General features: G+C 34.8%; 1 protein-coding gene across 2 annotated transcripts; it reads left to right on the forward strand.

Annotated features, from left to right (window-relative positions):
• Window positions 1-7,853: 7,853 nt before the first annotated feature.
• On the forward strand, window positions 7,854-35,280 carry MAP9 (microtubule associated protein 9). Of its 2 annotated transcripts, none has more exons than XM_012783628.3 (14): window positions 7,854-8,018; window positions 9,459-9,608; window positions 10,359-10,443; window positions 11,190-11,510; window positions 14,742-14,974; window positions 17,711-17,801; window positions 19,910-20,160; window positions 22,105-22,175; window positions 23,382-23,550; window positions 24,299-24,388; window positions 25,889-26,050; window positions 26,175-26,320; window positions 26,489-26,621; window positions 31,579-35,280. In XM_012783628.3, exons 2-14 carry the CDS (start codon window positions 9,531-9,533, stop codon window positions 31,699-31,701), a joined length of 1,953 nt encoding a protein of 650 aa, XP_012639082.1. In that variant the 5' UTR covers window positions 7,854-8,018; window positions 9,459-9,530; the 3' UTR covers window positions 31,702-35,280. The 2 variants fall into 2 exon arrangements, with proteins under 2 accessions (XP_012639082.1, XP_012639083.1); XM_012783629.3 differs by having other exon boundaries at window positions 14,745-14,974.
• The last annotated feature ends 36,809 nt before the right edge of the window (window positions 35,281-72,089 follow it).

A 72,089-nucleotide genomic window follows, 5' to 3' on the forward strand; every position in this document is an offset into this window, starting at 1 on the left:
CAATCATATCATGAGACTATTAACCCTATTTAAAAATCTCTCATCTAAGTAAATAACTGCCTTTAGCAATTGCTCCTGAAGGGCAAGAGAACCAAATCTACGTAAGCCCTGATGTTGCTACTGCTGTCTTGGGAGGGAGGGAGACAACTGTGGCTCAGAAACACATTCAATTTCTCTAAACCTATACATTTTGCACAGGAAATAACAAAATCACCTTGCATTGACCCTAGTTAGAAACATACCCATAAATGTGGATAAATATCCAAATTTTTTAATAATGACATATAAACATATGCCAAGTATATATTCTTATTAAATTTAAACACAAAACTAAAAAAATAGTATGTTGAATGACAAAATAGACCTCAAGAAGTTATCCATAGATTGAAAACTTGAAAAGAGATGCCTCAAGCCAAATGATGGTATTTAACATATTAAATTATAAAATCCTGCACTTACATTAAAAGAATCTATTGATTCCTATGGGACCTGGAAAATCTCAGCATTGTCGGTTGATGACAAGTGTACACGCTGAACAAAGAGTGGAACCTATCTGCTAGAAAAATATTAATATAAGCTAACACTGTGTTAGCAGTGTCCAGACCTTAAAAAAGGATTATTTCTTTGTACAGGTTAAACAACACCTAGGTTACTCTGCTCACATTCAGATACAACTCTTGAGGGACAAAAGCAAATTAGATTGTCCAGAAAAGCATAACCAGGATATTGATGAGTTTTGAAACTATGGGAAACATGAGAAATAGCAGTAAAAGAAAATGATAAATTGTGGGAAGTGTGGTAAATCTCATCCAAGATGAAAGTTTTGTCATGTGAAAGGAAGACTAGATTTATTCTCTGTGACTCTGCAGAATTAGAGTTGATGTATAGAAAATGGGGAAGCATATTTTGATTAAGTATGGAAAATAAAATTGTGATAATTAGAGTTGTCCAGCAATGGAACAAATGCATCATATGCTGATAATTACGTCCATGCCATTGGAAGTATTCAAATAGGTCCCCTAATGTTGTCAAATGTACCAAGAATTATATTATTATTTACATGGCATTCTAAGATTCTAACTGTGTAAGTGGAACACAGTTTTAACTAGACAGTAGAACTCTCTAAATGAGACATAATATTCTTGAATTGCTTTGCCTGCTAAGAAAATAGATTAAAATACACTTGAATATAAACTTTAGGACTGATATTCAATAAGCCAGATGCAAAATAGTCTCTTATTATTTCATTGTCTAACTTCATTTAAAACAGTGAGTTTTTTTTGTGTTTTTTTTTTCTAGATAGAGTCTCACACTGTTGCCCAGGCTAGCTAGTGCTGTGGCATCAGCCTAGCTCACAGTAACCTCAAACTCCTGGGCTCAAGTGATCCTTCTGCCTCAGCCTCCAGAGTAGCTGGATCTACAGGTATGCGCCACCATGCCTGGTTAATTTTTTCTATATATTTCTAGTTGGCCAATTAATTTCTATTTTTTATTAGAGACGGGTTCTCGTAAAACAGTGAGATTTTTTAAATGGTGGGCCCCTAAATTTCAAAAGATTCAGATTTTAAAATATAATCCTTCTCAAAGAAATAGTACTATCTGTACCTTTTCAGATATTACTAATTTTTTCCGCAACACCTACCTATCCTCAAAAATAAGCATAACAAAAACAAGAAAAAAAAACCCAGATTTGCTGACAAATAAGAGGTTGTCTTATCTAACGGATATAATAATGACTTTTTAAAGGGAAATTCTGTGGGCTATAATTACAGAAGAGAAGGAGGCATTGTAGTATGCAATGTGGGGAAAAAGAAGTCTGTATAAAATTTTTACAGTGTACACTTATTATTCTGTGTCCATAATAGAAAAAAGTATCTGGCTGTGGGTTGCATTAACATGCTGTTATAAAACAAAAAGCTGACATCTGGATCCAGGCCAAAGAATAAAAGCATCACCTTATAATATTTACTTAAAAAAATCACAGGAGTTCATTTTAAGGTTAAGAAACTTGCATCATAGAAAATTCTTATCAAAGTTTACTCTAAGTTTGGCTACAGTATATTTATGTAACATGACTAAAATTGAATATATGATTGGGCAATATAGTACCTTTGAACTTACACAAAGTATTTAGTAATGCCTTAGCATTCATCATTGCCTGTTCTAAACATAAACAGCTTTAATTTTAGTTCCTGTGACCTAATGGATTTCTTCAACAGAATTATATTAAACAATATCTTCCTAATGCTATCAATAATAGTTATAGGAATAAAGTAAATTTAAAATATTTTATTTTTACCCACAGAAGAGCATTTTCCAGTTACAGTTAAATAATTCCTTCTTCTTTTAACTCTTAATATTTCATTTTTAAAACTAAATAAAATAATTTACATTTAATTTTCTATTTGGTATCTAGTTTTTATTTTGAGACAATATCTGAAATTTATTTATAAAGGAGACAATAAATAGTTGCACAAAATAAAATCCAAATAAGAATTTAGGAAATAAAATTGCATCATATAAGTGTAAAATGAGGGTATCTAATTAATGAATAAATTTAAGTGAAAAGCATTTTCATAATACTCACAGGAGGATATATTGTAAAATCTTTCCTGGAAGGCATTTGGCAGTAAATATAATAACATTTAATATATATATACTTTAACCCAATAATTCAACCTTTGTAGTATATTATTGTAAATAAATAACTAAATGTGTCACAAGGATGCTCATGAAAACTAGAAGTAACCAAAAATAATCTGAGGGACTATCAGTAATGTTTTTAAAATATATATAATCGTATAACCATAGAATAATGTACAATTCAGTTTTTAATTAACATGAAGGATTTTCTAGTGCTATGACCAAGTTATAGAAGAACATATGTAATGTGAACATTTTTATATGCACAGGAAAAAAAGTATTGAAGGGAATCTTAACTATTAGCAATGATTATGGGTGAGTTTGGGAGAAGAGGGAATAAATTGAGAGGTGAATTTATATTGTCTTTTGAAAATATTTATTTAAACATATTTTCTTGTCACATTAAACTAGTCAGTTTCAAACTTTCTCATATAAAGAAAAATCTAAATCATTCAAAAAGCTTCACGAAATGATGTAATGAATAGTTTGTTTATCAATGTATTTTGTAATCACTCTAAGCACAATGAAGTATCCCAAGAGTAGTGATCATGTGCATGCTCTGTCTCTGGGTGGTAAATCCTTTGCTGCCATCTTCTGGTACTTGATCCTTAATGCATGCTATGGAATTTCTCCTCAAAAAAGACTCCTCAGAAGAAAGAAGGAATAATTACATTCTTACATGAGCATAGTGCTAAATCAAAATTAGCTTTTATGCATAGTGTTGATAATTTGTTTTATTCTCATTAACTTACAGCTGGCTCTGGACTTTTTATTTGAGACTCCTGAAAGAGATGAACTTTTATAAGGAAATTCCCACTAAGTAATGCCTGGGATTTCTTCAATGATGGATTTTAATTCCACAAAACTCATACACTTATAAATGCATGCAATATTAGCAGATAAAATATAACAATTGAATAAATAGTAACATGTAAGTAAGTGATTTTTAAATTTTTTTTTATTTCAGCATTTTATGGGGGTACAAGTGTTAAGGTTATATATGTTGCCCATGCCCCAACTCCCCCCTTGAGTCAGAGCTTCAAGCGTGACCATCCCCCAAACGTTGCACATCTCACTCATTATGTTTGTATATACCCATCCCCTCCTCCCCCCCTCCCATCTGCCCAACACCTGATATATGTTTTTCCTATATGTCCACTTAGGTGTTGATCCGTTAATACCAATTTGCTGGTGAGTACATGTGATGCTTGTTTTTCCATTCTTGAGATACTTCACTTAGTTAATCTTGAAATGAGATTTGTCTTAAAGGGAAGGTGCACAAAACAGGGAGGCACCAGGCACCAAGAAATTCCACAAAAGTAGATGAAAGGGGAGCTACACATGGAAAAAGTGACCCATAGAAATACATTATGAAGGCTGTGCTAATAGATCAGGAAAGATCTATTACATAGATCTATTACATAGATCAGGAAAGATCTGAAACACTAGATCAACTTCCTATGTAAGAATAATGCTGTTTTATATATGTGAGATGTAATTAAAGATAAAGATCTCTTAAAACTTCAATAACAGTATGAAGGCTATATAATCAGTCTTGTCTAGGACACTTCCAGGTGAAAATAATATTCTTTCAAACCTACCTGTGTCTTAAGATGTTATTAATATTGTACCCAGCTCTTTCCCCTCACCACTGACTTCTGGAAAGACATAATCTCACTCTGCCCCATTTCCTTATCTCCCATTCACTTGTAAAAAATGTAATCATGCTTCACCTTCCTTCTCACCCAGCTGAGTGCTGGTAAATGTTTAACTCTCAGTGGATGGGGAGGAAAGGAGGAATGTCCTGATTTGTAGTATTGTAGCATTTGTCCATTTCAAATAATTCCACCATTGCCGATTTAAAGCTATCAACTTGATGTCAACAAATGCAGAGTTGGGACTGGATGTGCACAAGGGACTTTCCTGAGCAGGTGTGAGCTCCAGCATACCTCCCTCTGACCCCTCTACACAAACTGCTCTTATCTTGGGTGAGCTACAGAGCCCAGTGACCTCCTAGGGACAATTGTAGTTTGCTTCTCTAGCTATTTGACTAATAGGCAGCATTGGCCACTCCCTTATTTGTGAACCATTCTCCCTTTTGGTTCTCCTCCTATTTTTCTGGCGGTTGCTTGCCTTCCTGTGCTAAGTAAGACCTCTGGCCACATCCCAGTCAGTGTCTCCCAGGGTCCCAGCCTCTGCTCCCTTCTGTGCTCCCTCCCCTTATAATCTCAGCCTGACAACCACTTCCATATATCACCGCACCTCCAACTCAGGAGTCCCAGCCCAGCATCCTGTTGTTCCTCCTTCCTCTTTTCCTTCCCCTAGGACACACTCCTTTAGATAAATCTTCAATCATATTATTTGCGATATTTTAAAAATGTGTCTATTATTTTTCATGTTTTTGATCAGGAAATGGGTCTTCTCACTCTCCCCCTTGCCCAATAAGCAGCGCACTCTGAACACTACCATCAGCTCTCTCGAGCTTAAAAAGGCACCAACACTCAACCACGTATAACCACTATGGATTAGGCTCCATACTCAGCTGATTTCTATTGCTTCAAATGTACTTTGAGCCTTCCTTATCTCCTAAGCTCCTTAATCAGCTCAAACTCACTTTCTCTGTGAAAACTTTCTAACACCACCAGAAAGAATTCTTCTTTCTCTCTTGAGAGCTTCTCCCTACATTCTTCTAAGAGATAATTTTCAAAATGTGTTATCATTATGTGTATATCCAGCCTTCCAGCCATCTCTAATCTATAAGAGCCCTACCAGAAACTTTAGTCTGATCTACCTTTGGACTCTCAAAATCTGACCCAGAAATGTTATTCACATGAGTATACTGAATGAATGAATGAGTGGGTGAAGGCAAAACTCAGAATTGAAAAGGGTATTAAATTCAAAGAATGTCGCTAGGCGCCATTCTTCTGAAAAAGAAAAATAAAATAGAGAAAATGTTACATGAGCTACTGAAATTTTGTGTTGTAGTGCTTTAATTTTTTAAAATATCTGTGGGCTACTTTTGGAATGTTTCAAATATTGTTTTTCAGTTTAAAATAGTATGTATTTATTATTCATGAGTTCATTCATTAAAAAAATTATATATTTATTGCCAACTATGCATTAGATAAAATATCAATTCAGATATAGTATAATGTTACTATTAACATATATCAAGGCTGTCTGAAGATGTTAACATACCATATAAGATTCTGTGTCTTAAGAGAATAGTGGAAAGACATTGTGCTTTGGGTCTTGTGGAGAAATTAACCAGTTAGGTTAACTATCTTTGTTTACTGTAACTTTCTAAGGCATAACTTGGCATCATATTTTAATTACTATTCTCTATTAGTTAAGTTGAAAATCAAAATCTAGTATGTTCTGTAAAAAAGACAAAATCTCTTCTTAAGGGCTCTTTTAATTAATATTTTTGTGAATTTTATTTCCTTTAATCATACCTAAATGTAAATATTAGCCAAATGATTAAGAAAAAAATTAACAGAGCAGATATTTTTGCATGAATATAAATAATTCAACATGAGTAAATTAGTATTTCACATATAAGGAAAACATAGAAGCTGTCCTCTCACTGTGGGCATAGGTACTACCTTGGAATCATCATTGATGATTAATAACTTATACAGATCATAAAAATTAACAGTACCTGGTGAGAATGGAAAATCTTTCTCTTAGGCAGAAGAGACTCATTCAAAAATGTTTAGCAAATGTTGATCAAGCTGAGTTTTTTAAACAAGTTGAACAATACATACTGAACATTTTTAAAAAGATACATTGAAAATATTTTAAAAGCTTTTTAAAACTAAATTATATATTTCTCATTATCCACATTTAGTTTTTTTAATACACTGATTTATTAAATCTATATCTCAATGTGCTTTGTTTATACATAATTGAATAAGTGAAATATTAATAAATTTTTAGGGATATGGAAAAAATGCCAGGTACAAGTTTAATTACTAGTCAGTGAATTCATTCAGACCATTCAATTAAGATTAAGCTTTTTTTGTATATAAAAAATATTCAAAATCCATCTTATTTTAAAGACTGTAAGTGTTTTGGGGTTTTGTTTATTTAAGGATTATCTATGCTAATTAAATGATGTTGATTTGTCTTACATTAGCAGCACCTGGTCCTCCAGCCTATTAGATCATTTTGTTGACTGGTTTGATTTTAAGCAGATTATCCACTAAGTATACAAAGAGGGAAACTTTACATTACAGCAACACGTGAAATGGGCTTTCAGTTGCACGGACAAGAGCTGACTTTTCCCCAAGCCCTTTGTGGCTTAGCTGGATAAAGAGCAAATCTAATATTGACTGAATATACTTCCAGGCACTCTTCTAAGTCTTCCACCTGTATTATTTTATTCAATCTCGCAGCAAGCTTCAGGTGACTATTATTATAGTATTACCCCCTTCTTTAATAAGACATTGAGGCATAAAGACCTTAACTTGACATCCACGTGTGTAGGGAAGGGGCGCCAGGATTCAAACGTGCAGTCTGATTCCGGGGTCTGCAAACGTCATTACCGTGCTGTGGTGTCCTATCAACTGACACTCTACTTCGATTCACAGACTTCCATGTCCTAATTGTTGCTAAATCGAGGAATGCGCTTTGGAAACTCAGGCAACAACTGCAGAAAAAGACCTGTACTCTCCCGGGCGAGGGCAAGGCGCAATGGGTGGGAGCTGGGCGGGTCCTGCCTGTCTCCTAGGCAACAGCAGAAACACACAGGCGGCCAAAAATGAAACACCCTCATTCTCTTCGGATCGTTTTTCTTTTCTGTAAAGAAAAAAAATCCAACCGTGCACTTAACTCTCTTGCATTCTTTCTGTTAGGCAGAACGTTTCATTGAAGTGGGCTTCCTGGTCACCTACAATCCGTTAAGGAAACGAATTAGATCTCTCTGTGGAATGGCTTGAATGTGCATCTCTTTTTGCATTTTCCCCAGCCAGATGGGTGATGCCTAAAATACAGAGGCAAGAAGTCCTGACCGCTCGTGGCAATGTGGTGGTGCATTGCTATTTATGATATGATAATGTTCACATGTTGTCACATACACAGTGCACCCCTCTTCCCAGACCCAGGGAGGGTGATGTCATTTCCTTCCTCTCGGTGGGCGCCCAGTGACGCTCTGGACCGAACGGCAGTGTTGGGTACCCGAGATACCCGGCGGTGATGAAGTCACTTCCTTCCGGAGACGCGGTTTCCTAGCAACCGCATCCCAGCTCTATATTAGCCCCGCCCCTTGCTCGGCCCGTGCCGGGTGTTCCAGCGCTGCCAGGCCCAGGCCCTGGCGAGAGGCTTTGGCCCGCGGGTGCTCGGGGTCGCGGGAGCCTGCCGCAGGAGTGGCGAGGGTGGGTACCGACAGCCGGACGGAGGGACGGAGAAGCCGGGACGGAGGCCGCGGCGGGGTGTGCACGGGCCTGGCGCGCGCTTCGCCGGCGGCGCGGTGAGGAGCCGGCGGGGACGCCACCTGGCCGGGCCGGGAATGGTCCCCGCGCGCTGCTGCGGGTGGCCCTGCGGCCGCGGCCCAGGCCTCCTGGCTCTGAGCAGGAGAAACGGCGATTTTAATGCAGCTTATCGCGAAAACTGAGTCGTTTTGTTTTACACAGCCCTGTTAACACTTTTGTGAGAGGGCAACACGGCTTGTAAAATAATATTGCTTATTTGTTTAGCATTATCATCTTTTTCTTTGAGTAACGCGGTATGCAGACTTTTTTTGTTTTCAGTGTGTGTGTGTGTGTGGTATTGGTGTTCATGATTTTTATGCCGACAGTCCTCTTGGGAGCCTTTTAAATAAGGCATGATTGTTTTGTAGGCAATATTATACTTTTTGAATAGAAGAGAGGTGACAAATAAGGTGTTCTGTTTTAATTGGAACATTTTGTATTAACTTGTTTCAATCATTTATGTGCTGATTTTTAAAATAGTTGCACAGTTATTTTAGGATAACTTCCATTTGAATTTTCCTTTTATGAAAACAAGCTTGTGAGAATTTGGTATTTCCTTATAAGAACTTTTTTTTTTTTTTTTGAGGCAGAGTCTCACTCTGTTGCCCAGGCTAGCTAGTGCCATGATGTCAGCCTACCTCACAGCAACGTCGAACTCCTGGGCTCAAGCGATCCTTCTACCTCAGCCTCCTGAGTAGCTGGGACTACAGGCATGTGCCACCACACCTGGCTAATTTTCTCTATATATTTTTAGTTGTCCAGATAATTTTTTTCTTTTTTTTCTTTTTTTTTTTTTTTGGTAGAGACAGGGTTTCGCTCTTGCTCAGGCTGTTCTCAAACTCCTGAGCTCAAAACGATCCTCTCACCTCGGCCTCCCAGAGTGCTAGGATTACAGGTGTGAGCCACCAGGCCCAGCCAAGAAGTCTTTACATTTTTTTTTTTTTAGACATTCTCACTCTGTTGCCCAAGCTAGTCACAGCAAGCTCAAACTCCTGCATTCAAGCAGTCCTCATCCCTCACCCTCCCAAGTAGCTGGGACTACAGGTGCATGCCACCATGACAAGTTTTTAATTATTTGGAGATAATATGGTCTCTCTCTATTGCCCTGGCTGGTCTCCAACTCCTGAACTCAAGGGATCCTCCTGCCTCGGCCTCCCAGAGTGCTAGGATTACAAGCGTGAGCCACTGCACCTGGCTTCTTTACCTTGTTAAGTGAAGATGTAGCTCAGTGTTCATATGGGATGCTTTTCTTATTTGGTTTGGCTTTTTTGTGGGGGCACCAAGTGGATGATAGAAATTCTTGAGCATGCAAAGAAGTCTGATTTGTTTTTTTCTATATTTCAGCCACCAGCAAAGGTTGAATTATTCCAGTCATTTATTAGCTATTTTTATAAAGGCAAAGAGAAAAAAAAATACATGATGTCTGATGAAGTTTTTAGCACAACCTTGGCATATACAAAGAGTCCACGAGTTACCAAAAGAACTACTTTCCAGGTAAAGTATTTCAAAGCATTTTTATTTTGAAGAATTTTACAATGTAAACACTATGTTAGGAATGTTGGACCTGGTGATTCTAGGAACAGTACTATATAAAGCAGGAGTAAATCTTACATTTCTTTTTGAGGTTTTGTAGATGATCATGTTTGGGCTCCAGTATCACAAGCCCTCTGTATGGTTTGAGACTGCCAAAATAGCTTCAATACTAGGCTCTTACTAAGTTAAAAGTTAAGTAGCAACTTTAAATTGCTATTTTTATATCAAAACTACTTTTATGTTGTAACATAATAATTAAGTTTTCTCTTTGGGCAACTATAATTTTGACCTCAGCCTCTAAATTTGCAGCATGGATTATATCCATTCCTGAAGTATACTGAAATAAAAGCTCTTAAAAAGTACCAGTTTCTTTCAATATGCTAGTTTCTAATAAATCTTATCCAGCTTGAGTCCCTCCTTGCTTATTACTCTCCAGCTCTACTTATAACCTGCAATTGATTTATTTGATATTGTCCATCTCCTCCAGTTTCACTGTGAGCTCCATGAGGGAGGGCTGTTTTCTGCAATGCTCTGCTTTGAGTCTGAGGGCCCGGGTGCATGGCATAAAGTAGGCTTGCAGTGAATGTTAGATATCTGAGAAACGTAAGTTTGAAAGCAGTTATTAATGAAGCATTGTTTGTTTAAAGAATTAATTCTAAGTGTGATACTTCCACATTTGGATGGGAATTGATTTCAATTATCTCATTTCAGGATGAGCTAATAAGAGCAATTACAGCTCGATCAGCCAGACAAAGGAGTTCTGAATACTCAGATGACTTTGACAGTGATGATATTGGTATGTGACGGTATAGAAAAGTAAACTGCATTTCTTCTTTTTGCTTCCTTAGTTTTATGTTTAGGCCACTCCCCCCCACACACCCCCAACCCGCACCCTGTAATCACTTATGTTAAAATAATACCTGTGAATTCACTATTATTAGATTTCAAACTTTTGAGCAGAACACCACTCTTAAGTTTCAAGATGTTGAATGATTGTCCTTGGTTATTTCTGAATGTGTATATGAAAATAGAAATTGATGCAGAGTTACAGTAAAAAGATGGCTGTCAGTGGAAAACCACATTGGAGAAGACAGGTTCATTTTTAAAGTCAACCCTAGGAGGCCCTAAACTAGTTAATCACTAGAGCCCCACAGAACTAAACTTTGTTGCACATCAGAAGCACTTCTGTGAAGTTTGTTATAAAACAGATACGTTTTGGCTATAATAAGGGGTCAGTTTAAAAAGCAGATACTTCATGTTTCATGTATTAGTACCATTAAGACTTAATTTGGTATCCTATACTCAATAAATGATTTGAATAAGTTAATGAAATTGAAATATTTCATAAATGCTGATGAAAACTGCCTGAATTAGCTGTTTTTTACATCTGCAAATCTCTTTGTAAAGTAGATTTGCATCTACTCATTTTAGTATGAATAATTTAATTTCTAGTCCTTAAGATAATGTTACTTTTTTGGTTAATGTAACCCTGACAATTTTTAAAAATACTATTGAAAACATTTTTTCTTTTTCATTTTTCAGTTTCCTTAGGTGATTTTTCTGATACCTCAGTAGATGAAAATTCATTCAAGAAAAAAGTGAATGATTTTCACATATCAGATGATGAAGAAAATAATTCTCCAAGACTGTCTTTTTTGAAAACCAAGAAATCAAACATCGATATAACCAAAGATGAGCCAGTTTGCACTATCAAAAACGATGAGGAAATGTCACCTGATGGTTGTGAAGACGTAGTTGTAAATTCCTTATCTGAATCTCAAAATAAAGACCAGGAAATTGAAAAAGAGAAAATTAAAGTGAAACCTAAACCCAGAACTTTTCCAATCAAAATCTCATCTTCAGGTAATTTGTTAGATTATTGTAATTGCATTTCTTAAAAATTTGTTTTCCAATAATCAGTCACAATACCTTTAATATAGTAGCTAGTATATATCTAAGAAAAAATTTGACTTTTCAATTTTACAGACATAAATCAAAATAATAGAACTATAGAGAAAACCCATAATTCTGATGTCCAGTTGTATATTCAGTCATCCATAGATGCCAATCCCAAAACACCTAGGTCTGCGAGCTTCAATTTTATTTTTGGGTGTGGAATCGGGATGGAATCCTCTCTAATTCGCCCTCACACTCCAGAGATTGGTTGTAGCAGCATTGGGACTAATCCTTAAAACATTCAATTCCATACCAACATTTTGCCAGAACATTTTTTTGGCATTTGTATGTTTGAAGGGGGAGTATTGTTGTTGTGGTGGTTTATTGCAGTCTCTAGGCACTCCTTGAGAAAAGAGAAGACCATTTCATCTCTGTTATCTACCAAAATTCAATAAGGTTCAGTTTTCCAAGGGGAGGTTCTAGTGTGATGTGGGATTATCCCCACAATTCTACTGAGCTTTAAGCACAGAGCAGCAAAGGTAGAAAGAAGCAGGGACCGACTCTTCTGAAGTGTTCTGGGCCACCACACAGGAACTTGTGCATGGGAGGTTAAACATTTGGTGTCTGTCAGTGCTCTTTCTTTCTGTTGTATAAAGGAAATATTAGTTGATGTTAACTTTCTTAAAAATTTCCTTAAGTTACATTATCAGTAAATATAGTGCTGGTAAATGTTTCATATTGTATATATTAGATATCACCGGTAACATCAGACAAAACTTTATTTCAGGCATGTATTAGGGAACTGCTTCTCCCCACCTCCCCCACAATCCCATTAACTTTGAGTTGAGGAGACTCTATAAGCAAAGACACTAGAAGCCACTGTATATTAGTTATGTATGACTTCAGCAAATAGGTTAGGCCTCACTCTTGTCATGAGTAGGATAAATATTTATTGATTTATATCTCATTAGCCATAAAATGCTACAAAAGTGCAAATATGAGGCATAATAAAACAGAATTAGTTTCCTAAAATGTCCCTTCCCAGTGTAGTGAGTGAAACCAAAGATGGAAAGAAGGGGAACATAATTGAACTTGGTTATTAAGAAAATGTGAGCATATAGCAGCTAAAAATGGATCTAAAACAGATGGATGTATAGAGTTAGAAATTTATGGTGGATAATCAGTAAAGTAGTAATACTCTACCTATTTCACATCTATAAAAAAAACCTGTGTGAATTAAAATGACTAAAATACTATATTTTAACCACTAGGTGGCACTAAAAATATAAGGGCTCTACTTAGTTATATATGCAATATTACATTCAGTATGTGTAACATAAAAATAATTGCCTAAATAGTAAATATTACACATTTGATTATAAAACAAAGCATTTTTAAAAAGTATAGGCTTTTATTTCCTTTTGGATACCTTGACAATTCTGGAAGTGGAATTTTGGAATAAATTATATTAAAGACATTATTCCCCAGTTCTTCAGGTTGAAGAATAAAAATTGAGGCTAGTGGTACCATGACAATGCCTGGCATATGAAGTTCATTAAGTATTTATATGAATAAATGAATATATGAATGGTTTATTTGTGGTAACTGGAATGTGGTTCATGAGTTTTGCTTTATCTAAATTCTTTGACTTTTTTTATTTATTTATTATTTCGGCATATTTTGGGGATACAGATTTTAAGGTTTCAATAAATGCCCATTCCTCCCCTCCCTCCACAAGTCTGAGTCTCCAGCATGACCATCCCCCAGATAGTGCACATCTCACTCATTATGTATGTATATACCTGCCCCCTACCCCCTCCCACATGCCCAATACCCTATTACTGTAGTACCTATGTGTCCACTTAGGTGCTGCTCAGTTCATACCAGTTTGCTGGTGAGTATATGTAGTGCTTGTTTTTCCATTCTTGGGAAACTTTACTTAGTAGTATGGGTTCCAGCTCTAACCAGGAAAATATAAGATGTGCTATATCACCGTTGTTTCTTAGAGCTGAATAGTACTCCATGGTATACGTATACCACATTTTATTAATCCATTCTTGGATTGATGGGCACTTGGGCTGTTTCCACAGCCTTGTAATTATGAATTGTGCTGCTATAAACATTTGAGTGCAGGTGTCTTTTTCTTTGACTCTTTTTGATATAATGTTTGAACTCAGTATTTTTAATGTGAGATATTTGGTCATAGTTGAGGACATAGCTAAAATTTTTAAGGAAACATTCATAGTGGTATGAATTTGGTATGCTTGTGGGGTCTTCTAGCAGCATTCATAAGCCCATCTATAGGTAAAGGGGGAAAAGGTGTTAATTAGACCAGTTTTGAAGTTTTAGAAGATGCATTTGTAGAACAATAGAAAAATAAATATGTAGAATGGGTAAAATTTAGACAATAAAGATGGAAGTGGAAAACCTTCCCATCAATGTTTGGAGTGCTGGATGCATACCAGTATTAGATTCTAGTATTAACTTTGGAGCAATGGAAGTATTAACTGAAACTTTAGTAACTGCTAAAGAAGTTTTATAGACTCAAAGAACGATAACTCACAGAATCATCTCGTTCAATATTTCTTCCTCCAGTGAGAATTAGCACTTCTGTCCTCTGAGTGCCAGTGTCATCTTCGTACTTGTAACAGCACTTATCTTCATCTTGTAATTTTGTTTAGAAAAAATCAACCGGGAGAGTTCTTGGACAGTTCGATTATTACTGTTTTGATTATGAGGTTCAGTAATGTGTACAAGGTTGGTATCAGGTACTCAGTAAAAGTTTGATGGAGGAACCTCTTTGTTTTATAGAGGTAGAAACTGGGGCAAGGTTTTGTTTTGTTTTTTGTTTAAATTTTTTTTGAATACTGTTACGAGTTTATAAAGTTGAAGAGTTAACTTCTCACAAAATTAAAGTATACTAGTTACTTTCAGGATGGCAACTTTTTTTTTTTTACTTTGAGTTTTTTTTTCAAAAAATTGAAAATTGTTAACGATTATTTATTTGTGCCTTATTGGAGCTCTGTATAGAGAGCAGTTGTGGGCTTCATCTGAACTTGGTGGGAGAAAGAGCCAAGGGGCCTGGGCACAGGAGGGAAGTATGTTGGCACCCTGAGGGATAATTAAAGCCATGTTTTGTTTTGTTTGGGGTTTTTTTGGGTTTTTTACACACACATTTTAAAGCATTTCATTTTTCAGCAGAAAACAGCAGCAGCTTTGAAACAGATGACCACTTTAAACCTTCACCTCGTCCCAGAAGGATGTTAAAAAAGAATAGCCATGTGGAAGAGAAAGATAGACTAGAAGAAGATAAGGAAACTACCCTCAGTGAAGAATTAGAATTACATTCTACACCTTCTCCCCTTCCAAGGCTGAATGGCAGACAATTAGAAGCTGAGAAAAAAGCATTCTCTGAAAACTTTGCTCCTGAAGTAAGTATTACTGCTGAACTATTGAATTGTAATCTTGAATTTAGGCCTTTGCTCTGATTATGAGAGAGAGAGAGAGAGTGAATTTACGTGCATGTGTATGTGTTTCACATGTTTTCTTCTGCAATTAATAAGGAAATAATTTTAAGTTTTGTTTAGTATACTGTATTCCACTGAGTCTAATACTCATCAGTTGTAAAATGTAGCATTACTTTGTGTACTACTAGTAGTTGTGTTTTATTTTTAGTCACACAAAACATCTGAAAATTATTACAATCTATTTAGAATTGATATTGTATTATTTTGTGTTAAATATAGAAACCTTGCAACAATATAGTTCCATATACTCCCTCATCCATTGTGCTATTGTTGTCATATACATTACATCTACAGATGTAATCTCCATAATCCAGTTATAACTTTTCTTTAAAGAGTCTTAAATGTTTTGTATTAGACTTTTTTAAAGAATTACAATAAGAATAATATTTATAGATTTCTCAAATATAGATATATATATATACACACATATATACATATATATAATTTCTGGGGATCTTCATTCCTTCCTGTAGATCCAGATTACCAATTTGTGTCGTTTCCCTTTAGTTTTGCAAACTTAGTTTTGCATTTCTTGTAATAGAGGTTTATTAGTGATAGATTTTCTGTCCATACTTACCTAAAAAGTGTTTATTTCATCTTTGTTTTTGAAGGGTTATTCATCTGAATATGTACTTCTTGGCTGACTGTTTCCTTTTTCTACTCCCAGCTCTTTATAGATTTCTGTTGTTACTGGCATCTTTTGTTTCTGTTGAGAAATCAATCATTTATTTTATTGTCCTCTATATTTAATGTGTTGGTTTTCTTCTTCTGGCTTTCAGGAATTTTTTGAAAATTTTTATTTTTATCTCTGAATTACAGCAATTTTACTACAGGGTGCCTAGGTCTAGTTTTCTTTGTATTTATTCTGTTTGAGGTCTGTTGAGCTTTCAGGATCTATAAGCTGATATCGTCTATGAAAATGAGAAGTTTTATGGGTTTTTTTCCTACCTGGTTTTTCTTTCCTGTCATTTTGGTATTCCAGTTACACATGCTTCGAAATTTTTTATTTTAAAAATTTGATTTCAAAAATTTGTGATTCCCATGAACCCCTGAGGTTCTATTTATGTTTCCTCAATCTGTTTTTCCCTTTGTTTTTCAGGTTGAATAATTTGAACTGTCTTCTAGTTCATTGACTTTTTCTGCCATCTCTGGTCTACTATTAAGTCCATTCAATGAATTTTTTATTTCAGTTATTGTAGTGTTCAAGTCTAGAATTTCCATTGGCATTTTTTATATTTTCTGTATTGCTGATAAGATCCCCATCTGTTCAGCTATCATGCAAATATTAATATTTCCCTCAAAGTGCTAGAACATATTTATAATAGTTTAATGTCTTATCTGCTAACTGCAAAATCTGGGCTATCTATGAGTTGGTTCCTATTGATGGTTCTTTTTTTGTTTTTAATTTTAATTTGTTTTTTATGAGTATGTGTCACCATTTTCTGTTTCTTCACCTAGTGACTTTGATTGAATGCCGGATATTATAAATGATACATTGTAGAGATCCTGAATTCTACTATATCTCTCCAAACATGTTTTCTAGCAAGCAGTTATCATGGCTGGACTCAAATTTCCAACTCTGTCTCCCCTGCAGTGGGTATCAGTGGAAATCTCTGCTTAATCCTTTTAGTTTATACTTCTATGATATTACAGAATCCTCTGGGGGTCTCCCTATGCTATGTATAAATGAAGCCAGGGTTGGTAAATTTCAGGTGCAGATTTTGTGGCCACTGCCCTCTGCTACTTCTTCCCAAATTTATTGGCTGATCTAGTCCTATACTCTATCCCCTCAAGCCAGTCCATTGAGGCTGTGGCCTTCTATCCCTTGAGCTACAGAGGTTGGGGAATGCCTTCAAACAAAAAGCTAACAAATTTGCTCATTTGCAGATTTTCTTAGATGAAACTTTGTTTTTCAAGGTAGACTCTAGTGTCTTAATCCTTCTGCCATCTTCTCAAATTGTTTCCATTGCTTTTGATATACAATTTTCTTTGTACCCATAAAATATTGTAGGAAAGAAAATTAAAGTATATTATCTATTCAACAAAATTAAACTACATTATAAAATCACCTTTAGGCTAGTCTATAAAGAGTTGTTTACTTTAGACATACAAATACATTTTTTTCATTTCAGATATAACCTTCAGAATTTTGAAGAAAACCAAAGTCCATGAAATCTGTGTACTTTGTCTAAAATAATTGAAAGTAACTACTTGATTTTATAAATGCTTTCATTAGGACAACTAGTAATATTTGTTTAAAAGTAAAGGTTTTTACCCACTGTCTTCTTTATACTTTCCTTCAAAGGAAAATTGTAGAAAAAGCTATTAAAATCAAATCTTTGCCTTAAGTACTTATAAGAGATTTGATTTTGGAATAGCAGGAGTTTTGAAAATTGCTAAAAACAGAGAGGTGGCAATTAGATAAAGAACTAGAATAACTCTTTTAGTGACACCTTTAATGACCAAGACATCAAGGCTTGAAAGCAAAGCATATTAGCTTCCATTGGCTTTTGGTGTTTCAATAGCAAACTCCTAAAAATGTAGATTTAAGGATTATGAGATAATTTTAATACTATTGTCCCCACAAATTTTAAGAACTAAACTTAAATGGTAAATGCATTTCTTTTTCCAAAAAAACAGGATCCATGCTTAACAAGTCTATCATCATCACTTAAAGAAAGCCTTGAAGATTCCTTTTCACCAGGATCTGAGGGAAAAGCATCCATAAAAGGTGGTTATATCTAAGTATTGTATCTTATTTTATTTGTGAACTCTGTATTACTTAGAATCCTGTTTTAAGAGAAAGCTAATACTTTGAATAGTAACAGGAAAATATATGTTTGTGTTTGCCTGACTTTTAATCCCAGCTATGCAGTTAACTGTGTGGTTTTATTTTTTATTTATTTATTTTTTTTGAGACAGGGTATCATTCTGTCACCCAGGCTAGGGTTCAGTGGCATCATCATAGGTCACTGGAACATCAAACTCCTAGGCTCGAGCAAGCCTCCTGCCTTAGTCTCCCAAGTAACTGGGAGTACAGACACGTGCCACCATGCCCAGCTAATTTAAAAAAAATTTTTTTTGTAGAGATGAAGTCTCACTATGTTGCCCACGTTGGTCTTGAACTCCTGGCCTCAAGCAGTCCTCCCACCTCTGTCTCCCAAAGTGCTAGGATTATAGGTATGAGCCACCATGCCCAGCCTAACTCTATAATTTTAGATGCAGAACTTAATCTCTCAGTGACTCAATTTCCCTAAGTTATAATATTACCTATCTCATAAGGGTGCTGTGAAAATCAAATGATATAGTGCATTTTAGCCACTAACCTAGTTCCTAGCACAAGTGGAGTGAGCTCTTAAGGTAAACTATTATAATGTAAGTGTTGCTGCAATATTCTAAAGTATGTAATTACTAGGAGGAATTTTAGAATGAGGCTAAGCTAGGTTTGAATCCAGGCACAACTACTAGGCAAAGTAACCTCTCCAGCCCTGTATATTGGTCTTTAAAATGGGGAAAATAAAAATAATCTATTTCATAAGGTGGTAAGAATTAAACTAATTAATAAAACATGTAAAGCATTTACAATAATACCATAGTAAGCATGTAGTAAGTGTGATGTATAAGTTGTTAACATTCTTTCTTAGTGCTATGATTTGTAATTTAATGAGAGCTAAGAGGCATGGCTGTTTCTAGGACTGGAATGTGTAACTAACATTTATTAAGTGCTTACTATGTAGTATAATTTTTGTCATTTTACAGATGAGAAAAACTGAAGTACAGAGATTTGGGAAAACATACCCAAGGTCAGTGATGGAGCCATAGTTTAAATGTTGGGCTCCGAAGTTATTGTTCTTTTTGCTGCAAAGATTGATTAACAGCTTCAAAGAATTCAATCATGAATTGAGTCATAAGTACTCTCCAAATATGAATGTATTACTGTAATAATAAAGTGATTTTAAACCTAAAAAAACCCCCAAAAAACATAAAAAAGTGGCCAAAAAAAATAAAAACCCTAGTTTACCTTACCTAAAAACAAATTACAAAAAAAAATGACTGTAATGAAACCAGCAGAATTAAGACTTTTGACAGTGAAGAAACAGGTTTAGCCAGGAGGAAGGAGCCTGGTAGAAGTGAAAGTTGTTGATCCCCACAGAAAGCACTGATTTCTTTCTGCTGAGCATTGCAAAGTATGGTAGAATCAGAATACTAGAAGCAGCTTCTAAAAGCAAAACTGAATCCTTTTATGCCAGAGCTTGAGCCTGTTCCTTGGAGCACTGAGAGAATAAGTAACAGGCCTGTCTTGGTGCTCATTTTGGTAGGAGAGGCAGCACTGCATCGTGGTGGGCATGAAACTAACTAGACACTGGCTTTCTTCGCTGCATAAAATTGCGTTAATTTTTGGTTCTCTCTGCATATGTACAATTCAACAGTTGTACTTCCAGTAATTGTAGTAGCCTAGAGATGTGTGCCTCGCAATTACACAGCCTGTTGTTCCAGCTAAGAAACACAGGTTTTAGAATTGAACAGATATTGCCATCTCACTTGGTTTATACATCAACAAAAGCTTTTTGTGTGTCTTTGTTTTGGGGTAGTTATTCCATCATATTTACTAACATGCTACCTTTCTAAGTATTAGTTTTGTAAGTGCTTCATTAGATTATTTTCTCTTTTGTAGATCACTTTTGAAAAAAGGTATATTCAAATTCAGTATGACAGTTTTCTTCATATTTTTTTTGTGAGAAAAAACATAGTCCTCATTTAAAGGAAAACAAATGAATCTTTTATCTATCTGATTAATTCAGAAGGGGGTTTTAATACTATTAGTCTATCTCAAAATAGATCAGAATGAAGAATTCACTGAAAACCATGAAGACTCCCTGAAATCAGATGAAAAAGAAGATAATTCATCTTCGATAGACTTGGTTACTACTGCACTTGAGAAATCTAAGGAAAGTCAAGTGGTTGATAATGACCTTGAAGAAGAAAAGAAGAAAGCTGAACTGAGTATGAATGATGACTTAACAGTTGATCCACTATTATCTAAATCTCAGAGTATGTTAATATCCACCAATGCAACAGAATCCGCAAAGGTATATATGTACATTTACACCTTTTATACTACAACTTAAAACTTGAAATAGAACTTTAAAATATTTTATCTTCTGTGGAAAACTCATCTTTTGATACTGGTATTATGTTAAGTGGTTCTTAATTCAGTAGAATTTTTTTTTTTTGAGACAGAGTCTCACTTTGTTGCCCAGGTTAGGGTGAGTGCCGTGGCGTCAGCCTAGCTCACAGCAACCTCAGACTCCTGGGCTCAAGCAATCCTACTGCCTCAGCCTCCCAAGTAGCTGGGACTACAGATACAGGCATGCGCCACCATGCCTGGCTAATTTTTTCTATACATATTAGTTGGCCAATTAATTTCTTTCTATTTATAGTAGAGACAGGATCTGGCTCTTGCTCAGGCTGGTTTTGAACTCCTGACCTCGAGCAATCCGCCCGCCTCAGCCTCCCAGAGTGCTAGGATTCCAGGTGTGAGCCACCGCGCCCGGCCAATTCAATAGAATTTAACTACAAGGAAAGTTTGCAGTGAAGATAATGAAACATAATATTTCATTAAAAATTATCAGAAATATATGATCATAATGTACTTTGAAATATCTCATAAATACCCATAGGTCTTCCTATTTTAAAAATGCAGCTATCTGAAACAATTTCTAAGGTTTTGAATTAAAGGGGTTTTTTTGGATATCATTTCAAAGCATTTTAACAATTTTAATGAAAATCTTTAAATATTGATCAACATCCATGCTTTTTTAAAGAGATGGACAGTGTCATCAAGAGTGTTATTATTATAATCTTAAGAAACAAATTTTTGGTGTGTAGATTACTTGTCCCTACACTAAATTGTGCCTGCGTACCATATTTTTAAAATTTACGGTATACCGTTTTTAGTTTTTGTTTCTCCTGAATTTCGTCTTTATCTCTTATAGCAGCAGTTAGCTAGCAGCTATGTGTGTATATTCATTATTAGGGGAAGAAAACAGTCCTAGTTGCAAACTTTGTTTAGCAGGACTTTTATAATATAAAATATTAGCTTTTATTAAAGTTTAAGGAGAAGGTTAATTAAACCATGTTCCAGGTATATCATCCTTAGCTACTTTTCCTGGGAGAAAATACTACTGCCAGGTTAGGGTTGTATTTACATCTGTGCTGTCACCCTACTGCTAGCATCCATCTATCTGGGTAAAGTAGAAAAGTTACTACTCAACAGAAAAATGGATATTCTGGAGTTTATAGACAGGATCTTGGAAATGTCAAATAGAGGTAATTCTAGATTAGAACAGGCAACTCTAATTTAGAATTAGAAAGTAAGATGATAACATCTTTGTTTTGACTGGACTCTTGGCTCTATTCTTACTCTCTACTGAGTGATCTTTCTTAGGTCTAAATCTAATCATTCCCGATTACCATCTCTTTGTTGGTTTCTCATTAGGAGAGTAAGACCCAAACCCCTTCCCATCGCCTAACAATCTCACATGGCTCTTCTCCCACCACACAGTCCTCCACTCTCCCCACCATTCCCTGTGCTTCAGCACCATTGACCTCTTTCTGTTTTTCAAAAGTATCAAGTTCTATCCCTTCTCAGGCTTTTAGCATTGCTGTTTCTTTCTTTCCATAGACCTTCATGTCCTTTCCCACTCGTTACTTCTCTTGGCTGGGCCATCAACCCCTCAGGGAAACCTTCCCTGATAACTTCATTCAAGCCCCTTCTAGTCACTCCCTGCCACTGTATGCTATTTTATCTCCTTCTTGAGTCACATTTGTTTATGTGTTTATTGTCAGTCAATCTTCCTCTAAAGTTTAATATCCTTCAGGACATTTTATTCACTAATTTGTTCCCAATGCCTACTGTGTTTGACGCAGGGTAGATGCTTAAAAAAATACTAATTTCCTGGCAGTTAGGCTTTTAACATCTAACAGCGATCATTATGGTGAATGAACCATCTATGGCATTTTCTGTTTAATAGAAAACAATTGAAGATAGAAATATGAAGAATAACAAGTCAACAAATAATAGAGCATCCAGTGCATCTGGCAGGTAATCAAGTTATCAATATCCCCCTCATTTATGGGTTTGCATTCTAGCAAAGCTGGTTTTAATTTAACTTCCATAAAATAAAGTTCATTTGGTGTTACTTTATTTTCTCTTACTTTCCATCTCATGAGTAATGGAGTAGTTACTTCATGATAAAACCCCTTGGTTGATTATATTAGAAGAATTAATAAAATGTTTGTTTATTACTGGTTGTTTTAATGCGTGGGATGTTTATGTATTACCTTTGATCTCCAGGATCTTCCTTCTAGGGATGTTTCGAGAGAGACTTTTCTTCTTTCCCTATTGTCAATGATTAGGGATTCTCCACACTCTACACTGCTCCCGGATGGAGCTTCCTCCTGTTTTTTCTGCGACAGTACATATAAAATGATAATAAAGCTGAAGTCCAGCATTGTACTTATCTATTAAGTTTCTTCATCTAACATGTGAAAAATTGTACTTAAAGGCTTCAGGTTCTATGAACTAAGTGTATTAAAATGATAAGAATCTATGTAGCTTCATATATGCCAATGATAATACCCAACTCATAAGTACAAATGGAAACCTGAATCTTTTACATTATCATTAATAAAATTACCATTAATCAAATAGAACAGGGCCAATTAGAATTCACAGCTTTGTGGCTGAAAATAGATACTTTCAATTTCTCTGTTGTAACTATTCAATTCTGCTGTTGCAGCAGGAAAGCAGCCATAGACAAAACTTACATGAGTGAGTATAGCTGTAGTACAATAAACTTTATATATCAGAACAGATGGCAGAGCATATTTTCTCACCAACCTCTGAAATAAGAGGGCACTATTCTCTGGCTTTATATTTGGAATTGTTCATAAAACCAAATAATGTAAGAAAATGCTAAAAGAATGATTAAAATCTACTTTAATAATATTTTTTCCATGTAATTTGAGATACAGTCCATGTTTCTTAAAAAGCTTCTAATTTAAATATCTAAATGGAACAATCATTTCAAACCTATATAATTTAAGGTATAAAATTAAATTATGTTGAATGGGACTCTTCATGTACTAAGAAAAGATGATACATGTTATCTACATCATTTTCAAAGTTACTATAATTTATTAAATTATAATATAGTTTTCAAATATAATAGTTGCATATTCTAATAGATTTCTCTTCTACAAAATGCAACTTGTAATATTTTGTCTTGATTTATTTGAATCTTTTCAGATTAATGACCTCTGAGTTTTTAAAGAAATACAGTTCTAAAAGGAGAACTTCAACAACAAATACCTCTTCTCACTATTTAGGGACTTTGAAAGTCTTGGACCAAAAGCCTTCACAAAAACAGAGTATAGAGCCTGACAAGGCAGATAATGTAAGGGCAGCTGTTTATCAGGTAAAAAAGGAAATTTTTTTTAAAAAAGAAGAAAAACTAATCACTTTCATAAGGCTACATGTTTATCAAAGAATAAAATGAAACTGTCAGAAATGATGGTTTAATACTTAAATTTATTATAAGGGGAAAGATTTTCTTTTACAATGCATGAGCAATACAAAGCTATTTCACTAAATTATTTGCTTCTACACTTAACTGATCAGAGTTATTTTTAAAGAATATGCTATTTCAGTTTATAGAAATACAGCAGAAGACAAATGTTGTAAGGACTATATATGTTTTTATGCTTTTTTTCCTTGTAGTTTATATTATTATGAACAAAAAGAGTTTTTAAAGTTTTTCTTTAAAAAGAATTCTGAATTTTTTTAGGCTTATACAGAAAAAGATTTTACTAATTTTTTCACAATTCTAAAAAAGGTCTTTTTTGTCTTATTTTTTATACATTATAGTATGCTTTAGAACATTGTGCATGTGAATTTCAGAGAGAAATATTAATATATGTAGTTAGTATATTTAGTATTTGAAATCTATTGTTAATATTAAGGGTAACATACATAATTTTTTTAACTAGTCATCAGCTTTACTTATATTAGAATATTATCAGATAAATAAAAACACTAGCTTATATAGAATTTATAAATTTTGTGTTTTCCTTTTTTGAAGTTTTAAATCAAATATTTTGGAAATAAGGGGTCTAATTCATTTAAGAAATTTTGAATATCATATAGCCTTTTTCTTGTTTTTATAGGAATGGTTAGAAAAGAAAAATATATATTTACATGAATTGCACAGAATAAAAAGGATTGAAAGTGAAAACTTAAGGATCCAAAATGAACAGGTATTCTGAAATACAGAAGTGAAAATATTCTTGATGTGTATGTCAATATTTAACTTTCCTAAATCAGCTTTTTAAAATGGGACAATAACTTGTATACTGAAGAATTGATTTTTGGTTTTATTTTTGTTGTACTTAACATTTTTAGACGGATATAAATGTAACTTTTACATAAAAACACAGACAGATTTTTATTTTACATATGTGTAGGACAGCTTTGTCACTACTGATTATGAACTTATTATTGTTTGTGACTACCTAATTCACTCTTAAAAGTTAACTTTATTTAGAACTTAGCCAAGAAGATAAAGGGTTACTATACATTAATTAGCCTTCAGTTTTCCTTGTTTCTTTCTTGAATTTTATATGCATGTTCAAGACCAACCCCTACCGGTGCTGTTGACCTGCATCCTTTCCCACTGACTGGAACTAGACATCTGTCCCAGTCTCCTGTACTTTCAGTCTCTTCCTCTGACTCTTACCTGATAGCCTACAACATGCTCAGTTCTTTCCTATCTTCCAAAATAAAAATGTTTTTTCAAAAATGTTTTTATGTTTTAAATATTTTAATGTTTAATATTAAATGTTTAACATTTAGCCTTTTAAATGTTTTTTTCGAAAAAAACATTTCATTGTGCTGCTCAACACTAAAGTAGATTTAGAAAAAAAAATATTTTCCCAAGTGGACTGCACTATAATAAACTGGTACTGAGTGGAGCAGGCCTCCAGGAGGTGTGCTTTGATACCTGTTAACCACGTTCGTAGCACTATTCTGCTGTGGTCAGTATCATAAATCTTGTTTGCTTTTTCACAACTCTATGAGGTACATAGTACTTTGACTTCTAAATTATCTTACCTCCATAGTAAGGTTTTATGTCATTTAGTATAAACAGTATCATAAAGCAAACATAGAATAGTATGGGATTAGATTGAAGTAAGTAAAATAACAATATATACAGTTGCTATACAGTCTCATGCATAATTTTCAGCCTGACATATATTTTCAAACTTTGGACTATGTTTGTATAGTAAGAATTTTATGCTTGGGTACCATTCAAAACTAGGGTTCAAACCAAAGATCTGCACATTGTGACTTGGCCAATTGGCCTTATACTAGCTTACTTTATAAGCTCTTAACTTTCCTGAATTTTTTTAACCAAAATATTTTATTATAAAAATTTTACCATACCACTTAGCCTATTATAGTTTATTTTCATATTATTTGTTTTAGTATACTTATGAAAATAATAATTGGCTTCTCATGAATAATAGGTAAATATCTGATAAATACTTTTAGAAAAGGATATTTTAAAATCAATGGATAATTCAGAGAACATTTTTATAGATTAATTTATCTAAACCATTCTAAATTATCTGCTTTGAAACTTAATTTTTATATATGATAAATATCAGAGGATTAAAGATAAATGCATTTGTATATATCCAGCTATAGCTATCTATTTATACAAACTTATGTATCTGCTCTTATTTTGTCCACTATAGAAAAGAGCTGCTAAGAAAGAAGAAGCATTAGCATCATTTGAGGCCTGGAAAGCTATGAAAGAAAAGGAAGCAAAGAAAATAGCTGCAAAAAAGAGGCTTGAGGAAAAAAATAAGAAGAAAACAGAAGAGGAAAATGCTGTGAGAAAAGGAGAAGCACTACAAGTATTCAAGATCTTTCAATATCTTTATTAGTTTTAAATATTAATATTTGAAATCCAAATTAATGGTTAACCATATTTTTACTTTATAATATTCACAGTAATAAAATCATTCTGAACTTTTTCAGGCTTTCGAAAAATGGAAAGAGAAAAAGATGGAATATCTTAAAGAGAAAAATAAAAAGGAGAAAGAATATGAAAGAGCAAAGAAACAGAAAGAAGAGGAAAGTGTTGCTGAGAAAAAGAAAGATAATTTAACTGCTGTTGAAAAATGGTAATCCAAAATAAATATTTTGATTTTAATAACACTTTAGGCTTTTCTAAAATTTATTTACTTGAAGCTTACTAATGTATCATAATCTTATTATTGTCAAAGATATATTAGGGATCTTTATTATACATTCTCCTTTAACTTTCCGTTGTTTTATACCATTCTATATAGGAATGAAAAAAAGGAAGCTTTTTTCAAGCAAAAAGAAAAAGAGAGAATAAATGAGAAAAGAAAGGAAGAACTGAAAAGAGCTGAGAAAAAAGATAAAGATAAACAAGCTATTAATGAGTATGAAAAATGGCTGGTAGGTATCAGTTAATGTACTTGTGTGTTTTTCATGTACTACTTGTTTTGTGTCTTCCAGGTGGAAATGATCAGTAGGTATGGGACAGATAACATTAGAATTAGGAACAGAAAAGACTGATCATTCTCTCCTACTGCATATAATGTATTTTCTTTGATTTACTCATTTCTATTAATGCTCCTACTATTCCCTCAAACACCCAGGCTTAAAACTTCAATTGTAATCTTCCTTACCTGCATTCCATTCCTCCTTTGCAGTGATTCTCACATCTGAAATCATAGAAAGCCTACTGAGGGTATGCCAGATTATTTCAGATGAAACTTGGTCATGACACGCTGAATTTAATAGTGAGGAAGTTATTCCATTTTTTATTTGTTTTTTTGCTATTTATGATGACCTCAAGGAGAAAGTCTTATTTAGATGTTTTTAATGAAAGAGAGCAAGTTTGAAGTTAGGGAGGAGCAATATCTAGCTATATCTGTATAGCTAGATATTATATATACATATATACATATACACACACATATATAGTTTCAGTTTACTTATGTTTTTGAAAGTTAATTTTTGCTGATGTCAAGCAAAATATTTCCATTTTAAAATATCAATATCAATATGTATTTTTATCAATTATTGAATAAGTAACACATTCTTATGAATAGGTACTTTATATGAGTAACACATTAATATAAATAATCAACACAATCACATGATTCAACAGTCAAAAAGTGTAAAATTTCTCCATTATCCAGCAGAGTTTTTTATGAAGTTTTTTTTAATTCATACCCATCAGCTAATTAAAAAATTTCATCTAGGGTATTTTTGATATGCATTTTTCTGATTAGGATTGAACTTGAGCATCTTTCTTTTCATTTGTATAAAGACCATTTATATATTTTTTTTTCTGTAGATTGTAAATCCATAGACTTTGCACACTTTTTTTATTATATCATTTGTTTTTTCTTACTGATTTCTAGAAGCTTTTTTATGTACTAGGGAAATTAGCCTATCATTTTTTAGGCATTGCAAATTTTTGTCACTATACTGTTGGTTTCTTGACTTTGCTTATAGTATTGTATGTTATGAAGAATTTAATTTTATTTTTAGATAACAAATTTATCAATCTTTTCTTTTGGCTTTTGATTTTCAAGCATAGTTGAAAAGATCTTCTCCATAATTTGAGGTTAAAAAAGTCCTCCCATTGTCTTCTAACAATTTAATGACTTTAATATCTTAACATTTTAACATTTTTTCTAATTAGCATTTATCCTGATCTATAGTGGGAAATGATTCCAACTTTAGTTTTTCCAAATGTATCTTTTACAGAATAATCCATCTTTTACCACTGATTTGAGGTGCTGTCTTTATTATATGATATATTCTCATTGTTTAGGGTCTGTGTATTAACTGTTGTTCCATTGTCAATCTCATGATACACATTCTAGTACCACACTGTTTCATTTTTAGACTTGATACGTCTAAATATCTATTTGTGTTCATCTCTATTCATAGTTGTTCTTTCATAGTATTTCTGACCATTTTTGTTTATTTTTTCCCATAAACTTAAGAATCAACAGTAGAGAGGCACATGGGATCAAAATGAGCTGTTTAAAGATAGGATGAAAAGATAAAACACTTAGGAATAAACTTAAGAAATATACAAGGTCAATATAAAGAAAATTCCAAAACTCTCCTGAAAAATGCAAATGAAGACTTGAGGGAATGAAATAAAAACCCCTCTTGGATAGAAACACTTCACCTTATAATGATGTTACAAAGATGTCAGCTCTCCCTGAAGTAATTTAATGCAATCCTAATAAAAATAAAAAAGACAGCAAAGGATTTATTGTTATATGTTGACTTTAGTACTGCTATTATGTTAATTCTACACAGAGAAATAATCATAAAATAAGATGATCAAAATTGTTTTGATATTTAAATGAAAGGTGGTGTTTCATGATTTTCTTAGGTTAAACTCTTAAGTTCTAACTTTTAAAAAAACTCTTTGATCTAAAAAAAGTGAAGAGTCTTCTTAAGGAGATACATACTAACTGCTAGTATTACTTAGGATAATTAAATGTAAATGTTTGGGTTTTCATATTTTTCCTATATTTTCTTGAAAATGGAATAGAATTTCCTTAATGACTAAGTCACAGTTAAGTACACTGTTTTTAATTAAATTTATTTAGTCACTTTGTCATTATCATCAGACCTCTGAAGAACAAGAACTCATCAAAGACCAAATAGCATTTTTCAATGTTTATTAAAATTTCTACAAATAAAATGCTACCTTAAAAAAACAAATATATATGTTACAGATCTACTGTCCATCTTACCAAGTTCTTATTGAAATTTGTTTGCTGATAGAATTGGAAAATGCCCCTATATTGAAGTCTATTGACTTCAATTTTCATGCAAAATAACATCTCAACATTTTGATACACTACCTAGCTTGAGTACTAAGTATCTAGTAGGTAATTGTTTTAGGGGAAAATTATAGTCAAAGATCAGATAAGACTCTCTTCTTCATGCCAGTTCTGAAATAAATTCATAGTTACCTTTAAGAAAATGAGCAAAAGGTCCAAGCTCTCACAGATGACAGTCAGAAAGATTTTTCAACAGATTCTTTTAATTATTATCAAGGTAACATTATTGATATTGATATTAAGGTTAATAATTGTCCATTTGCTATTCTGGCTTTTCAGCGTCCTGCTAGTACGATCAAGCTTGTTTCAAATGACTCTCTCTGTCTCCGTATTAAGTGGGATGTACAGAAAGAGGTTTATTCAGTCAATTTCTATGGACACAGCCTGGTCACTGCTTTTCCTTCACCTACAAGGATGGTCTGCCTCTCTCAAAAATACTAAAATGATTGACTATGATCTCATTATAATTTTTCTTTTCTCAATTAAGTTTCCAAAAGGAAGTTCCCTCTTCACTTTAATAGGAATAGCAAGCATGCAAACATTCTCATAGTGTGGAGCAAGGACATGGATGTACTCATGAAAGATGCGTAGACCTACTAATTTAGCCTAATGCCTGTCCTCCCCAGCCATCTGCCTGAGGGGCCAGGGTTGTCCCAGGGTTTCCTTGATACTGCTGCTCTTTGAGGAATATGAGGAAACCACCAAACTTTGTAGTGTTAACAGAGACTTAAAGAAATGGAGAGACACTCCAAATTACAGGATGGAAAGACCAAGTACTACTAACATTTCAAGATAAATGTTTAGATTTCATACTAATCCCCAGATACTCAGTCATTTATTTGAAGGGAGAATGTGCAGGGAAATGAAATAGTTCTCAAATTCATCTGTGTAATAAAAATGTAAAAATATGGAAGATGATATTTTGAAAATAACAATATGAAGCAGGTCTGTTCCTATCAAGCAATAAAATAAAAATTTACCATTCTACTCCAGTATTCTTTCTATCTTCCTGAATTATTCCCATCAGCTTCCAGGACAAGTAATCTTAAATAAAAATAAACTCATAACTCTGCATTTCCCTCCATCTATGGTCTCACTTTTCTCTGCTTTTCTTTATAGTGAAACTTCTAGAAATTTTTGCCTACACTTTTGTAGTTCTTCATGTCCTTTTTATTCTCATCCCACGCCAATCTTGTCCTCATCAATACACTAAAACTGCACTTTGAAAGTTACAGGTTTGCATCTAGGCAGTCTAATGTGCGTTTCTGTCCACATTTACCAGAAGGTCTCTGCAGTTTGCACCATAGACTTCCTCTTCTTGCAACTGTCTCCTCCTTTGGCTGGCATGCTGCCCTCCCAGAGAGTTTTTCCTCTCACCTCTCTGCCTGCCTTTTGTGTTGCTTGTTGAATTCTTTTACCTACACTCTAAATGTTAACTGGCCTACGAGGCCTCATATCATATGATCTTACCTTTCTACCTTTACGTTGTCATCTGGCTCCCATCTCCTGTCTCCCATGTCCCACCAAGCCTTAGTCACACTGGCTCTCTTTGGTTTCCTCCCACATCTCAAGTTTTTCCCATTTGCCAGAACCCTCACCCCTCCTGTTTTCTCCACTTAAAATGCTCTCCCCCAGCACTTACCACAAGTGGCTCCTCTTATCCATCATGTCTCACTTTAAAGTGACTTTCCCTGAATCCACTTTTCTTTGAAAGTAAGTACTCCCCTTTAATCTCTCATAGTTTTTTTTTTAAATATGTTTCAAAGAAATTCACGTGTTGGAATTATCTGTTGTCTATTTTCTTATTTATTTTGAAAGTTCCGTGGGTGACAGGGACCATATTTATGTGTTTGGATTTTTTTTAATTATTTTTATTTTTGATTGACACAATATATGTAATTATGGAGTACAGTGTGATGTTTCCACATATGTGTTCATTGTTTAAGGATCAAAAATGACTAGAAAAAGCAATGTAGATAAAATGTTTGATGCAAAGATAACAATATTTTTATATGAAAAAATACAAATTGCTAAAAACTAGAAGCACTGATACCCATACAGTTAGATGGGCCAAATAATTGAGTAGAAAATTCACAAAAGGGCTAAAGAAACATTTGAAAATGTGCTTAAGCTCAATAATAAGCAAGGAAACATTAGTCTGAATTTTTAACTATTTGTAAAAAATTCAAAGTATCTCATGCTGCCATGGGACATTCAACCTTTGCACCCAATAAATTTACTTCTGAGAATCTGTTCTCTGAAGTCCTCATTAACTTCTAGTAATTACTATCTTTAAGGTGTAGAATTGTAGATCTTTTTTTTCCATTTTACACAATTCATTTTTAATATTTAATATTAAAAAGATAAGTGATATTAATGCTTATAAGTTGGCAATGTTCTCTAGCTATTTCTTCATAACCTATTAAATTAGGAAGTGATATACAATCTTATAATGGATTATTCAATAAGCAACTTGATTTGAAAATAATTTTCATATGTGTATATAAATGTATAGTTTTCTATTTGCTTTTTAGGAAACTAAAGAAAAGCAGGAAAGAATTGAACGAAAACAAAAGAAACGTCATTCCTTTCTCGAAAATGAGGCACTTCCTCCATGGAGCCCTCCAAGCAGAACTGTGTTCTCAAAAGTGTTTTAATAATTCTAGTTCTTATATTATTTAGCTATTTATCAATTTGCCAACTTTATCCATGGATTTAAAATTATTTGTTGAATTATTTTTAGTTAGAAGAATCTATTTTAATTAAATGCCAGATACTTCTGCTAACAATGAAAAAGACACTCTGGAGTTTAATCAGTGAAAGCATTTTTGAACCATAGATAAACTGCCTCAATTGAAAAGGTAATAATCATATTATTCTTACCATTAAAATATATATAGCTTTATCATGTCTTGGTAATTCTCACAGTGGAGTAATTCATGATCTCTTCACTAAGCTCCGTATGTTACTTAACTATGTTTAATACCAATAATAAAAATCATCTAAGTACTATAATCATAGAAGCAATTCAATTTGTGGATGATGTGCATCTAGACTCAGGTTTTTAAATGGTCTGTCATTGGGAGTGTGCATATATTATTTCTTCTAAAACTGATTTTCAGCACAAAGCAGTTGCATTTACACTGTGCAAGGTAGAATTTTGGTCAATTGAGGTAATAGTTCAGTAGAACTTTAGTCTTTGAGGCATTTTATTTAAGAGTTTTGCCTTAAGTTTGAATATGAGTGCACTTTATTCCAGGGCTTAAATGACAATCATAGGCACTTTATAATGAACCCATCTCTGAAATTTTTCCTTCTAGATTTTATCACAATTTATAATTTCAGTGACCCTAAAGACATTCTTTTCATGGTAGTAATATACTTATATGTTATTAATGGAAATTAATTTCCAGACTAAAGCCATACATGTGCTTAAGGCAGTTGTCCTCTTAACTAATTGAAAGTTTTATAGCTTATATTTAGAAGACAGCTGTATGGGAAGGTAAATTTGTAGAAAACTTTTAATTATTTATTTGATCTCTGCATGTCTTTGTATTAATTGGTCTCATACTTGACCTGGTCTAATTTAAGACAGACCAAATGTATGTTCTTGTCTTTGGAATTCAACCTAGTCAATCATGCAATGCACAGATGATAGATGAGAAGGAACAATTACTATTTCTTGAGCACTTGACATCATCTCTGATGGACCTTTATAGTAACTATTCAGAGTAGGTGATATCAGCTTCAATTTACAGACAAAAATACTGAGATTCAGAGAAACCAAATAACTTGCCATACATCTGGAGTGTGACTGAGCTGGGATCAGAACTGATTCAGTCTGACTGAGTCTGCCTTCCCCCCTCCTCCCCCCTCCCCCAATCCCTGTGCTCTTTTTCACATTCCCATGTGGCCTCAGAGAATTGTAAATTCTGTTAAGATCTCTGTATTATACCAACCTGGTGAACACATTTGACTTTTAGAGCCTCAAATCATGTATTGTTATCGAGATTATCTTTCCCAAAAGAAATCACTGCTTGTTATTAGAGATGGTAGACCTCATTAAATCTGTAAAATGGAATAATTCATAAGATTTAAGGAATTACTCAAACATCTTGTATCTAATATTAGAATGTCAAAAACTCAGCAGATTATGTAAATATAGGCTTTGAGATAGTCACTCAGGTTTCACACACTGAGCATTAACCTTCTTACAGTGCATGTGTACAAGATAAGAAAGATGGCATGGATCATTTTGTAAGATCATATCAGTGCTATAGACAAATAAGAGAAATTTCATAGATAAAACTAGAAAACCTTTTATACTGCTAGAACTAGGAGAATACTTCATGAAATTGAAATTATTTCCAGAATGTGTATTCTCAGCATGTGATTTAGGACCTCTCATTCATTTGTGTGTCGCCGTAGTACCAAACTGCCTACCAGAATAGATTTAAGTGTTTATTGTATTGTATTAGCTATTCAGAGTTAAAATATATTTTCAAATTCCAGGGAAGTAAAAGGAAAAATTGAGAAAGGTACAGCTACTTTTGGGAATATGATATCATGAACCTATGTGTCATAGATTTCACATTAATTATTTACCCTCCAGATCATTTTCTTCTACATTATCATATTTAGTGGCTAACCGTTATTACCTCTTAGGTTGTTGTGAGAATTGCATGATATTAGTAAATTAATGTAAAGTGTTTGGCACAATAAGGACTTAAATGTTCATTGTTGACATCATTTATTTACCATCGTGAGCCCTGCATTTCCCCACTTCATGAACATGAAAAGGTTAACAGAGTTGATAATGGTTATTTTACATTTTTAGCGTACAAGAAGAAATCTCTACCTTGCTGGAAGTCTAGGCTGTACCACTCAAAAGAGAATATAGAGGTGCCTTGTATTAGGGCCCTCCTTAAAAGAAAACTAAATACTAATTTCTTAGGATTGCATCTGAGGTAAGATGACATTAGAAATTAAGGCGTTTGCATAGACCCAAGTCATTTCCCTTAAATATGAATGGGGACTTTGATCTTACAGTGATAAATAGTATATTATTTCCTGTTTATAGCAACCTGTACAGAATTTATCTAGTTAAATGAAATCACCTCTTCTAGCAGTAATAAAGCTTGAGTTTTTGGAGATGGGTAAAAAGACAGTGCTATTACTTTCTCTGATCTTTGCAAACAGGAAAATCAAGCTCTATAGAAGTATTCATTTGAATATATTTACTTCAGGGGTAAGATTTCCTCATATTTCCTTAGAAAGTATATCAATATAGATATTTACTCACTAGGTTTTCATTGATTTATAATATAAGGGAATATTTAATTCAAATTAAGGACACTAAAAGCCTATAGACTTTCATATTAAACATCCAGTTTTGTAAATTGCATTGATCACTTGAAGAATGCTGAGATTTCAAAGTTATGAAAATAAGAATTTTATGAATATTTTAAAACATTACTGAAAACAAGTTTCCTTAGCCCATTTGTTGATAAATTTAAACATTAATACTATATACAGAATTTAAGATTCATAATAACCAAGAGGATGGTAATGCTACATAAATTTTAAAAAATGGCATTTTAGATCAGCAGGTCAAAGTCTTCTTAATGAAAGAAAATAACTATTCATGGCATAACAATAGGGGTTTATATTTGCCTCATATGTGGAAAATATTAGTTCATTTATCGTTTTAAGTTGTATTGAAACTGATCTTTTTCAGTGTTGCCAAAACTGTACATGATAGTAGTGAGGTGTCCGCAAGTGTACGTTCTTTAGAGTGATACAACTATGCATCTGTACAAGATTTTAATAAACCTGGTCTAAACTCTTTTGCTTCTAAGCTGAAGAAACTGATTTCCAAGGACTCTGACTTGCCTAATCTCATACAACTCACTATAGGACATCTAGAGTTAGAACTTTGGTATTGGGTTTTATAGTTGTATTCTGCTCAGCGTTGCACAATTTTGATAATCTGATAAAACTTTCACACTAACTTTCATAACTGTGGTCATTATTAATTAATTTAATGTCCTCTCATCTGTTTCCTTAGTCCTCGACTGCTTTCTCCATAACTATCCACAAGATCAAAGTTGTTTGGGTACCTACACTACCATATAGAGTGTGGGAAATAATGAAGTTTCTTAAATCCCGCATCATGGGCTGAAATACAATAGAGAAAAGAAATTTCACAAAATAGGGGAAATTGCATGTTAGTCTTAATCATTCCCAAGATTAAACTAGTACAAGAAACTTAGATTTCTCCCATCTTGGCTCTGATTTTAATAGTGCTATATAAAAAGGTGTTTAAATCCATATGCTTCCATTCTACACAAAGATATTATCAACTTTTCTAGTTCCTATTTACCCTGGTTGATAGAATAATAAAGTTCTGTGTAAATGCTAAACTGGAGGCTTCTCGGGTCATTTTTACTTTAAAATTTCATGTGATTCTGCCATTTTGAATTTTGTATGTTACATGTAATTGTATAATGTTAACTTGGATATGTATAATTCTTGGTTTTAAATATAGGGTAATTTAAGAATTATCGAGATATTTAATGTCTTTTTTGGTAGCATGTTTTCATGTAATGCTTAATTTATTAAAGTCAACCATTCAAGATTTATTTGGATGATATTATTTATTGACTATGTGCCAACATTTTATTTCATAGTGTTAGGAAATGTGGTGTGAGTTTTATTTGTGGGCTAAAGATGAAATAATCATATTATATCGGTATACCTTTTATTAGAAAGGGCTAAAAATTTGGATATAAAACTGACTTATTACACAAATTACAAAGATAATATAATTATATAATTAATTAGAAAATGCAAATAAAAGTCACCAGTGCTCCCATCTCCCAAAGATAATTATAATTAACATATTATTTTGTACTCTTCCAGTTATCTTCCAGTGTACTTTCCCCTATAGCTGAAATTAAAATGAGAATGAAGAAGGAAGAGATAGTTCCCTTTGTTGTGTGTATGTGTGTGTGTGTGTGTGTCTCTTTCTCATGGTGTGTATATACCATGTGTATATACACATATAATATATGCATATATTCAAGCATACATATACCTTTTATTCTTTGAAATAAAAATGAGATCATACTATATATTTTGGTAACCAGATTTTCCCACTCAATAATATATCATGAACATATTTCTACACTAATATAACTTTCTAATAATTTTTGATCCTGCAACTATAATCTATTGAGAAATTTATTTCTTTACAAATGTTTACTTTGGTAAATAATATTCATTATAATTGTAGCCAATATCCTTATTAGAAGTGGTAGACTTCATTAAATTTATAAAAGTGAATAATTCATAATATTTAAGGAATTATTCAAACATCTTATATCTAGTATTAGACCGTTAAAAAACTGAGCAGTTTAGGTAATAGACTTTGAGATAGCCACTTCGAAGTTTTCACACACAGCATTACCCTAGCTGCAGTACATGTACAAGATAAAAATCATGAATCACTTTGTAAGGTCACATTGCTGTAGATAAATTTTATAAATAAAACTAGAAGCCTTTTTATATTGCCAGAATTATAAGACCAGAGGAGTTGTTTAATGGGTATAGAATTTCAGTTTTTGCAAGATGAGAATTCTTGAGATGAGTTGCACATCAATGTGAATATAACCTACACTTCTGAACTGTACACTTAAAAATGGTGAAGATGATAAATTTTATGTATATTTTACAACAATTTAAAAAATGCACACCAAAAGATAAACATAACAATGCTTACTTACTCATGTAGGAAAGATGTGGAGCAAACTTCTCCCCTAATTATGGAATATCTCTTCTCTTGGTCTGACTGGACCAGCTTGCTCATCCCAGATGACTCAGCATTGATCCAATTACAGTTGCTAGGAGAAGGCCATATGCTCATGGCTTAAGCCTAGATTGAATGCTGAGTGAAAAAACAACAATTCAGCCAAGCCTTCTAACTCTTCCCTTCACATGAGAGTCTTACCCACCTAGTGTTTGAAATAAGCTTTAGGGTGTTTTTTTTTTTTTTAAGCTTTTAAACTAAATCATGATTTCTGACAGAATTGCAGTTACATGCACTGTAATAAAATCTATTGGTCTGAAATAGGTATGATGAAACTAATCCCCTTTGAGAGGTTAAGTGGTGTATTATTTTTGTTATATTTTTGTATGCATAGACATTTAGCTTTTTAAAATAATTAGCCCTATGGTATTCATGTATCCCCTTTGAGGAAAGTCTTTGGTGATTCCTACCCATCCTGCACACACTCAGAAGAACTAAATTGCTCTCTTTGCACTGTTTCCTTACTTTAAATAGCTGTTATTGAAGACCCCATCTTTGTAAGTATACATATCTGTTTTCCAACTTAAAGGAGAGCTTTATGGGAAAGGAACTCTATTTTATACATCTTGACATTTCTAGTTTATAAGTTAGTTCTGCATAAATATTCTTTGGCTGATAAAAGAGTAAGTTAATAGAATATAAAGTAATGGATGAATGTAATGCATATATATTATGTATATGAACAAGGACTTTATTATTTGATAAAAAATTTATAAATATAAAAATGGCAGTATAAATTATGAGTATTATAAAAACTATTGCAAGTAATTTGAAATTTTACTGTAAATATTACATTATTTTTTTCAGTCCCAACAAAAACGAAAATTTTAAAAATGGAAAACAAATAGCATATGTGTGCATGCATGTGCATATATCATTGTATTAAGTTGGGAAAGAAAATAAGCTCACATATATTCTCATATTTTCAATTAAGTAGATCAAGCCCTACCCTTTCTTTCTTGGTGTTCTTCTTCCTGTGTTAATATTAAACAATAACAACATGGAAAAAAGAAAAAAGAAGCAAGACCAGGGCTCACTGGCTCATTCAATCTAAAGGTTGAATCCCAGATAGAATTATCTTTTGACTAGAGCTGTAGTTCAGATATGCCCAAGCAGGGATGCTGAAGCCAAAGTCTGCAGCAAGGCCTCAACCTTGGCAAATGAGTCGCATGGTTGCTGTTTGGCTACTTTGTTCTTACTAGTAGATCTCAGAATTACACCTTTAAAACTTGTGATTGTGACCACAAATACTACCAGATACTGACTGCTCCATATTGAAACTGCGAGCTCATCCATCAGTGAACACTCTACCATGTGCCAGACTCTCACGGCAAATCTTAGGGATATGTCAGTAATACACGTACATAGTCCCTGCCCACAAAGGAACTGATGTTAGGGTCAAGAGGAGACAAACGAAAACCACGTGTACAAATGTATAAATAATTTCATGCTCCTTAATTAATGTTCACTATACAGAGCCTCATGACACATTCACAGTTCTAGAATGCTTAGATCAAGGGACACTTCAAGCCTGAAAGCAATCGTATCCCATGACCACATGTGCTCGGCGTTGAGCCCAATCACAAATCCAATCACCACTCCCCTTGCAGTTTTGTGGGTCTCTTCTGCCTTCTCCCAGCATGTGCAATAGGGGCCACTTCCGTACATCATGACTAGGGGGATCAAAAGAAATCTCTGCCTTTTTATGTCCAGGACGTTGCTTGCCACCTGTGCCACTGCTTTCACTCTTTACAACTTTTTGACCAGTTCCTTTGTGAAAGACTATTTCTAATCTTTCAGTATTAGAGTATTAAATAATAAATCAATCATAATGATGACATTAACATTAGCATGCTATTTTATATGTGTACAAGGGGTAACAGAAGGAAAAGAAACAATTTATATGACAGGAAAAGGAAACAGGGAAGAAGGCAAAACAAAAAGATGTCAACTGTGAAAAAATGTGAACTATTTTCCACTCCTGGTGGAAACGCTGCTGCTAAGTGGGCAGCTCACAGAGGACTATTGGGATCTTCTGCCTTTGGACAGCTGGATATATCATTAGAGAAAAACAATTTCAGTTATTAATGGAGTCTTTGAAAAACTCTCAGATTTTAACCATAAGTGCAACTGACAGGCTATTCCTGAAAAATCGCTCCATGGAGGTGCCATGTGCCAAAGAGTCTTTGGCTGGCATTTCCACTTTAATCAGGTCAGGTCTACACCCTTTTCCCTCATCGAGATTTCTCACAATGTTGCTGAGAATAATTTTGTACATGTCATGTTACATGTGCAAAGTATAATTGGAGCATAAAATGTTGACAACTGGAATTGCTAGATCAAAACGTGAGCATTTTAACTTTGAGAAACGTTGCCCTATTGCTCGCCACAGAAGTTGTGCCAGCAATCTAGAAGAAGTAGCACACTCTTGCCTACACAGTATGTTGCCAAACTTTTCTTCATCTCTAAATCTCATTTGATTTCTATTATTTCAATACACACTTTGTTTAGAACACATAGGAAAATTTTCACCTCGACCAAGAAATACGACTGTTCCTATTTTTCTTAAAATATGAATTTTGTGTCCATCATCATATTTCCCATTTTAGCAGACATGAATGAAAGAAATACTGACTTGCTTTCTGACTTTACTACAAGAAAAATATTTTTAAGTGTGTAGATAAATGTGGGAGGACACATGACCCCAGTATTAAAGAGGCAAAATGGGGGGCTAGAATGATGAACTGGGGATACAAAGTCTCACTCTGTCTCAGCAACAGCAGGGGTTACCTTGACAGAATTTGCATTTTTAAATGTCAATGACCATATCAACTAAACAAACGAAACTCCTGAAGTTAACCCACTGAGGTCCAAATGAAACAGATCTGCAAGACTTCCTGGTTAGGTTTTCTTTCCCAGACATTTCCAACTGGTGTGCCAAAGCACATGCGTAACCCAAAGCCTTCGGATGTGCCATGCATGCTACAAGTGTGTCCCTGCCAGGGCAGTCAGGGACACTTGGGGCAGACCAGTTAAGTAAGTCACCTCTATCGGTAAACTGCTTCATATGGGCTTCCTGCAGGGTGCCACAAGGTGACTGGGGCCTACTGGTACACCCCTCTGTACTTGTAGGTTTCTACAATATGAGGGACATGGGGCAGTCATTGCTCCGCCTCAGCCATAAATATCCTCAGGCATGTGGAATCCATTTTAGTAGTCAGCAGCACAGCCGCCCACTTCCATGGATAGAGGTCTATGAGCTGCTGGAAGAGCTCATTTCTCAGATGACCAAAAACACCACAATGGTGGGAAGCCCAGGCAGGACCAATGGAAGCTGGGTGATGTTTGGAAGCCAGGCGGAATCTCCATGAGCGTACACTTCTCTGCCTTCAAGTATAGACTGCCTTTCATGGTCTGTGTGAGGTTTCAGTAGCATGCAAACTAGCTGCAGAGGAACTCTAACTATGGAGATGCCATTTGTCAAACCAGAGCTTCATGTTTATTTTGATATACTACATTTGCCACGAAAATATTCAACATGATTTGAAGTGCAGTTGCTTTGTCACAGAAAGTTTAACAGTGAGGTGTTAGTGAAAGAAACAAAGGTTGTTTGGCTCTTTCAATACAGAGGTCAGAAGGACAGAAGGACCCAACACATGAAACTGAGAAAGATGAGCTAGTGCGGTTAGAGGAAGTCTAGGAGAGGTATATTCCCTGGAAATCAATGGACTCGAGTGTTTTGAGAAGGGGAATGACCAACAACATCAAACATTTCTCATAGGTCAAGTAATAGGGAGGCTGATGATTGACTTATTTGGTAATACAGAAGCCAGTGGTGATCTAAGAAAATAAGATTTCAACAGAGTAATGGGGATGAAGACCTGATTAGAGTGTTTTCAAGAGAAAGAAGGAAGAAAGGAAACCAGATTAGCAGTATAGACCACTCCTCTGATATGCTTTGATAACAAGGAACAGAGTAATGGGCGGAGAATCATAGCTGAAGGTTATGTAAGGTCAAGGCTAGGTTTGTTTAGAAGGTAGGGAGAATTATTTGCAACAATCATTTAACAAAAATGAAACAGAATTTTGTCCCCTGTGCTTTTACAGGCAGTATATATTTTAGCATTGCAGAAATCAACTAATTTAAATGAAAATTATCCGTGCCGTTCTAACAATAATGTTAGTATTTCCCCCTTAGCAAGCATAATCTAATAAGGAAAAAAAATTTTGAGTAATAAAGTTAAAAACACAATGCCAGTATATCATGGAGATTGCTTGATATCTGTGTCAAGGTTCTTTCTGGTGAATCTTATACATTTATGCTCTTGCTAAAAAAAAAAAAAAAAAAAAAAAAAATTATATTAACCAGCCATAAAAGTTGGCAATAACAAATGTTTCTTTAGAATAGTTACTAACAAAAAATTCAAGGCTTTTGATAAAAATTCCTTAAGTAACAAATATATTTATATGGAAATTCATTTAAATAGCTATAATTCACTATATATTAACATGTAATCACATACAATGTATTTTGTATCTATACCCACATATAATGATACTTACATTGAAGAAACCTCTTAGAAGCAAAATAGAATACATAAATACTGTGCATACATAAATAGTACACTAAAATTTCAGCTTAGACTGAATGTCTCAGCTTAAACTACCCCCACACCACAAAAAGAAAGAAAACATCAATCTTCAAATAAATTATAATTATTAGCATCCATGAGTCATGACAGCAAGTGAAAATCTGTCATAAATATAATATATAAAAGCAGCTTCAAGAAGTTTTTGACTGGGAAAAAGTGTATATTTTGTGAGTCATACAGCAGAGTTACTTAATTAGAAACTTCTGGTTAGATAAATCAAAAAAGAAATGATTGTATTCTTCATTGCAACTACACATTCAAACTAAACAAGATTGTTGATTAATTACAAATTAAAGTTAAATTAAAACATAAAGATTTGATTAAATATAACAGTGTAGGGGATACTTTGAGTATGTAACACAGATAATTTTCTGTGGACTTTCCCTTTTCTTCCCCAATTATTTTAAAAGTATGTATACAAACATTGCATTTTTATCTTTTTTGTATCATATGGTGAACAAGAACAAAGCACTTGAACAGAGAGGTGGGTTTTCAGGTGCCAAGTGACCTTCCAGATGTTATAAATATGTCACAATATTAGCCTTTCAGAGATATGATAATTTATGTTAACTTTTGGCATTCAGTAGAAACACACTTTCTCCTGATCTTTTCTGAGTTTTTGTATATCAACAGGTATAGACAAATAGCCAGAACCAAAAATTAGACAGGTTAGAGTTTGTTGTTACCCCTATAAATTACAGACATTGTCAATTACCTAGCCAATATCCATTCCTCAAGTCTTCCTAACCATAGTTAAGTCTAGGACAACCAGGTGCCCAGTTAAATACTGACTTTGTATCCTTCCTGTGGCTAGTAGTGACTAGATGACACACTTCCACCAGTGCAACTTGACTTGTCTGCTGAGAAGTTTAGGTAAGCTTTGAATTTCCTAATCAAAGGACAGAGATGCAGTGAGCTTTTCCACCTTCCTTCTGCCTTGAACATAGAAATGATGGTGGGAGCTGCAGCAGCCACATTGCCATCAGGAGGGCGAAGCAAGAAAATTCTAGATATATTGACTGCTGAAATAAGACAATATCTGCTACTTCTAGACCTATGTTTTTTTTAAGAAAAATAAACAACTGGGTTTTCAAGCTGCTGGCAACAGATTTCCTATTACTTGGAACCAAACAAAATTCTGAATGGCACACTCTCATTCCATTAATACATACAGCAAAAACGTGAAGCTGGTGTTCCACAATATACACATTATTTGAATTCAGTAGTGTATTAATCAAGGTAGTATTAGTTTCTACAATAGATGAAGTCTCAAATTTCAGTGGCCTAATGCAATATAAGTTTATTTTCATGCACGTAAAACTGAGAAACAGGATCGAGGGTAGAGATGATAGTAGCAGTGGGACTTAGTTCCTACAGTCGGCGACTTGGGCTCTGCAATTTAACAAATGACCCCCAATGTTCAGCTGATGGAGGGAAAGAGAACAGGTAGAAGCATTCGTGCAAGTTTTATGTGGCAGACCTAGAAGCAGCAACACACATTCCTTCTACCCACTCCAGTGCGGGAGCTTGGAACCCACAGCGCCTTACTGCAAGGGAGCTTAGGGCACATAAGCTACTTGTGCACCCTGAAGGAAATGGAAACAGATTTGGGGAATACTCAACCAACCTTCACATGAGTAACAGGCAGGGTTTTGGTGTATATTTGTCAATCTCGTCTCTTATTTTGCTAAATATTTACAATTACATCAGGTATGTATGTATGTATACATATATACACAAATACAGAGACATACCTACATATGTGTAAATATACTATATGTATATATGTGTGTGCGTGTGTGTGTATAGAGAGAGGCTCAGATTTTAGCCTCTATTGGGCACTTACTTTAGTTCAAGAACTGCATTAAATGTTTTCGCAAGCATTTTGTCCTTAACCTTCTCAAACATCCTAAGAAGTAGCCACTATTATTATCTATGTTTCATTGATAGCAACTGAGTCTCAGTGAGTTTAGGAACTTGCTCAGAACACAGAGTCAACCAGTGATGGGGCTAGCAATCTTTCTTCATTCTGGGACATAACTCCATTTTCAAAGAGTATTTTGAAACTGTGTTGTATCAATGATTAACTGTGTGACATTCATTGACAGGCTTGGTGGTTAAGTATTGATGTCGCCTCTACAAAATACATTAAATGTCAGGTCCTCCCTCATAAATATCCCTTTCCTTGTGTAACTGCCCACTACCTATATAGCCTTTTGGAAAGTGGAGTGATTTTCGGGATTGTTCTAGATTGAAATATCTTTATGGCTAGATATTTGGTGGTATCAGCAGTTAGCTGATATCCTGCTGTTTCTGGGTGCAATTCATCAGGATGTGGGCAGTGCCTGCTCTGTGGTTTACCCCTCACCTCATCCTCTTTACCTCTCTGTTCTCCTCCACTGCCTAAATTCTCTCTCTATTCCTCTGTGTCTTGATAAACATGATTGCCCTGGCGGACAGCACTCTCCTTTAGTACTATATGAAATGGGACTTGACTAAATGTTCTCTTGACTCTACAGCTTGCAATTGACACCAGTCTGCTCCCTGCTCAGCGAAGCCTTCTTTCCCTTCCTCCCAGCCATCCAACTCCACAAACTGGTCTCCTGTTTACGATAACAAATACACTAGAGCATTTATACAAATCGACCTCCAAAAAGGTTCTGGCCACTCACCGGAAATAAATTATGCAAAATAAAAATGACCTGGCCAGACTTTTATATACATCCTACATAGTTTTACCTCTCTAAAGGTAAAATGTGGCATAAATTAAAGTAACAACTGTGGAAAAGAAGGATGACTTTTCATTTTGCATGTCAAGTTAAACCATATAGCATATAAAGAATAATTTGCTTTTTTTGCTAAGTGGTCTAGAGACCTTCAATTAATTGAATCCCCAGACAGCCCGATGAGTTCTGTGAATATTAATATCTCAGTTTTTTTGCATGTCTGACCTGAGTGAAATGAATACAGGAATAACTTGCAAGTTATTAGCAGTCTCAGATTTGAACTTATAAAACCATATTTTGACCCCTTTATTTTAATGTTTCAATTTATAGTTGTCATGCATGCATGTATTTTCAAAACTGACTGATAAAATCAAGTGGAATTTACAGAGGTAATTTTTAGGGAGTTTTAAAAAATTCTTTGCTATTGATGTATAATTTACATGTAGTAAAATGCTCAGAGCATCAAGAATGTAATTTATTGTTTGAGAAATACTCACCCTCCTGACAGACACACAGAACATTTCCATCATCCCGGATAGTTCTCTTTTCTCTTCCCAATCAATAGCCTCCCCCCCAACAACTCCCCAAGCAATTGCTGATCTGATCTCTATGGTTAATTTTGCACATTTTCAATTATACATAAATGAAAATGTATAGTTTGTGCTTTGTCATTTCTCTCTTCTTTCACTTAACAACATTTTAGAGATTTTTCTATGTTGCCACATGTATCATCAGTGTGCTCCTTTTTATTGCTGAGTAGAACAAGGCTATTGTGTTGTATGAATATGTAACACTTGGCTCATCCATTGGACTATTGATGAACATCTGGCTGTTTCCACTATTTGGTGATTATGAGTAAAGCTACTATAAACATTCTTGTTCACATTTTTGTGCACATATATTTTCATTTCCCTTGGACAAAATAACCTGTGAATGGAATTGCCAAGTCATAGGTAGACGTATGGCCTAACCATTCAAGAAATTGTCAAAAAAATTCCAAAGTGGTTGTGCTTTTCACACGCCACCAGCAAGGCATGAGCGTTCCAGTTGTTCCATATCCTCCCCAACATTTGGTGTTGTTTATCTCTTTCATTTTGACCATTTCATTGGGTATAAACTGGTATCAAATTGCCTTCATTTGCATTTCTCTGATGACTGACAATGTGGAGCGTTTTTCTCATGTGCTTATGGGCTTTGTGTATATTCTTTTGTGAAATATCTGTTCAGATCTTAGGCATCACTACTTGTTTTACTTGTATTTGTATTATTGACTTGTGTGTTGGTGAGTTTTGTAAAGAACTGAGTATATACACAGTACTCTACTGGGAATTACACAAAAAGGAATGACAGTCATCATGTATCATCCAATTTAAAACATTTTTACCTAAATTATCAGCCTGGAATTGTTGTCATATGTGCATCTCGTACCTGATGCTTTTCTTGCAAGAGTCCTGATAAATCTTCTTTCATTTTCATAGAGTTTGCCCCAAAGTAAATACAGATAAGCTGAGATACTATCATAATCATATTTAAATCAATTTGCTAACTCTGTGACTATTAACCTATCATTTCATATTATCATTGCCTGCAGCTGTCATGAATAGAATATTGCCAGATGTTAATAATGTTGTCTACAAATAGGTCAAGAAAAAAATCAAAGTTAACGGAAAAGGTAATGTAGCGTTATTGTATACTTAGATTTTTGCCTCTTTGCAAATACTTTCAAATTGAGTTTTTAACCATATTAGGGACAGTTACTCTTTCAATGTGTACGATTATTTAACAATTTACTCCAGTATCACTAATAAGTGGACCAGAGAAAATTCAGTTTAGCAACAAAACGTGAGCTGGTATACACAGGATGCACCAAATTGCAAATTTTCTTACCACTGTTGTTCATCAAAAAAAATTTCTTAACTGTGGAATTACTTCACAAGTTATAACAAAGCATATAACTATATAGATGAGTGCTCTATCCAAAACTGGTGTACAGTAGTTTATGAATTTTGTTAGTATATAATACCAGACAGAATTTGCCAAAAATTACAAATACTATAAAAGAAAAGAAGTACTATTTTTGGTGGAAATAACCTTGGAAGTAATTCAAAATTATGCTAATCTTTAATCAAATACAATGGTGGGAGGAGAGTTGAAGTATTAATAAGGAACAATTGGAAAAAAGATGATATGTTTGAGATAAATATTGACATTTAAATGTTTTTTATCCATTTTACCTATTCCGGAAAGAATTTAAATGAGCTGAGAGCAGAGGTTCATCTAACTATTTACAATATGAAATGCTCTTTAGAAAGTCCGTGTGAAATGTGATCATCTTTCTATCTAAAAACAAAATTGCTTAAATATTTCAGTTAGGTTACTCTAAGCCCCAAAGATCAGGTGGTAAATATGAGAGCCACTCAATATTTTCAATGTCATTTTATTGGCAGTGACTTTTTCTACCCATTATCAAAATAACACAGTCTTCATCACTACCTTATATCTTATCTCCCTCTTCCCCTCCCAGATTATGTTACTTATATTAGTATTATACTATCATTATTTTAAACATTTACATTCTGTTCTATAACCATCATAAGCACAACTTCAGTATTAATTCTATAGTCAAATGAATTCAAAACCCTTTGCCATGGTTACTCCATTTATTACTTGGTTTTCTGAAGTTTATCCTGTGGTACTTTCTACAAAAGATGTTGATGGCAACTATGTTTTCTAAGTTCTAATATATTTAAAAGATGTAGAGTGTTATGGCCCTTATACCTGAATGACAATTTAGCTAGGTATAAAATTTTTAGGTTTTTGCTTTGTTTTGTTTTCTTGAGTATGTTCCATTATCATCTAGTCCTGAATGTGTCTATGAAGAGTTATGAGACAGAAAAGAATTTTTATCCTATACTGGTGATTGTTATGGGCAGAATGTTTGTGTCCCCCGCAAATTCATATGTTGAAGCCCTAACCCCTAATGTGATGGTATTTGGAGGTGGGGATTTAGGGAGATAATTAGGTTTAAATGGGGCCATGAGGATGGAACTACCACAATGGCATTAGTGTTCTTATAAGAAGAGAAAGAGAGGAGAGCTCACTCGCTTTCTGCCATTTTAAGACACAGTGTGACTGTGGCATCTGCAAGCCAGGAAGAGAGACCCCACCAGAACCTGACCGAGCTGACGTCCTGATCTAGACTTCTTGCCTCTGAAACTGTGACAAAAGAAGTTTCTGTTGTAAACCATTCAGTCTATGGTATTTTATTATGGCAGCCCAAACTGATTAAGACAGTGATTTTTTTCCTTTTGCCAAAATTATGTAAGGATTCTTTTCCTAGTGTTTGAGCCTAGCAATGTATTTGGGTATGTCTCAGATTGATCATTCTATATCAATTTTTTCTAGGGCAGAAGACTTTGTTAAAATCTATAGACTCTAATTAGATGTAGTTCTGAAAAGTTTTCTTGAATTGTATTAAATATATTCAGATATTTTTGACTTCCATTTGTCAGATTGCTTATATACAGACCCAATTATATATATATGTTATATTTTCTTTATATGCCATCCATATGTAACATATTCTCTCTAATGTTTTTTATACTTGCTCACTACATTTTCTTATTCTCACTTTTCTCAATCCTGTCTTCTGTGTCATTTACTATGATTTAAGTGACATCTATTCAATTCTCCTGTTGGTTTCAATAAAGCCTTTATTTCTGTGATTTTGCTCCATTTTTATACTGAATTCTACCAGTTTCATATCCTCCTATATTTTTTCCATTTCTTTCTTAACCTCTTATATCTACGCTGGTTTGCCTTTTTTGTTAATTTCATTAAGGCTTACATTTCATATTGTTATGGGCTCTCATTTCCTCAGTGGAGATATTTTTATCTATCACTACTTTCACTTCTATTTCTTTCTTCTTTTTTCCCCTAGTATTACTAGTAATGTGTATAGATCTGTGGCAATTATTTCTACTAATTATTATTCATTTTGTATAATCTAAGTCAACCCTGGTTCAGTTATTTTAGGAAATTTTTGTATAGAAAAGACAATGGAAGGAAAAATTAGTAGGATTTAGGTTTAATCACAGAGAAATTTTTATGTTAGAGTTGTACATATACCTATGGATATTTTCTTAACATATTTTTCTCACCATCCACAAGAGATTAGCATCTGTAAACTGCTCACAATTCAGTTTCTCTCTACTTTTCTGTGTCATCTATGTACCACTTCATGCAATCATGACATTTCACTTTTCTCTCTTAGATCAAACTGTCATATTACTCTACAGAGCCACTCAGTCTTCAGGGATAATCCCACTATTAACATAGGCACCTTGTTCTATTTAATCCCTTCAGTCCAAAAGACTAACAGCTTTTTCCCTCAGTGTGTATTATTTCCATTACAAAATGATGATGTCTTGTTACCTTGTTTGGGCTCTATAGTAGCATGCACCCCAGTCGCATGGAGAGAGATCTATTTCTTCTTATACTCCAAAGTGAACTTTCTTTGGCAGCCTTTCTTCATACATTGTTTGGGGCACAGACAACCCTTTATTTCATCAAAGACAGATTTTGTAATTTTTGTTTTTAGATTTTTTTGTTATTGAGTTGTTTTCATAACAAGAAAATGACAGAGAGGTCTTTACAATGCCATCTTAAAATGAATAGTTTCTTAACATATTTTTGAAGTACATAAATGTGCTTTTAATATCACAGATTTTTTTTTCCTCTTCTCATCTCTTCCTTGAGTATGTAAGGCAGTATGACAGTGGATCCTAATGTGCATGACTTCTAGGAAATTATAAGAGGTGCTGAGATGCCACTAGCTGATCTAGATAGTTAAAATTTTATCACCTTTATTGGCCTCATTCCTATCCCCTAACTCAAGAAAATCATTAGGGGATTTTGAAGACTATGTTTAGATTTCAAGGCACAATGATTCACATCACAGTATTGAAGAGGAGAGATAGAAGCTTCCTCGCAATGTGCAGGGGATAGTTCTCCAGGAAGGAAGAAAACATATCCTTCTCTAGGAGGAAAAGCTAAAGAAAATGGGTCTATTTTGGAACTCAGGACCCACTTTTCAGGAAAGGAGCTCAGAATGAAGCACATTCTACAGCCATACAAATAATTTTCTTTTGTAATTCTTGGGTCCCATTCTTTCTAGAAGAATCAAGAATAATTTGCATGTGCCTGAAAAAGCTGTGACATCATTGTCATGCTGCAAGGCAGTGGCATGGAGCTGGGCATGGAGCGCACTGCTCCTCTCAGAGAACCTAGATGTGAATGTGGAATCTAGACCATCCAGGTCTGCTGGGACATCCAATACTTTCCAATATATTCGTCTTATGTTGCTGCTGTCACAAATTTTCACAATCAGAGCAGCCTCAAACAACACCCAATTTATTATCTTACAGTTCTGTAGGTCAGAAGGCGAGTGTGGGTCTTACAGGGCTAAAACCACAGAGTTGAAAGGCTTGATTATTTTCTGGAATCCCTGAGGGAGAATCTGTTTCCTGCTCACTCGGGTTATTGACCAAATGTAGCTCGTTGTGGTTGTAGAAGCAAGGTGTATATTTTCTTGCTGGCATTTTCTTGAGGGACATTCTGGCTGTTAGAGGCCACCTCGGTTTTTGGTTCATGGCTCACTTTCCCCATGATCAAAGCCAGCAGTTTTGTGTGGCGTCCAGGGGTCTCATCTCTCTTACTCTCTCTTCCACTCTCCTCTTAGTTTTCATATTAGATTGGGCCCACCCAGATAATCCAGATAATTTTCTTATATTTCAGTCAATGGGTTAACAATCTGATTTTATAAGCAAGCTTCATTCCCCTTGTCATGTCCTAACATATTCACAGCTTCTGGGATGTGTGACATAGACGGCTTTGTGGGAATCATTATTCTGCTAACCACAGCCATCCTTTGCTTGCAAATAAAAGAGCAGAAGCAGGTAGAAGAGGTTATTGGCATCATAAAACAGTGGGGGCAAGAAAGGGCAGCAGCCAGTATGTTCAGAAAGAGAAGAGGCTGCACAAAGATGTGAGGGTGTGTGATGACATCACATCAGTGAGTCCACAAATAAGCAGCATTTAATCTCACAAGGCTCCTCAGCTCCAGGCCTTCACATAGCACTGCTCCCTTTTAACTGGAAACTTCTCTCCATCTCACAGCCATTTATGTATCCAAACTCCTAGTCATCCTGTATAGATCAACTTAGAGGTTTCTTCCTCCAAGGAGCCTTCCCTGACAAGGCCAGTCTGGATTAGCTGTTTAGCAGTATACTTCCATCTCATCCTGAAATCGCCCTATACTCCTATTCCCAGTGCATAATATGTTCAGCTCCTACTATATTATTAGCTCAAAACAGGAATGATGGTCTTTTTTTTTTCTTCCCCCAATGACATTTCCTGTTCTCAGCACAGTGTCTAGTTCCTAGCAAATGCTCAATATATTTTTGTTGGATGAGGGACTTACCAAAGGAATAAACCCCATGAGAACCTGGGGCTTTAGTGCTACATTAAATGAGTTTCCCCTGAGCACTAACTAGAGAAAGGACACAGTGGTGTGTTTGTTAGAAGGAGCCAAGTCTGAATGAAAAGTAGGAGTGAATTTAGAGTCTAGAAAAACCTGGATGAGAGTTTGGACCAAATAACACTCCTACTGTAACCAGAGCTTTGAATTTCCTCTGTGACTGTAGGGGTTAGAAAAACTGATTACAAATGCCCTCGTGCCCTTTAAAGAAAGACTAGACTTGGAGCCTCCAGGCTTGCATTTGAATTTTGACTTTGATCCTTCCTGCTTCCTGGGTTGTCAGACCATGAAATCAAGTCACGTAAGCTTCATTAAGTACCAGCTTCCTCACCGTGTTTGTATTATAAAAGTGCGTTAAATACTAAAAAATTGCTCTAACATGTAAGATATGATTAGTCTAAATAATGAATGAGAGCTTCAAGTCCTTATTAACAGAGGGTGGACCATAGAGTAATTAGATCATCGGAAGAAAGTGATCTCTCCCAAGCTATCTGTACATTTGCATGGCGCCTATTACCCCGGTACTGGGATGCTAGAACAGACACATCAGACTAAATTAATTACCCAGGAGTTAGGGGAAGGCCAGCCTTTTTCATTTTATCTGTCCTGGTATCATGAGGGAAGCAGTCCTTTCACTTTTCAGATGTATTCTGTCAAGAATTAAAGGGTGAAGGGTGGTGACTCTAGAAGCCATGCTTCATTATGTCTTAAGGACTGCCATCTCTGCATCAAGTCAGAGGAGTGAAGGTACCTTTCATAACAGAAGCTGTTATCTAGAATGACATTCTTTTCATGTCCTTTTGTTTTTCCCCAGGGACACAGCCATAGAATGTCTGCATGAGGCAAAATCAAATCAGGTAGCAATGCATCCACTTAGGAGAAAACAGGATAGGTTTTTAATCTATAAGAGTTAGCATCTGGTTAGGCTTTAGCCAGACTGTTATGAATAAAATTATCATTCAGGAATTAATTGTTGTAATTTTCAAATCCTTAGAGGTATATTGTACCATGTCACTATCTAACCAAATCCTTTTTAAGTTTCAGAGCTTCACTAATAAATACATAGGAAGTTTTATGACCAAACAGACCCTGGAGCTACCCAGAAAAAATTCCTGTTATCAGGATGTGACACAGAGATCTGCATGTCTAACTATCATTCCTGAGTGATTCTTAAGTAATTCTGAAGTTTGACAATGATTGTACCATGTGGTCATTTATGGTCTCTTTCCCTGTGAGACTATATGATTCTGTCCTGCCTACCAGCCATTCCTGAGTGGAACCAGAGGCCATTTTTTCAAATATACAGCTCTAATTGCTACCTTTGGACATCCTTTGCAATAGGGAGTTTCACCCTTTCCCTCTAACTGATGACAGAATGGAGAACCATGGTGGGTGACAGTGCTACAGTAAGGTGCCCTATCTCTTGTCTCTCTCCTGCCGTCTGAGAAGAAGCAATCCAGTGGCCATGAGGAGGGCTCACAGGCTCAGCAGGCTCATGGTGGCAACAGGATAGAGCATCACCAAAAATATAGCAGCCACAGCCCCATCTCCATGAGGACACCTTAGATGAATCTATTTTTACATAGATGCTTGAGTTTTCATGTTTCAAACTTCACTATTTTATAGAAGATGTAGTCTGAATTTTCTAAAACATTCAGAATAAATTCGCAGGTGAGAAGGTAAAAGACAGAAGTACAATGAGACATGACTCAGTTTTTCAAAGGAAGGCACCAACTGTCATTCCCCAAGCCAAAAGTTAGAATCAGCTTTATAAGTATGCAAGAGAGAAAAGAGATAAATTATGTAATAATATGGAAAGAAAATTTACTCCTGCATTTCAAATTATGATTCTTTAATCAGAAAAAACATCTTAAGCAAACAGTTAATATTAAGGTAAGATAGTTAATATTCTACAAAGAAATTGGAATTTACCCTGTGGTACTCTTTTTTCTGTAATATCCTTATCTCCAAAAAAACCCAAAATTTATTGAGCTTATAAAGCCACAAAGGGAAATAATAAGCTAGTAAAATGGTTTCTCTTAATGTTGAAATAAAAATGAATAATCGATACCATTTAGCTTTTTCCCTAATGATGCATCCTGAGAAGAACAATTGAATAGAAAACTCTGTAATAATTATTGAACCCCATGAGAAATTCTACATTACACTAGAATAATATTTCTTATATATTTCATTCTGATATCATTATAAATGCCTATGTTTTCCATGAAAAACATAAAAGCCATAAAATTTGAGTTTCACTGCCCTATCCCCAGGAATAAAACTTGATTGGTAGTAGTAGCGTGTAATGATGGAAACAAAAATTGCAAAGAACACAAGCTTTGGAATCAGAATGGCCTGGGTTTGCATCTCAGTTTTCCTGCTTAATAGGAGATTAAGCTTGAACAAGAATCTCTAAGCCTCAGTCTTCTGTATAAAATGTAGAGGTTTTGTTACATTTTCATGATAACATAAAAATAATAGGGATAGTATAATAGCATAGAGATGCCCTGCTGGAGATTAAATTTGCTATTTAGCCAGTTGCTTTTCTTGATTTAGCTGGTGAGAGGGCTTCTAAAAGTCTGCTTGACTGCCCAACGGGGGAAATTACTTTCTAACATGCTGAAATGGCTTCCCTATCTTTTGGAGATTGCATAAATAATGCTATTACACAGGAAAAAAATGCATGAACACTTTGAATTTAGGCTTATTAGGAAAATATGCCAGATTTAGAAGAGGCAGGAGGGAGCTGAAGTTACCTGGGATATTTTCCCTCAGGAGAATGAGGGCAGCCATATTGGTGATATCTAAGGGAAGTTATAATCAGGTCTTTGGGTTAGAGGGTCTAGAAATTTGGGACAGAGGGAAGAGAGATGATCAGGGTGGTGGATAGTAGCCTGTTTAATGATGATAATGATTCTAAAATCAATAATTTGAATTGAAAATAATGGCCCCAAAAGCCCTGAGTTCGGGGGATAAATCAGAAGATCCAGCCTGGGAACGAGTTTTCCAATAACAACCAGATCAGTAGTTATGTTTCCATCATTACAAAATATTTTTCTTAATTCCAACCAGTTACTCCCTAAGTCAGGAACTGAGGGGTTAAGACCTTATTCTAGATATGAACTAGGACAAAGTCACATAAATCATGGAAAATAGCATCTCCCTCATCCCAGCACCTTTATCCTGCTTGATATGAATATAACATTTACTATTTATTTCTGTCTCTTTCCTGACCATGATGAACTTAATGTTCTCCTTAGTTTGACTAAACTTTAGACAGGTTTCTTCCTATTGATATCTGACTTCCTTTTTCTGTAAGCATTTACTTTAGAAAACTTGGTATTGTTAATTCTTTCTCTGATCCTTTGAAATGTAAATCTTCTCCAGGCCTCTTGCCAGTTTGACAACCCAAGAATGTCTTTCTCAAGGACCTGGGAGTCCCAGATCCTTTGCAGTGAGATCTACAAGAAAGATAGCATCTCTATCCCCTGGTCTCTGTGGGCTGGCAGGAGCCTAACTTCCTTAAGTGCTAGTTAGCAACACAAATGACCTGGCCTCTTGACCCCCTGACCTCTTCCAGTACTTTTCCACTAGCTCATCCCAGTGCTTAAAATTGCCCCAGTCTTCTGTTTGAGGGGAGTTGTGCTCAGTCTCTCTCTCCTATTGCAATTGTCTTGAATAAAGTCTTCCTTGCCTGTTTAAATTGTCTGATGCTATGTTTCCTTGACACTCTAGAGGAAAGTAAGCTCCCTGAGGTCAACAATCAGTCTGTTTTGTCATTTTTGTTTCTGTAGCTCCAAAGTACTCAATTGCTATTCACTGGATCAAAAATCATGTCTTCTACAGTCAGTGGAAACAAGCTTTGACTCCTGCCTCTTATCAGCTAGGTGACACAGGAAAAAGTAAACTTTCCCATGTCTTCATGACAGCAGGTAGTTTTACAACTTGGAACAAGATATTCCCAAAGTTAAGCTCCTACTTTCCCACAGAAACTGGGGGAGAGGGATATTATCTCCCTTGATTTCATTTCATCTCTCATTCACTCTGCTTGAGCCACACTGGTCTCTTTGATATTCTTTCAATCTGACAACCACACTCCCTACTCAGGGCCTTGGCAGTTGTACTTTGGACACCTAATTATGTAAATTCTCCTAAACATCTTAGAGATTAATTTATATCAACATGAGATAAGAATAAATAATATTTACTTATTTTAAAACACTTTGTATTTCTATTATTAAGGCTAATACTTTCCTCAAAATATCATGTTGAACTTCAAAACAATCCCTAGTGATAAGTTTAGAAGTATTTAATTTTTATAAACTTTACTTACCAACGTCATATGTCTGTTTTCTAATGTATTGGATACTGTATTTGATGGATTTTTCTCATCCAACAGTTCAACTAATATTTTCTGGGTACCTTCCATGTGCCAGGTCCTGGTACTAGGATGTAAATCTTTGTACCTTACTCAGTGCCCAGGACACTGCCTGGCACACATAGTTAATAGTCAGTAAAAGAAGTATTAGTGACTTCCATGTAACTATCACTTGACTAAATCTTATCTATGAAAAGAAGTGGGCATTTATTGTGTATCAATAGCTATACATAAACTATCCTATTAGACTCTCCAACAATCTTGTGAGAAAGGAGTTATTTATATTTTCAAGATTAAAAATACATAGTTCAGAGGAGTTTCCCAATAGCCCCAAGGGCTAGAATAAGATGCAAACTTAGGGAAATACAACCCTAATCTATCAAACTCCAAACTCCATGAATTTGCTGCTATGTCATACTGCTTCTCTAAAAAACAGATATTTAAATTTTTTATTTTATAGATTATAAAACAGGTTCAGAGAGATTCCATGATTTATGCAAACCTTAACTAGCCCACAAACTATATCTAATTGCACTGAATAATGACTGTGTCGCACTGAGGAGAAATAAAAGACGACATGTGATTATGTGAAAATGGAACAGGAATATGGTAGGGGAAGAGGTAGGTGGTAGGCTGGAATAGTTGTGAAGGCTTCAAGGAGGAGACTGGAATTGAGTTGAATCTCAAAGAACGTAGTAAAAGGAGATGCGAAGGAATGTCGCCAGAAACACAGCGAGAGGAGGCTCAGAGCAGGGATGTGCATCAGCATTCAAGGGGAAATAAGGAAACAGGCTGAGTGATGTGAAAGTGAGCGTTGGACAGTGGCATGAAAAAAGGTTACAGGGCACATCTAAACAGGCTCTGAAGATGTCTAAATGCCAGGATGAAATGGTTGTGGCTTGAGTCAAAAAATATAATTCAAGAGATGACCCATGTTGAGTTAACATTTAAGAATATTAAAGCTCAGATAAAGAAAGACCTTATTAGTATTATAAATTAGCATCAAATTTAGTAGGAAACACATAGATTTAAGCTCAGAAAGGTAAGGTCCTGAACAACGTCAAGACTATGTTAACGTTTGGCAGGGAAAAAAGATTATTCATGTATACATGCATATATGTTTACATATCCATAGAATAACCCTATAAAGATACACAATAAGAAACAGTGATATCTCTGGGAAGGGAAAGAGATTGGGAACAAGATGAAACAAACATAATTTTCATTTTATGTATCCTTTTATATTTCTGGTATTTTCTACCATGTACTTGTATTAGCTATTGTTAAGCAAGCAATTCCAGAGAGCGTTGCAAAAACAGGATGTGTCTGAGAACAAATTTGGTGATGTTGAGAGCTTAGGGGAATGGGGGAATACATGGCAGGAAAGAGAGGCATTATAAAGATGCTTTTGTGCTATTCTAAGGTTTTGTTTATGATTATACCTCTGTCAGCCAACAAGGCTGGTACACAGCAAGTGTTCAATATTTTAATGAATGACAAATAAAGCAAAGAACTACAATCCATGAAATCGCTCTTGTACAATGCTGAGTATTCCACGCTCCTCTCTGAGCCTAATTTCTTATCATCAAAAGGAGAGGTTTGAGCCAGGATAGTTTTTAAGGGCCTTTCCTGTTTTTATAGTATATGATTTTGATTCATGATTTTACTCCTGTTGGCTGAATGCGAGAGCATTGATTCTCTCAGATCAGTGAAGCAATGATCAAGAATCAGTTCTCTTTCTCAGAAGACACTATTAATATATTTAGTTTTTTATCCCCAAGGTGGCTGACTACAGGTATATCCAGAGTGCTTCATCCACTTTAGAAGAATCAAAATAGTGTGCAGACGAATCACGCTTTGAACATATTATCTAAGAAGGAATGTGGGAGTTCAACAGAAAAGGCAAAGGGAATTTCAAATTCTGAAAAGGAGATGGAAGGCACATAACCCCTGAGGCTGGGACTGGCCACAATCTGAGAGTGAATCTTCAGTATGGGAGAGGAGGTAAGAAAGCACCTTTTGATGGTCCACTTTCCCACTGGGGAATCGTGTAGTTGAGGCCACAGGACAGAACTTTGACCCTCCCAAACCCTGAATCTAAGTTGAGGAGTGGCCAGGTGACTACAAGAAACAACTGCTCCAGAAAGTGTTCCACAAACTATGCATCTGACAGGGGACTAATGTTCAGATTTTATAAGGAACTCAAACAACAAGAAAACATGTAATCTGTTAATAAGTAGGCAAAGGACACTTCTTTTCTCAAAGTAAAACATATAAATGGCCAACATGCATATGAAAAAAGATCAACATCACAGATCATCAAAAAGAAATGCAAATTAAAACCACAATGAGATATTATCTTACACCAGTCAGAATGGCTACTATTAAAAAGACAAAAAGTAACAGATGTTGGCATCCATGCAGAGAATAGGGGACACATACACTGTTGGTGGAAATGCAAATTAGTACAACCTCTATGGAAAACAGTATGAAGATTTTTAAAGAACTAAAAATAGAACTACCATTTGATCCAGCAATTCCACTACTGGCTATCTCCCCAAAGGAAAAGAAATCATTATATCAAAAAGATATCTGCACTCATGTTTATCACAGCACTATTCAGAGATAGGGAATCAACCTAAGTGCTCATCAGTGGATGACTGGATAAAGAAAATGTGGCATATAAACACAATGGAATACTATTCAGCCATAAGAAGAATGAAATCATGTCTTTTGCGGTGACTTGAATGGGACAGTCGGCCATTATTTCAAGTTAAATCACTCAAACACAGAAAGACAAATACTGTGTGTTCTCACTTAAAAGTGGGAGCTATGTAAAGTGTACACATGGACATACAGTGTGGAATAATAAACAATGAAGACTTGAAAGTGTGAGAGGGTGCAATGGGGTGAATGATGAGAAATTATTTAATGAGTAAAATGTACGTTATTTGGGTGTTGGAGACCCTAGAAGCCCTGACTTCACCACATGAAATCTACGCATGTAACAAAATTTATACAAAAATAAAATAAAAGCAAAGTATAAGCATGATGTATAAACAAGGATAGTATAATTAAAATTAAAAATTAAAAATTTCCATTCATACTCCCCACTCCTAAATGCCTGTTGTCTTTAAGATACATGTAGTTTTTAATGGCTATTTATTACGAAAATAATATTCAGTTATATGAGGGATTATGTTTTAGTTGAGTTCTGTTCACTAAAACTCACATAAATAGGTAAGAAGTTACTACATATGTCTACTACATGCAGAAAACACAATTTATAATCTGAACAGCATATATCCAAGACCAAGCCTCCTGTGGCTACAACACCCTCACCCTCACCACCAAACTTTCACCTCTCCCAACATAAACCATCTTTTTTTCTCACTCCTGATAAAAAAAAAGTAAGTCACACAAGTTGTAAGACTTCTACATACTCTGACTTGTTTGATGAGTAACTCTATAGTCCCTTTCTTTCTTCTCTCTCCAGACTGAGAGATGTGTCCATAGTATAAAAATGAGTAGAACTGGGTATCCATGAAGACAAATGTGTATTCATGGCTGTTATCCTTTGGTATTGTTTGCCAAAGACAGGATGTTTCTGGGATCTAGTCTCACACTTTCATTGTGTGATATTCAATCTTAGAAAAGTCACTTAGCCTTTTTCAGTTCAGTTTTCTCTTATTTACTAAGAAGGAATGTTAACTGACTATTCCTGTAGGAATTTGACAATCCCACCACCTCCAAATTATTTCCATGTCTAGTGATGAAACAAAACCAAAACTTCATCAACCCAATATAATAAGCAGAGCCATCAAAGGTAGAGACTACTCAGGAACAAAGATGTAGATAGCACAGTAAGCAAAGAGCCATACCATGTTCTAAAATATGGTAGATATGATGTACTGGAGAAGTGAGTAAAAACTTCTATTACTGACAAATACATTATATGTATTTAGAGTTGTTGAGCTAATGTTTATTTCAAACAATATATTTCATAGAGAATATACTATCTGTCCATTGGGATTAGTGTAGTATGCCTCCACTCTGAACAGTTTTACATACATGTTCCAGTCTCTTAAGCAAACTAGATTAGAGAATTTTCAAAGGAGTCCTTCATTCATACCTCAAGATTCTCAGATGTGCAGCAGCAACTTGACAGTGACCTGGAACCACACTTTTTCCACCCAGAAGAGCCACTCCACAATCAAATGTCAGGCACTGCAACTGAAGATGGACTCCCTCCTTAACATGTACATCGCCCAGGACTACTACTATGAGGTAGTGAAGATTCTGAAGCTCATAGCAACACAGCAACATCAATATCTGGATCTAGTACCAAATGATAAAAATGAGAATAAAAATAGAATAATGAGAAATGATTCAAAGGAGATTGATCCAGGACTCCAGTAGTTCTCTACAAGTTTTACAAAAGCTGACCTAGCAATGAAAGGTAAATACACTAATGAACACAGCCAAGAAATATGAACTTCTGGCACAAGTCAGGTGACTCAAAGAATCTTTAGAAATAATACAAGATTTTATTTTTATTTTCTGAGACAGAGTCTCACTTTGTTGCCTGGCTAGAGTGCTGTGGCGTCAGCCTAGCTCACAGCAACCTCAACCTCCTGGGTTCAAGCGATCCTTCTGCCTCAGCCTCCCATTCTCTCTATATATTTTTAGTTGGCCAAACAATTTCTATTTTTAGTAGGGAGGGGGGTCTCGCTCTTGCTCAGGCTGGTCTCGAACTCCTCAGCTCAAACCATCTACCCACATTGGCCTCCCAGAATGCTAGGATTACAGGCGTGAGCCACCGTGCCCAGCCAAGATTTTAAATGACTATTTGGGAGTAGTTTGTTGTGAAGCAGCAGCTAGTGATACAGTTCTACCTGACCTAAGGCTATTCCTCCCCTCCCTGTTCCTTGTCAGCACATACTGCCTCCCATATTCTTGCTTTCTTAGCTAACCTTAAAACAATGGCATATGACCCGTGCTGGCCCATGGGACTTCAAAGGAAGACTTCTGGAACCTTCTCATGAGAAGCCTCTCCCTTCCTCCATGCTTTGAACTTTTTCTGGGAGAATATTAGGCTTGATACTGCTAAAACAACCTTGTAACCATTAATATTCATAGGAATATTAATAATACTAAACTCACAAGGAATTGTGAGAATTAAATAAATCCATGTAAAATACTTAGAAAAGTATCTAGAACATAGTGTGTCTTTAAGTCTTAGCTAAAAGCTGACTGCATATAAAGTAAATACACTTTACTTTATATGCCTATTATATAACTATATATGATGATATGACTATTATATAAAAACTTGGCACCTAGTTAGAACTTACTAAGTGGCGGCTACTACTATTCTTATTAAAGGAAAGTCTCATTAAATCATGAGATTGATGATATATACATATGTATTCAATTTTATTTAATATGTACCAATAGTTTCTGATGAAGTATATTTAATTTCTTTTAAATAGTTAAATTTCATAGTTAATAAACATTCACAAAGATATTGGTTCTGTTTCAGGGAAACTACCAAATGAAAATATATTTTTTCATGTTTCCAGTCATTATTTATGATTACTCTTCTTTGAAAATAAAGAATGCTTCTTTTTTTCTAAAGACTTTGTTTTAAGGACAAAAATTGTAAGAACCTAAAATTTTAGGTTCACAGCAAAATTGAAGATACAGAGATTTCCCATATACCCTGCCCCTACACATGCCCACGCCATTATCAACATCCCCCACCAAATTGGTACATTTAATATAATTGATGAACCAACATTGACACATCATTACCTGGAATCCATACTTTATATGAGTTCGCTCTTTGTGTTGTACATTCTTTGAGTTTGGACAAATGTATAATGACATGCATCCACCTTGTGGTAGTATATTGAGTATTTTTACTGGCTTAAAAATTTTCTGTGTTCCACCTATTCATTTCTCTTTGCCCCCTATAACCACTGATCACTTTACTATCTCCATAGTTTTATCTTTTCAAGGAAAGCATATAGTTGGAATCATATAATATGTGGCCTTTACAGATTGGCTTCTTTCACTTAGTAATATGTATTTAAGTTTCCTCCATGTATTTTTATAACTTGATATATCATTTTTTAATGACGAATAATATTCCATTGTTTGGATATACCACAGTTTATTTATCTATTCACCTAATGAAGGACATATCAGTTACTTACTAGTTTTGGTAATTATGAATAAAGCTGCTATAAACATCTGGGTATAGGATGTTTTATTTTGAATGCAACACTGTTTACACTTTGTCATCTTTAATTTTGGCATGGTTATGAATAAAATTACTATAATGATTGGATAACAGACAGAAATAGAAAAATACTGAACTAGTAACCACAAAACCCAGGTGTTTTTCTTGATTCTTCCAACCACTAACTATGTGGCTTTGATAAATCTTTGATAATTTTGGTCCTCCATTTATTCATTAGTAAATAGAAGAAACTGAGCAGATTATTTCCAAGAAATCTTTAAGATATGAGAGTTAGTGAATTAAAAACATATCTCAAGTAAATCCTTATAAAATAATACATTATTTTATAGTCTTAATAACTGATTGAAAAACCTTTGTAACATGTTGCCTGTTAAATGATTTTGTAGATTACCTTATACTCATTACTGGATCAAACTTAGAGCAATTGTTCTTATCACCAAAATCCCTCTGTTGAAAGTGAGCACTTAGGGAAAAGTGCAGGCTTAGCCAAGAACAGCTTTTAGCATTTCCAAACATCTTTCTTTTCTCCCAAAGGAATAATGTTGGGCTCTGGCAGGGACAGCACCCATAAAATATCACTTAGTGGAACATTTTGCATAGATTATTTGTCTTTTCCAGACAAAGGAATGACAGCATTAACATTCATAGAAGGTAGGCATTTTTTGCAAGGGCTCACAACATGTCTAAAGTAGCTTTGTAATTTTGCATTACATTTGTTTGTTTTCCACTACACAAATGAGCATCATTAAAATTGTCAACACTTTCATAAAATCATTGTTGTTTATAGAAATTTCTATCATACTCTAGTATATTTTAAATAGCCATGTGATGATTTATTTATATTCACTGTGAAATAAATACATTTAATTCATATATGTGTGGATTTTTTATTCTTTTCTGTCTTAGAAAAAAATTCATAAACTTTAATAAAAAACAATTATATACATAAAACATCTACATGGACTGGGGAGAAATTTTGGGAAACTCATTTCTGATCTTTATGTCAACATCCAGTTTGGAAGATCATGTATTTGCCAATGCCACAGCTGGTTTTCCTGTCTTTATTTTATAGTTAATCCAGCACAGTTTCCAAAAGATATTAGGCATCCACATACTTTGCAGGACCTTCTGAGACTCCAAGGTGGAGTGCAGGTTGGCCTAAGCCAACCAAGAAAACTCCATCACACTTGCCAATGATTAGTTTAGGAAAGGGTACCCTGAGCAGAGTAATTTAGAGGGAAGTGTGGTGGAGCTTTCTGAGACAGTGCTTCTGTTCCTGTTTGGACATTGTTATATGAGGCCCTGATGATGAGAGCAGCTGCAGCCATTTTGAGATCATGAGGACAAAGCTAAGAGGATCACAAGACTTGGAGGTAGAGCTCTCACTTTGTTGAGCTATTGATTCAACCCACGTCGGAACCACCTACTTCCAGATTTTTCATTATATGAAATAGCATGTGTTCTCATTGCTTTGGGTAATCTTTTCTGTAATTTTCAGCTAAAAACATCCATGGAATTTTCTTTCCCTACTCCCGTTGTCCTTAGGAAGTAAGGGCCTGAGGAGAACTCTCTATCCAGGTTCTATTATCCCAAAAGTTGCACCTGAGATTGTACTCATCAAATATCAATGGGTGAACTTTCCATCATTTCATATAAGTCATATAAACATTCCATAAACAAAATGCTATTGGACAAATTTTCCTTTTATTTAAAAAAAGAAATACACATACTGTGTTTTTGTTTTATATAAATATAAATTCTTTTCAGATTCTCAGCTATGTGTATTAGAGACAATTGTGTACTTCAAACAATTTTCTTTTCTTTTTTTTTTTTTTGAGACAGAGTCTCGCTTTGTTGCCCAGGCTAGAGTGAGTGCCATGGCGTCAGCCTAGCTCACAGTAACCTCAAACTCCTGGACTCAAGCGATCTTGCTGCCTCAGCCTCCCGAGTAGCTGGGACTACAGGCATGCACCGCCATGCTCAGCTGATTTTTTCTATATATATTAGTTGGCCAATTAATTTCTTTCTATTTAGAGTTGAGATGGGGTCTCACTCTTGCTCAGGCTGGTTTCGAACTCTTGACCTTGAGCAATCCGCCCGCCTCAGCCTCCCAGAGTGCTAGGATTACAGGCGTGAGCCACCGCGCCCGGCCACAATTTTCTTTTAATTATTTCCTCTCTATTCTTCAAAACCTCTTCTGATACCCAAAATGGTTACTAACATTAACATTATAAGATGTAAGAATTTTCCTGGAAGTTGGATACGATGCTTCCATTTATGTTACCCAGAATTTGTCACATGCCTACTTAGTACAAAAACAACCTGAGAAACAAAGTATTTATTCCAAGTTTTAATTACTAGATAAAAATTACTTGATTTCTTATTACTAAGAAAGAAAATTTCAACAATACTGGGAACCTTTAGCAGTCTTTGTCATGTAGCCTTAATGTGGTGTAAGGTATGTTTTATTTTGTTTTGCTTATGTGCAAGTTGGTTAGGTCATTCTTATCATACTCAACTAAATTAGAGTCTAGGAGGCAGAGGGTAGAGGCACTAGGAGCATATGGCATCTGCTCTAAGAATTAAATGTCCCACAAGCCCAGCTGCTGAAACAGCCTGCTGTAACCCTAAGATGAGTTTTATCTAGTAGCTGCTGAAACAACCTGCTGGGACTGTAAGACCTGCCATCACTCACCAGTCAGAGCTTCCCAGCTCCCCAAAGCTGGGTGTATGCCCTGAATTGCAATTCTTTCTTCCCAAATTTTAAGTTTAGAGATTCATCTCTTATCTTTCATTTGACTTTGACACTTACTTAATACTTTTCTCTGCTCATTAAAAAATTAAACTGTAAAAAATTGTTTCAAGTTTTCAGAAAACTTGAAAAACACAGAAGAGTAAAAATGTAAAAATAACAATTATGATCTAACAAAAGGTAACTACTGATAGCATTTTGAGATATGCCTTTCCAAACCTTTTCCTGTTTAATATATCATTCTGTTCAATAGCATCATACCTATATATTGTTGGTAGCCACCTTTAATCTCTCAAAAAAAGTATTATGAATATCTTCACTTGTAAATAAGTATTTTTCTACAGCATTTTAAAATGGATTCTATTTCTAAAACTTACCATAGTTAAACATTTCCCTGTGGTAGATAACTTTGTTTCCAGACTGTGGCAATTATGAATGTCTTATAATAACTTTATTTTATTTATCTCATCTATAAATTAATCTATTTCAAATGATCAGATCCTAGAAGTAGAATTTTCAGGTCAAAATATATTTACACTTCTAATTAGCCAGCCAAATTGCCATCTGACAGGTTTTATAGAATTGTATGACCACCAGTGGTTTTTATCACCATGCTTGTATATCCACTTTCTCTGTTGCTCCATCATTCCCAATTGCCTACCATTTGGTAGTTAAAGATAACTGTCATTATCACTTTTATTCCTTTTTATGACCACAGAAGCTGGACCTTATTTTTTAGATTCTTTATATGACATGATTAACTACTTCATTACATTCACCAGTGCAGGTGGTGTATCTAAAACATCATAGACTTAGGTCTTCAATGCTGTATACAGAGCTGGATAAAACTTCTTCTTACCAAGATTTTAAGCTTTTTAACAGCAGAGGGACAGACACATAGATCAACAGAATAGAATAGAGAACCCATATATAGACTCACACAAATATGCCTATTTTTGAAAAAGGGATCAAACAATTCAATGAAGGAAGGATAGTCTTTTCAATAAATGTTGCTAGAATAATTGGACATCCATAGGCAAAAATATAAACCTCACCTAAATTTCATGCACTTTCTAGAAATTAACTCAAAATAGATAATGGATTTAAATGTAAAGCTATAAAAATTTTAGAAAAAAATATAGAATAAAATCTTTAAGACACAGGGCTAGGAGAAGATCTCTAAGACTTGACACCAAAAGTGTTGCATAAAAGGAAAAACTGACAAAGGGGACCTCTTTCAAGTGAAAAATAACAACTTATGTTCTGTGAAAGACGGTTAAAAGGATGAAAAGGCAAGCTACATATTGCATGAAAATATGTGCAAACTACATAGCTGACAAAAGCCTTGTGTCTAGAATATATAAAAACTCTCAAAATCCAACAAGAAAAAAAAGCACTCTAGTTAGAAAGTGAGCAAAAGACATAAATAGATATTTCTCTGAAAAGAATATACAAATTGCAAGTAAGCACATAAAAAGATATTCAACATCATTAGCCATTAGAGAAATGCAAATTTAAAGCCACAATTAGTAAACGTCCCTACACACCTATCAAAATAGTTAAAATAAAAAGTAGTGATAATGCCAAATGCTGGTGAGTATACAAAGAAACTACATTACTTATATACTGCTGGTGGGACTATAAAGTAATACAGTTACTCTAGAAAAGAGTTTGATAGTTTTTCTTAGAAAACTAAACCTGTGCTTATTTACCATATAACCCAACAATTTCACTCTTGGACATTTATCCCAGAGAAATGAAAATATGTTTGCACAAAAACATGTACACATGCCCTTAGTATATTTATTCATAGTAGCCCCAAACTGGAAACAATCATACTTCAGTGGGTGAATGACTACAAAAACATTCATACCATGGACTATTACTCAACAATCAAAAAGAACAAACTAGTGGTATATGTAACTACTTGAATGGATCTCAAAGGAATTATGCCAACTGAAAATGGCTACTCTTAAAAGTTTACGTATACTATATGATCCCGTTTTTAAAATGTTCTTGAAATGACCAAATTATAAAGATAGAAATCATATTAGGGATTGAGAAAGGGGAGAAGGAAGCAGATTGAATGGTGTCTGACTATTTGGGGATTCTCATGGTGATGGAGCTGTTATGTATCTTGACTGTGATGCTTGTTAAAGAAATCTACACCTGCAACAAAATTAAATAGGACTAAGCATATGAATGCATACAAATGAGTGCATGTAAAAGTAGTGAAATCTGAATAAAGTTGATGGATTGCATCAGTGCTATTTTCCTGGTGGTGATCTGTACTGCAATTATGCAAGGTGCTACTGAAGGGCACCTGGATTTCTCTGTCTTATTTCTTAGTTCCTTGCACAGGAATTTATAAGTAACCTTAATAAAATGTTTAATTAAAACAAGGTATGCTCACGCACTTTTCTTTTCTTTCAGGGTGAACCAGTAAGTGGGATATGCTTGCTCTGATTCTTTGTAGTTTTATAATGTTTTATCCTTTTGATATTCTGGAATTTTCATCACTATGTGATATATGATTCACATAACAGAGTTAGCAAGCAACTGAAATTCATTGAATTATAAAATTAAAATTATAAACATGAACCAGCTTGAAACAGAAATATTTATCCTTTGTGTCTGTAAAATTTATCTTTCTGCTTCAGCAGAAATTCAGCAATTGTCTCTAAAATGCATGAGTTCATGTCCAGATGAAAGTCAAATTTTCTAGAATCTTGGCACAATGACTCATTATTTCACAGAAATATTCTTAAATTTGTAGTAAACTTAGAAGTTGACAATCAGCTTTGGTTATGATTTTCCCATAAAGCCATAGGCAGCCATAACAATAATCACTACTAATGATTCAAATTCCTGTTTAATAAAAAGTTATATATGCACATCATGGATAAGTATGATTTTTATATTGACTTTTTAAAAAAGAGTTTATTTTTTATTTCAGAATATTTCAGAATTTCAAAACAAAGGCTTTGATTACATGTATTGCCTTTGCACTGCCCACATCAGAGCTACAAGCATGCCCAACCCCCAGACATCATGCACCACACCCATTAGGTGTGAATATACCCATGCCCTCCTCCACCTTCCACCTGCCTGATGCCCTATGAATGTTACTTTCATATGCACACATAAATGTTGATCAATTAGTACCAATTTGATGGTGAGTACATGTAGTGCTTGTTTTTCCATTCTTGTGATACTTCACTTAGAAGAATGAGCTCCAGCTCCATCCAGGATAATACAAGAGGTGTTAGTTCACCATTGTTTCCTGTGGCTGAGTAGTACTCCATGGTATACATATACCACATTTATTAATCCACTCATGAATTGATGGGCACTTGGGTTGCAATTGTGAGTTGTACTGCTACAAACATCTTAGTGCAGATGTCTTTTTTATAGAATGTCCTTTTTCTTTTGGGTAAATACCCAGTAGTGGAATTGCTGGATCAAATGGTAGTCCTACTTTGAGTTCTTTTAGGTATCTCCATATTAATTTCCGTAGAGGTTGTACTAGTTTGCAGTCCCACCAGCAGTGCAAGAGTGTTCCTGTCTCTCTGCATCCAGCCAACATTTGTTGTTTTGGGAACTTTTGATAAAAGTCATTCTCACTGGAGATAAATAATATCTTACTGTGGTTTCGATTTGTGTTTCCCTTATGATTACAGATGTTGAGCATTTTTTCATATTTTTTGGCCATTAGTCTGTCCTCTTCTAAAAGGTTTTGTTCAGGTCCTTTGCCCACTTTTTAATGGAGTAGTTTGATTTCTTTTCTTGCTGATTTTCCTGAGTTCTATATAGATTCTAGTTATCAGCCCTTTATTGGATGTGTAGCATGAGAATATTTTCTCCCATTCAGTAGGTTATCTATTGGCTCTAGTGATACTTTCCTTGGCTGTGCAGAAGCTTTTGCATTTGATCAGTCCCCATTTATTTACTACTCTTATTGCTGAAAGTCTCAGGTTACAAAATCAATGTACACAAATCAGTAGCATTCATATACACCAGCAGTCAAACTGAGAACGAAATCAAAGACTCAATACCTTTCACAATAGCAACAAAGAAAATAAAATACCTAGGAATATATTTAATTAAGGAGGTAAAAGACCTCTACAAGGAGAACTATGAAACACTGAGGAAGGAAATAGCAAAGGACATAAACAGATGGAAAAGCATACTATTCTCAAGCATCAGCAAAGAATGAATTGTTAAAATCTCTACCCAAATTGATCTACAAATTCAATGCAGTATCTATTAAAATACCAACATCATTTTTCCAAGATACAGAAAAAATAATTCTACACTTTGTATGGAACCAGAGAAGACCCCATATAGCCAAAGCAACCTTAAGCAAAAAGAACAAATTGGGAGACATCAATTTACCAAACTTCAAGCAATACTATAAGGGCATAGCACCGAAACAGCGTGGTATTGGTACAAGAACAGAGACATAGAACACAATGTATATGAAATAGAACTGAGAACCCAGATATAAAGCCATCTTCATATAACCATCTGATCTTTGACAAAGCAGACAAGAACATACAGCGAGGAAAATAATATTTATTCAATAAATGGTGCTGGGAAAATTGGATAGCCACATGCAGAAGACTGAAACATGATCCACACCACTCACCTCTCACAAAAATCAACTCATGATATATAACAGATTTAAACCCAAGGCATGAAACCATAAGAATTCTAGAAGAAAATATTAGAAAAACTCTTACAGACATCAGCCTAGGGAAAGAATTTATGAATAAGGATACAAAGGCAATCACAGCAACAACAAAAGAATTTTTTTTAGAGAAGTTTTACATTCACAGCAAAATTGGGAAAAAGGTGTAGAGATAGCCCATTTACCACCTGCCCCAACACATGCACAGTCTCCCTTCCTGACATCCCCTAGAGTGGTACATTTGTTACAATTGATGAACCTACATCGACACATCACTATCATCCAGAGTCCATATTTTACATTGTGGTTCACTCTTGGTATTGTACACTCCTATGAGTTTGGACAAATATATAATAACGTTTATCCACCATTATAATGCTAATGTCATACAGAGAAGTTTCACTTCTCTAAAAATCCTCTGTGTTCCACTTGTTCATCTCTTGCTGTCCGCTAACCCCTGGCAACTGCTGATTTATCTCCATACTTTTTCTCTTTCAAGAATATTGTATAGTAGGGATCATACCGTACGTAGCTGTTTCAGATTGGCTTTTTTTCACTTAGTAATATGTATTAAATTTCCTCTTTGTCTCTCCACAGCTTGACAGCTCATTTCATTTTAGCACTGAGTAATATTTCATCATCTGGATGTACCACAGTTTATTTATCTGTTCATCCACTGGAGGAAATCTTGGCTGCTTTCAAGTTTTGTTAAGTATTAGTAAATCTGCTATAAACATCTATTTACAGTTTTTTTTTTACTTCAGCATATTACGGGGGTACAAATGTTTACTTTACGTATATTGCCTTTGCCCTGCCCGAGTCAGAGCTTCAAGTGTGTCCATTCCCCAGATGGTGCTTACCGTACCATGTACAGGTTTTTATTGGGATATAAGTTTGCAATTCTTTGAGAAGATAACAAGGAGCATTATTGATGGACTGTATAGTAAGAGTATGTTTATTTTTGTAAGAAACTGAAAAATAGTCTTCCAAAGTGGCTGTACTATTTTGTACTCCCACTGGCAATGAATGAGTCATTCCACAGTCTTCTTCTCATTTCACAGCCTCACTAGCATTTGGTGTTGGTCAGTGAAATACCACTGCAACAATGAGATACTGCTGCATACCTATTAGAACGCCCAAAATCCATACTATGATAGATTTGATTTTTAATAAACATTTTGTATTAGTTTTTGATTTACAAAAACTTGTGAAGAGAGTACAGAGAGCTCCCTCATACTCCCCAGTCAGTTCCCCCTATTATTAGTGTCTTACATTATTGTGGTACGTTTGTCACAATTAATGAGCAAATATTGACACACTATTATTAACTAAAGTCCACACTGTGCTCAGATTTTTCTTAAATTTTACTCAATGTCCCTTGTCTGTCTCAACATCCCATCCAGAATGCTATCATACATTTAGTTTTCAGGGCTCTTTAGGCTCATCTTGGCTCTGACAGTTTTTCAGACTTTGATTGGTTTTGATGACTTTGACATTTTTGAAAAGTACTGGTCAGGTATTTTGTAGAATGCTCCTTAACTGAAAACTGTCTGATGTAATTCTCACTATTAGCCTGGGGTTATGGGTGTGGGGGAGGAAGACCAGAAGAAAAATGTCATTCTCATCACATCATATCATAGTTATTAACTACGATTTTGACACCTGAAATTTTAACACGAATGACTCTACAAACAGCTCCCTGGAGAGGCAGAAGCAGTTGGAGAGCTATGATCCATGAGTTTGCCTTCACTAGGTTTCTGTTTGCTCATCTGAAAACCATATTTTCTTCCATTTCTGAGATTCTGTTACTCAAACTAGCCAAGGTCATTGGGGCTGTTCTGTGGGGTTAGAGCCCATGAATCCCTTGGAACCTGGGCCATGTCCTTTGAACAGATATCTGTGGGATACACAAAGTGCTGGTAAGAAGATTGGCCCATAGCCCTGCATCCTAAGTGAAGATAAATTTCTCTGTAGTGTAGAACACCTGCTTCTTGCCTAGTGGAAAACTTTAACAACATTTAACAAGGAATTTAGTTTAAAAAATCCAATGGACGCTTCCTCCCTGCGTCCCCTGCTCTGCCAGCCTTTCTGCTTCCCTGTCACAAGCAGCACAAGTCCATGTCTTAGGTAAAGCCTCCTTCTGGTTACCCCAAGTCTAAGAAAAATATTCTACTTAATACACTTAAATTATTATGATACCTAATTGAATCATAGATAGAGCTATATATCTGTTTCCATTTAACACAGAAATTAAAATCAGATTTGCTGAATCTGAAAACATTAAGCATTCATTTTTCTTACTTTCTTGTTTTTAAAAAAATGATCCTCTCACCATCTGGTATAGTTTCCAAAAAGTATTAAAAAGGCAGCAGGACAACAGAAATCAAAATAAAGGGGTGTGGATGGTCCATAAATTGGGTCCTTTTTGTGGAAAATTGGGAATTTAACTACACTAAGCTGTGCCCTGTGCCCTACCTGCTATATGCCCTCAACCTTGTGGAACTTGGATGGCTTCATCCCTCCCCACATGGTTATTGGGACTCAGTCACCGGGAAAATCTAAGCAGGCGCACAGCCCAGATTCCTGCAATGTTCAGAAAGTTTGACAAATACAGATGGTGCATTCTAAGAGATAGGTAAATACATCAGTTTTCCTCTAGTGGAAAACTGCTATACTAAAGCATAGAGAAAATTTACCCTGACATTTGGAAAATATCAGTATTCCCAGATGGATGAAACAGTCTATTGGCAGTAGAATTTAACTACATTTCTAATAGGCAAAGCACCAATCTCGGGTTATGTACTATGTATTATTTGTTAATTGTTATTCTAAAATAGAATATTCTGTATCATGATAGAAAGTCTTTTAAGTTAAAATTTTTACTTCTCTTAACTCTTTGTATGACACATTTTTTTGTTGTTATCCAGAAGTAACCTTTGACTTTGAGGAGTGACTTTAATGTTTGGCAAAAAAGAAGTAGAGTCATGGAAGCAAAACTTGCTTTGACAGTTAAGACCTTTTAAAAAGTAAACAAAATTACCTATTATTTCAGACTGTTTGTGCACCCTGGAATTCCATATGACCCATTGGTCACTAAAGTATATAATTTATCTCTAAAGCCAAATAGAAACCTAAGTGTTCAGTTGAAATTTCAGTGCATACACACCCTGTTCA

Source organism: Microcebus murinus, chromosome 15 (genome assembly GCF_040939455.1).
Source record: "Microcebus murinus isolate Inina chromosome 15, M.murinus_Inina_mat1.0, whole genome shotgun sequence".
NCBI classification, from domain to species: domain Eukaryota; kingdom Metazoa; phylum Chordata; class Mammalia; order Primates; family Cheirogaleidae; genus Microcebus; species Microcebus murinus.

Coding starts and splice junctions, on each gene's coding strand:
- MAP9 (XM_012783628.3), top strand. CDS start 9,531: ATGATGTCTGATGAAGTTTTTAGCACAACCTTGGCATATACAAAGAGT. Junction 20,161..22,104: donor ATGCAACAGAATCCGCAAAG/GTATATATGTAC, acceptor TCTGTTTAATAG/AAAACAATTGAAGATAGAAA. Junction 22,176..23,381: donor GCATCCAGTGCATCTGGCAG/GTAATCAAGTTA, acceptor GAATCTTTTCAG/ATTAATGACCTCTGAGTTTT.